The 70,474-nt window shown below is 48.3% G+C and overlaps 2 protein-coding genes across 5 annotated transcripts; both read right to left on the bottom strand.

Moving 5' to 3' along the window:
- Nucleotides 1–4,370: 4,370 nt before the first annotated feature.
- LOC136565751 (coiled-coil domain-containing protein 8-like) lies at nucleotides 4,371–13,885 on the bottom strand. Its single transcript, XM_066564531.1, has 5 exons — nucleotides 13,620–13,885; nucleotides 12,053–12,153; nucleotides 8,333–8,498; nucleotides 6,832–7,040; nucleotides 4,371–5,012 (listed from the first exon to the last, which is right to left on the bottom strand). Exons 1-5 carry the CDS (start codon nucleotides 13,782–13,784, stop codon nucleotides 4,553–4,555), a joined length of 1,101 nt encoding a protein of 366 aa, XP_066420628.1. The 5' UTR covers nucleotides 13,785–13,885; the 3' UTR covers nucleotides 4,371–4,552.
- A 1,011-nt stretch (nucleotides 13,886–14,896) lies between these two features.
- On the bottom strand, nucleotides 14,897–38,659 carry LOC136565693 (uncharacterized). 4 transcript variants are annotated; one of them, XM_066564416.1, is made up of 8 exons: nucleotides 38,520–38,659; nucleotides 36,718–36,834; nucleotides 35,551–35,670; nucleotides 31,474–31,608; nucleotides 29,848–30,027; nucleotides 19,255–19,478; nucleotides 17,254–17,322; nucleotides 14,897–15,102 (listed from the first exon to the last, which is right to left on the bottom strand). In XM_066564416.1, coding segments are annotated over exons 2-8 (801 nt in total). In that variant the 5' UTR covers nucleotides 36,790–36,834; nucleotides 38,520–38,659; the 3' UTR covers nucleotides 14,897–15,101. The 4 variants fall into 4 exon arrangements, with proteins under 4 accessions (XP_066420513.1, XP_066420512.1, XP_066420514.1 ...); XM_066564415.1 differs by having other exon boundaries at nucleotides 14,897–17,322; XM_066564417.1 differs by lacking the exon at nucleotides 35,551–35,670 and having other exon boundaries at nucleotides 14,897–17,322.
- Between the last annotated feature and the right edge of the window lie 31,815 nt (nucleotides 38,660–70,474).

The raw sequence follows: 70,474 nt of genomic DNA on the forward strand, positions 1-70,474 counted from the left end.
ACCACTGAGCACAGAGCTCCTTTGTCCCTACACAGTGCTCATGTGCCCAAGGCCTCCAAACACCACCTTGGGACATCTCTGGGCCCTCTCCAAGGTGTTCCCAAATGAAAACATTCAGCTTATAGTGTAAGCAAATCACCAGAGGACAGGGCCAACCCAACCTGTCTGTCCTAGCTACTGTTGTCTGGGAGTTATCCTTGGATATGCAGAATTTGGGAGGCCAAATTCTAATTTTGGCCATGGTCCCTGGACAAGAAGGCTGGTTCTCTTCCATAGGAATGAAGGAACAGAGCCCCTCTGTTTCGGGGACAGATGAGAGGTGGCCACCAGAGGCCAAGGCCAGCCAGAGCTGGCAGCTTTTGTTCTGAGAGATACCCTTGCATAGAGGAAATTTTTTAGGGAGAGTACCAATTTTGGCAATGGGCATCTGAAAAGTCAGACAGTTCTTTTCCATTGCTAGGAAAGCACGGAGTCTCAGTGCTCCAGGAGCTGATGAGAGGCAGCCCTTGACTTCCCAAGATCAGCCAGACCTGTCAGGTGGCCCCTGGGAGGCCAAGCCAGCCAGAGCTGTTCCATGTTCCCTGGGTTTCATGAGGCCCCACAGTGTCCCAATGGTCCCTTGCTTCCACCAGGCCCTGAGGTGTCATAATGCCCCCTTGGTGACACAAGGCCTGAAGGGTCGGAATGGTCTCCAAGGTTCCATCAGGCCCCACAGAGCCATAATGGTCTCTGGGTCCATGAAGCCCCTCTGTGTCACCATGGCCCCTTGGTTCCATGGGCTCCAGTGGTGCCACCATGATCCCCTTGGTTCCATGGGCTCCAGTGGTGCCACCATGATCCCCTTGGTTCCATGGGCTCCAGTGGTGCCACCATGATCCCCTTGGTTCCGTGAGGTCCCCACAGTGTCACAGGGATCTCCATGGGAAGGAAAGAACCCAGCCCCAGTGTGGCAGGGGCAGCCACCAGAGGCCAAGGCCAGCCAGACCTCTCTGTCCTGGTAGCTTTTGTCTGAAAGCAACCCTTGGATATAGGGAATTAGGGAGGTTGAACCCCAATTTCAGCCGTTTCTGCATAGATAAGAAGGATGGTTCTTTTCCGTAGGAAGGAAAGCACCGAGCCCCAGTGTCTCAACAGCAGGGGAGAGACAGCCCCCAGGAGGCCAAGGGCAGTCAGACCTGTCTGTCCTGGCAGCTTTCACCTGGGAGCAATCCTTGGATATATGGAGTTTTGGAGGTTGAATCCCAATTTTCGCCATGGTCAAGATGGGTGGTTTTTTTTCCCATAGGAAAGTAAAGGACAAAGTCCAAGTGTTTTGGAAGAAGATGAGAGGTGGCCACCCTCAGGCCAAGCCAGCCAGACCTGTCTCTCCTGGCACCTTTTGTCTAGGGGCTTTCCTTGGACATTGGGCATTTTGGAGGTGGAATCTCAATTTTGGCCGTGGGCGCCTGGACAGTAAGAAGAGGTTTTTTTATTAGGAAGGAAAGCACAGAGCCCCAGTGTTTCAGAAGCAGATGAGTGCCAGCCCTCAGGAAGCCAAGGCCAGCCAGACTTGTCAGTCCTGGCAGCTTTTGTCTGGGAGCTATCCTTGGATATAGGGAATTCCAGAGGCAGTTGCCCAGTTTTGGCCATCAGTGCCTGGTCAAGATGGATGTTTTTTCCCATAAGAAAGAAAAGCACGTGGTCCCAGTGTTTCAAAGGCAGATGAGAGGTGGCCCCAAGGTAGCCAAGGCAGCCAGATCTGTCTCTCCTGGCAGATTTCATCTGGGAGCAATCTTTGCATATAAAGGAATTTGGAGAAGGAATCCCAGTTTTGGCCATGGACCCCTGGAGGAGGATCAGGACAGTTTTCTCCCATAGGAAGGAAAGCCCAGAGCCCCAGTGCTTCAGGGGCAGATGAGGAGCAGCCCTCGACATGCCAGACCTGTCCAGCAGCCCCCGGAGGCCAAACCAGCCACACCTGCTCCCTGTGCCCTTGGTTCCATGGGGCCTCACAGTGTCCCAATGGCCTCCTTGATTCCATGATTCCCTGTAGTGTCACAGTGTTCTCCTTTCTTCCGCATTGTCACAATGGCCCCTTGGCTTCCCTGACCCCTTGCAATGTCCCCATGGCCCCTCGGCTCGCTGTGGCCCCTCTGTGTCACAATGGCTCCTTGGTTCCATGGGCCCCACAGCTTCATCCTTGGCCCTTGGCTCCATAGGGGGCCTGAGTTTCACAATGGTCCCCCTGATCCTGTGAGGCACCAGAGTGTCACAATGGTCTCTTTGCTTCCACGAGGTTCCATAGTGCCACCATGGTGTCCTTGGATCTGCATTGTCACAAGGGCTCCTTGGTTCCATGAGTCCCATCGAATCGTTGGTAAAGATATCTGTCCTAGGTTGACTATATGATGCTTTTATCCCCAATTGTCTTATTCTGTTTATGCTGAATAATAAGTTTTGCACCTTTAAGACTTGTTCCAGAGAGTGAAGAGGGGAGAGAAGAAGCGTGCAGTTTGTTTTCAGACACTGTACTCACTCCTCCACATTCCTGCTCCTGGACTGTTGTCTGCAGATGGACAGACAGAGGGACAAAGCTGTCCTTTGTTTTAGCTAAAACTAACTAAAAAGGCAAAGAAATTCCCTGGACTGTTTTTTTCCCCCTTTTTTTTGGACCTGTTTAAACCTGCTCTGGACTGAACACCAGAAGAGCACCAGCAGCTCCACCTGTGGCCACCGGGCCGGGCCTGGGCCACAACATTTCCAGCACCGGAGGGACTGATAAGAGACTGAGTGAGCTGAGCTGCAACCCGGGGAGGGGACTTTCTGAGTTTGTCATCTCTTTTGGAGCAGCAAGGAGTTTTATAGTTTGATACTGTTTAGGTTTTATTGTTTAATAAAAAGGGTTTTTTCCACTTTTCTCCAAGGAGGTATTTTTCTCCCAGATCAGTTGGGGGAAGGGGAAAATTGAATCTGCTTTACTAAAAGAGCCCCTTTGGGGATTCTCTCCAAAATTAGCTGATTCAGGACAACATGACAGTTGAACTATTTTTAAAGGGAGCTTGGGAATTATTATCTGGAAATAATTATCCAAGTCCCCCCTGAATCAGGGTTTGTCAGCTGTTTGCAGACTCTGGGATGGTTGTACATTATTTCAGAGATTGCTATTTACCTAATTCCACCTATGTTGTTATCTTTGTCTGCTATTTGAAATATTTCTGATTGTTGTATCCAAATTATTCCTAATTGCTGTTAAGTTTCTTGTCCACTACATGTATTATTTTACTATGATGTTGCTTCATACTCATAACAAAAGACATACATCTCATTCTTAAAATCAAAAAAGAAGAGGAATGAACACCTTGAGAACGTTCAAATAATGCAATATTTACATGAGAAATTTGGAAAAAAAAGATCATCATATCTAAATCCCAATTGAGTGTACCACAGTGAAGCCTAATTGATTAATTAACTTCAGGAGAAGGTGTGCCAGTGTTTTATCATCAGCAGTTCAAAGCAGTCACCTGTTCATTCCATCAGATACTGATCAGCTCTGAAAAAATGAGGCCCAGTGCAAAGAGAAATAACCTCATCACCTTGCAGCCTCTGTGGCCAGAGCAGGAGCAGAAGGAGGACTGCCAAGACATGGCTGTGTCTGGAAACTGACAGAGGCAATTTGCCAACAAAAGCCTCATGGCATCCTCATGGTACAGAGCTCCTACGAACCTTCTCCAGTTATTCCCTGTTCCAGCTCCCAGGAGGAGATTCAGTGATGTCCAAGATCAACATTTCCAGCTCATAGACTTTCTCATACTTCTCAACTCATTGGAAACAATGGTCATTTCTTTCCATTTCCCTAAGAGACATTGGACATAATTCTTTTGTTTTCTCATGCTGCAAAACCCTGTGTCAATGACTTGATAGAATTTGGTAAGTTTTGTTGATTGTAATTGATCTTTTATCTATCTTATCCCATCTCTAATAGATAACCAGTGATAACCTTGATGAGATAATACCCTTGTAAGAGTGAGCTGTTTCAGCATCAGAACATATGAGCCTTTTTTAAATTAACAAAAAGGGGGAGATGTCATAGACAGGTAGAATAATGATAAAAGAAAGGCCTTATGAAATCAGGCTTTGTTCTGCCATATTAATAGCTGGCCTGTCATCTCTTCTGAGTGCAGCTACGCAGTTACAAGTTCCCATGTGAAGCTATTTTGAGAATGAGACTTTGTGAACAATCTATTCTGAGGGTGAAAAACAAATGCACCTACAATAACAAGGGATTTGTCCCATGAGAATCAGTGAAGAGAACAGGTAAACAATACAATAGAGAGATTTGATGCACAAGTAAAATCTATTTTATTAACCAATAATAGAATAAATGGCAAGAAATATATGAACTAACTAAAGTTGCTCACGAGGTCTGTCAAACTGTGTAAAATGAGTTGTGTGAATAAAGAGTAAAGAGTTCTTCTCCAACTCAGCTGGGTCCTCTGGGATTTCAGTTCCCCCCTTCTTTGAGGCCTTGGCTTCCCCCTTCTTTAGGGCTTTGGCTTCCCTCTTCTTTAAGGCTTTAGTTTCCCTCTTCTCTGGAGCTTTGGTTTCCTTCTTCTTTAGGGATTTGGTTTCCTTCTTTTCTGGCGCTCTGGTTTCCTTCTCTAGGATTTTGGTTTCCTTGCTCTCTGGGAATCTGGTTTCCTTCTTTTCTGGAGGTTTGTTTTTCTTTTCTGGGAGTTTGTTTTGCTTCTTCTCTGGGAGTTTGTTTTCCTTCTTCTCTGATGCTTTGGTTTCCTTCTTCTCTGGGGCCTTGGTTTCTTTCTTCTCTGGGATTTTGCTTTCCTTCTTCTCTGGGGCCTTGGTTTCCTTTCTTGGGATTTTGGTTTCCTTCTTCTCTGGGGGTTTTCCCCTTCTCTGGGAGTTTTGGAGGTTGCTTCCCCACAGAGACACCGTTCTTTTCCTCCTTCCGCCTCTCTTCCTCCTCTAAGGCTTTTGTCTCCTCCTCAAGCTTTTGAGCCAGCTGCTTCAGCTCCCTTCTGCAGACAAAACAGAAAACATGGCTGAGAGTCCCACCAGAAACTTGGGCTCCCTAGTCCTGGCTGGCCCTGTACTTCATTCCTTGACCCTGAGGCCATTTCCATGAATTCTCCACAACCCACAGAGGTTAGGAACATCCCAAGTGAGGGCATTGGTGGAAGGGGACTTCCAGGACCAGCCAAACCTAAACTTTGCCATCATAAGGTCTTGACTGTGCAAGCTCACTCTTAAGGCACAGCCAGATTCCTCCAGCCCCCTGCCAAAGGCTGATCCACCAGCTCTCTGTGCTGGTGCCTGAAAACGCCCTTTGTCTCTTGGCTTCCCAGTTTAAAGCAGAGCACAGATTGCTGACATCTACTTAACTCCCCTACAATTCTTACTCAGCTCATTCAGCCCCCTTCTCCCTGGGCATAGCTGAAGCATGATTTTAAAGAGTTCAGATTTCAGCTGAGGGTTAGAAGCAATTCACATTGATCAGGCTGTAAGTTAGACAGGCAGACCATAGGTTAATGATTATGAGATGCTTAAGCTGGAGCTGATTGTTCTATTGTTTATCATTAGGAGCTTCTTTCTAGGAGGAAGTGGAGTAAGTGAACTGTTATAAGAAACCAGGAGAACAATTGTTTAGCCCCTGGGATTGATGTCAATGAATCACTAAGCAGGGGACCTTGGATTGGTCACAGAGACCTGATGAAGACATTCCTGACTTCATTCCTTAAGACCACTGACCCAATTAGAGACCACTGACCCAATTCAAGGGAAGAATTGCACAGGTGTGAAGGACCAATGACCTCATTTGAATACAGAGCGGGGATGGGAGGTGCTGGGTTTGTGCAGATGTATTGTATGTAAGATCTTGGGCAATAAAGAGAGGGCAAAGAACCTTGGACAGCGCCTTTTAGGGAGGACTCTGGTGCCACCCGCCGGTGTTAATAAACATACCACTGTCTAACTTTAATTAGTTAGAGAGTCTCTGTCCGTGATCTTCAGTTTTAATGACCCATAGCCTGCTCCTTAATGAGAACAATCCTATCAGTCAGAAAGCAAATGCTGCAGGAACTCCTCTCCTGCAAAATAGGATCTTGTCAGCCAGATTTCCTGCTGGAACCCAGCTGTGACCAAGCAAACCAGTGCTGGCTGCCATGGAAACCATTGGAAGCAGCCTCGTCCGTCTCCTCCCCATGAAACCAACTTCAGAAGAAGTCCTGATACACAGGCTGGCTTGAAGCACCTCCACTCCCAGCTCCACACTGGGCCTGTGTGTCCTGAGCTGGGCTGCCTCGCTGGAGTTGAGCTTCTCCTGTGCTTGCCTACTGCTGCAGCTGCAGGGGAGCATAAAGGACATGAGCTTTTCTGGGTGGTGTCCCAACATAAGGAGAACCCTGGCAGATCAGCATTGCAAGGATTTCATCTCTGGCAGGAGCAGGACCCAAAGCAAGGTTTGCTCTGTACCCCACCCCTTCCCATACCACAATCCCACAGTTTTGGTGAAGAAGGGAGATGATGAAGAAGATGCCACTCAACTCCATGGACTTCAAGACACCTCTGGAGGCAGTGCCAAGGCAAGCCCAGAGCCCAGCTCCCTGCAGGCAGCAGCTAAGCCAGGAGGGCTCAGCACTCAAATAGAGAAGAAGATGTTCTGTCTCAACAGAAGAAGGTCCTTCCTCTCTTGGCAGCCAGGGAGCTTAGAGTGGCCATCCCTGTGTTGCTGCTGGCCTTTGCTATGCAGCACCTCTGAGCTCAGAGTCCTTGGAGCAGGGAAGCCCTGCAGGGACAATAACCCATGGAAGAGCAGTAACCCATGGAAGGCTTACTCACCTCTCCCTGAGAGGGGCCTGAGAGCCACAGTTGATCTCCCGGGGGCTCAGGGAGGAGCTGAGCACCAGCACCTCGGAGGTGGGGCCTCCCCCCACATGGCACAGCTCCAGGACATTGGAGGTGCTGTTGACGTGGCCAGAGAAGGTGGAGGAGACCTGCTGGCTCTCTCCTGGCTGCAGCACACCTGACAGTGGCAGGATACTGAAAGCCTGGATGGAAGACAGGAGAGATTGAGGTGTTGAGCATGGGAATGGATGCAGAAGAGCATCTTGGAGCAAAGTGCAGCTGTAGCCAGAGGGGCCTATTCTCCAAACACTGCCAGAATTACCCTCACCTCATCCTGCATCCATGCCACTGACCAGTGCAGGGACCATGGGGAAATTCTTCTCCCATACTCACGGGGTAATGCATTAATTAGTACATTACATGAAAATGAACTGGGATGTCTCCTGGCAGTAGAAATTCTCTCTGATGCACAACTTGCCTTAAAAAGTTTAAAAGCTTCCTGCTTTTAGAAAAGGAGGAGCCTCAGAGTGAGAGCTCTTGGAGCTGAGTGAAACGCAGCTCATCTGCACTGAGCACAGCTCATCTGACTCCTAAAGCTCTTCCCCTCTCTCTCTGATTTAAATGCTGCTTTCTCAAGGTGCTACAGCAAAAGCTCCTGCAAAAATTTCCTGTGGAGCACCTGAGGAGTTCCAGGGGGAGCAGTGCCCTCCAGAGGTGCTGCACAGCATCCTTGGGCAGCCCTACAACGTTTCCTGCACTGCCTCTCCAACAAGCAGCTACTTCAGCAGCATTTTGTGATGGGCCTGCAGGGATGGGAGGCCGCGCTGTGGCCAATGCTGAGGGCCCCCAGTGGCACTGGGAGCTCCAGCCCTGCTTGCCACACTGACAACGGGCAAGTGAGACAGATTCCCTCTTGCCTTCTCCACTCCCAGGGGAGTGTGCGCCACGTCCAGGGAGCACCTGAATCCCTCCAAGCCTCGTGGCAGGTGAGGGTTTGCAGGAGTTGGTGCTGGCACCTGAAAAACAAGCCATTTTCTATGCTGGGAGGAAGAGACGGCCACTTTGCAAAGTCTCCCTTTGTAAGACAGCTCCAGGGCCAGCAGTGCAATAGAAGCTCTGGGTAAAAGCAGAGCCCTGCAAACAGGGAGTCTGGCTGCCTTGGGAAGAGGCTCCATGGAGATCAGGATCATCCCAGCTTGCTCTGGGAAGGAAGCTGGAGGTCTTACCATGATGATGCAGAGAAAAGCCTTATCTTACATTGGGAAGGAAACAAGGCAAAAAATCCCACACTCAACACAGGCCTGTAGGATCTGAGTCAGCTTCTCCAAGGAAAACTCCCCCCCACTCAGCCCATGTCCAGCTACTGGCCCTGCTGCCCAGCCCACTGTCAGGGCACAGCAGAGCAGGGCAGCAAAAAGGGAGCTCAGCATGAGCAGGACTTAGTGCTGGCAGGTTGGGGAGCCAACACAAGCACTGGATGTACAAGAAAATCTACCTCTGCTCCTGAAGATTGGCTAAAATCCTGCACTTCTTTCAGGGCTGTGACTGGCTCCTCCACATTTCTGATCTTGAACTGCCTCCATTGAGATGCTGGGCAATCCAAACTGGTTCTTGTCCCCCTTGGTGGTTGGGGTTTGAATTTAGGTGGGTAGAGCTCATATCTGGAAAATAAATAACTATGAACAGGGACCTGCAGTGGGAGGGAGCGACACCTGCACGAGCAGCTCCTGGTCAGGATGCAGCCCCTGGGTGGGTGCTGGCATGTTGAACTGAGAAATGGTTTGATCCAGCCCTTCCCAATCCAGGCTGGAGCAGGTCTGTTCTAAAGGCAGCCCAGGGATGACACTGAGGTGCTGCAGCAGCTGCAACTGCTTACACTGAGCAACTACAGAGGACAGGCATGAACACCTGGTGGGGATGCAAAAAGCACAGTGGGAGAAGGAAAGACAGAGAAGGCAAGCAAAAAGGTAAGATTTGAGGCACTCAGGGGCAGACCCAGCCGCTTCCCAGCCAGCACAGCCCCCTCAGCGCCCAAGGCCAGAAACTCTGCAGCTCCACCAGGGATTTATCAGGAATGTTCCCCTGACACTGCTGGGGGGGTTGGTTGACATTTTCCAGCACTCCCAGGTGACTCAGGTCTCATTCCCCATCCATCCATCCATCCATCCATTGGCTGTGGTGCTGGGATCCTGCCAAGCTCTGCCAGCCTTGGGCTTGGGGAGATTTCTGCCAGCTGTCCTGAGCTCCGTAATTGTGCTCTCTCTTCCAGGAAGCAAACAAGAAAGATTTTTAAAAAACCCAAAACAAACCACAACAGGGAAACCTAAAAAACCTTCAACAGCTCAACCCTGCTCAAGTTATCTCTTTAGGGACAGCTACCACTCTCCAGCTGAAATGATGTGCTTTTGGGGAAAAAGAAAATTACATGTTCACCTCCAAATTGAAAAGGATTAAGGTAAGATAACTTTTCAAACTACAAATTATTAGCCCAAAGCTTTTACCTTTGCAAGAAATCTTTAGTTAAGACCAGGCTGACAGTTAAACAACTGGTTCTTCTGGTGGGGAGAAATTTCCTTCTCTTTAAGGGAAGCAGAATGATAGTTGAAAGAAACTGTTTTGTCAAACTTCAGGCTCCCTGGCACAGCCTGCCTTGCCTGTCCTTCCTGTTCACTGATTTACAGGCAGTGCCACAATGGCCCAGGTTCAGATGTTTGGTGCCATCCAGGGAATTTGGCCTCATCATTTCCATATGTCTTAATAGAAGTTTCAATCCTTGCAATCACTCTTCAGATGCCAGCTTTCCTTTCTTTTACAGAAAGCTCAAGGTTCCCAGAAGTTTTCTGACATCCTCTTTTGTGCTCAGAGAGATGAAATTTTCAAACAGATGTTTCCAAAGTTAACAGCATTTTAAAGAAAAATGAACTAAAATGACCCTGGATTCCAGCTTAGCTGAACTCCATTCTGTGTCATATAGTAGAGGAAATGTATTTGATTATCTGTATAGAGGGTTTTCCCCAGAGGTCCTGGTTGTCCTTGATGGGCTGCAGCTGCAATGTCCTTAATTGGGCTGTAACCAATGAAGATAACTGGGATAAAAGGGGAGAGAGCGAGAGCACGCGAGCGAGAGTGCGTATGGACTTTAGAAATCTGATAGAACAACAGTATGAGACTCTAGAGAAATAATAGAACAACAACAGTGTCAGACACTGAGATTCCCACCTCTAAGGCAGGAGCTGTTTGTGCCACCCATCCCTCCTGTCCTTCCCAGCAGCCTGGGCCTGTTTTCCCTGACAGAATCCCTGTCCCTGTGCACCCTGCCAGGAGCAGTTGTACACAGGCACAGATCTCCCCTTGCCCTCACCAGTGGGTTTCTCTCATCCCCAAACACGCTCATGACAATGTTGCTGCGATGAGTGCCCAGGGCCTGCACTGCCCCCACAACTGGGATCTCTGCTGTGCTCTGGGGCTGCACAGTCCCACAGGGCTTGGGGCTGGAGTAGAGCACAGCAGAGTCCTCCTTGCGTTTCTGGAAGGGACAGAATGAAATGCAACTTCAGAGGGACCTTTGAAGAAACTTTAGACTCCTTAACATCCACTACAACAGCAACTTACACGTTTAAAACTCTCCAGGATAAAGGTAAAAGGCACAAACAAGAACATCAACTGTTTCCTCAGCAGCTTAAACTGCCTCCTAAAGTTTACATTCAGGTAAGATCCTGTTCTCAGCAGATCTTTAAGACTGAATAGAAACCAGCAAGGTCTTATCCAAACCCTTTTTCCCCCTAATAATCTCCTCAATAATATTTGACAGGAGGAGGTGGATGTGATGCCAAACCTGGGGAATAAGCCTGTCGCAGCCAGGAAGGTGCTTGGGATTCCTAATGAGGATCTTCCTGTCATAGGGCACCTTCAGGTGGCACTCATCATACAGCAGCACTTGGGGAGACAGCTGGAGCTCCAGAACGAGACATCTGGGCAAAGAGATGACCCCAGGGCAATCATAGATACTGAGAGAATGGAGAATGTTTACCCCCAAGGATTGGGAAATGGAGCAGAACGCATTGGTCACTGTCAAATGCACATTCAACAGCTTTACAGTGATAAATTGTCTTCTACCTCTGCCCACTCCAACATGTCTTGTCAAGGAGGGGCAAACCCTGAGAGGCAGCACCCAGAGACTGCCAAGTGCCCCAGGCAGAGAACTTTGTGCCACAGCTGCCTCAGCCCCTCATTTACCCAAGAAGGCTTGCAAGGACTCGTGGAACAGTCCCAGTCCCAGTAACCCACAAGCTCTGGGGGAGCCTTCCCAACAAGGATGAGTCCTCACTAAGGCTCAAGGAACGCACAACTCCAGTGTCTCAGTAAAAATGACTCCCTTCTCTCCCATGGTGCTGTTGCCCTGCCTGAGAACTCAGCTCTTTGCCCCAGCCTTGGATGGCACGAGACAGCAGCTGCCCCACAGAGGGGCTGATCAGCCCCTGCCAGGCCCTGCAGCTCTCTGGCTCCTTCACTGTACAGCTCCAGGCACTGACTGGCCCCAGCTCCACCTGCTTTACAGAATGGCAGCCCAGGCACTGCCTGCATGGCTCTGCCTGGGACAGGGAACAGCACCAGGGAGCTGCATCCCTCTTGGCATCACACTGACACCCACAGCAGCATGGAATTCTGCTGCAGCAACAAGGACTTTTGGTCTCAATTATGAGACCATCAAAGCTCAAAATGGGAAGCAGAGGGAAGGAGAAAAACTGGAGCTGACCTGCCACATCAAGGGCTGCTTTCCCCTCGTAAGACCTTGCCCTCACCACTCTTGCTGGGAGCCACTTCCCCCTGCCATGTGCCCTCATGGACAGAGCCAGACCCTGACTCTCAGCAGGCTGCCTGGTGTGGCCCAAACCAGTGCACGGTGCTCACAACCAGCACAACTCCACCTCTTGCAGGAAGAAGGAGAGGAGGCCCTTGGGAAATTTGTTCCACCTCAAGCACCAAAACCCAGGCCAATCAATGATATCATTCCTGGTGCCTTTAGCAGAGGGCCCAGGACCGTGCTGGGCTGTGAGCAGGGGTGCTTTTCACCACAGGCTGCTGCCCAAGCACTGCTGTTCTCATGTCCAGCTGGCACAACATGAGGCCATTCAGCAGCACTTCTCCTTGGCAGCTGCAGCCAGCAAAGCCTGTGCAAGGCAGTGCCTGGGGGAGGCCAGGCAAGGGCTGGTACCTGGCTGTGATGATCAGGGTTGCCACTCCCTTGCCAATACCCTCCAGGTCCACCAGCATTCTCTGGTAGAACTCCATCACCATGTTGGAACACAGGGTCACCTGGTGGAAGAGAAGAACCGTCAATTCTTCCTTACAAAAGCTCATTACCCATGTGTGATATCCTTCTGTTCCTGAGGGAGGATTTGGCCTTAATTCTTCTGCTGCTCCATGTGTAGAGCACAGTCTCAGAGTAACAAAAGCCTTCTGGCAATACCAGATTTGTTAAACACACCTTGCTATCAGGGCACAGGTCAGCTACATTAAAACATTAGACTACAGCTCTATGGACCACTGCATTCAAATTAAGGGTCCAATTTCTCATTTGACTACAGTGACATCCATGCAGAGGAAATCTGACTTGAACACAATGAGTTCAGCTTTACAGCAGGAAGCTGAGGGCAAAGTGTGGCCCAGCAGGTACTGGGCAGTTCATGGCTGCTGTGGGACCCAGAGCCCGGGCTGGCTCTGAGAACTCTGGCACCACACCAGGAGTGGGGAACTGCCTCAGGATGGGCATTTACCAGAGGCAGAACCCTCAGAGCCACTTGCTCTATGCTGCAAGAGACAAGCCACCACAGGGACCAGGCAGAGGAGAAAGGAGGAGGCTCTCTGTCCTGAAGTTCCACAACGAAGGGTTTATTCCAAGCAAAGTGATCAGAGCCAAAAGAGCCCTGGGCACTCCTGTGCAAGGGCTTTTGTACAGACACAAATCAGGGGGTAGATACAAACAGCAAACCAATAGGGAATCCTCAGGGGAGCACTGAGGGGATTCATCAAGTGTCTGGGGCCACTTGGGGCAGGAGGGTAGAGAGGATGGCTCACAAGGGCCAATGGGGCCTCCAGGAATAGGGGAATTCCAAAGGGGTGTTGCAGACAGGGATTGGCTCCAGGTTAAATTGGCAAAGAAGGTTGTGGAACAAAAGGGGCTGGGTTGCCTTGACAGGCAGGGAAAGAGCTCAAACAAGGGGCAGGGAATGGCATGAGGGACAGCTTTGAGCAAGGGTAAAACCCAGGGGTAAACCAACTCAGGGAGAACATGGGGGTACAACAGAACAAACCACTTAACAAGGAATCAATAAAATAAATTCAAACTGCTACACATGGCTGCAGAGTTTTTGTCTCCACTGGAGATTCCTGCAGTGAACACAAATCATTCTGCTCCCCAGAATGGGGGAAATGAGACCAAGAAGAAAAGCTAACTGCTTTATACAATGACATCTCTCTAACAGCCACCTTCTACCCTCATCCTTGCTCTGCCCAGTTGCAATCAAATAAATCCCTCTCAAAAACACAAGAATGGCTTCAGGCCTTGACCATAAGGTATGTGACCTCAGCATATGATTTTGGAAACTAAACAGTGCTCCTTGAGGAACATCCTGAGTAAGCCAGCTAGCAGAGGCCTCCCAGCAGTGCAGATCTCTCACTGCCAGGATGCTCAAAGCTGGCACCAGAGCTAAAGCCCTCCCACACTGCAGTGCAGCTTCAGCCCTGGTGCTGCAGCGTCTGTGGCTGGGCTCTGGCCGTACCTCGATGTCCTGGTGTCCCTGGGGGAGGATGGTGCCTTGGCTGGGATTCATGGTGAACTCCCTGGGCTCCACATAGAAATGGATTCCCTTCCTCCAGGCTAGGTCAGTGTCCCTGCAGATCTGATCCATGCTGTCCAAAGCCGGCTGTGTGCCATCGTCCAACATCCGGAGCTGGAACGTCAGGGGCACTGGGGAGCTGTTAGTGAGGCGGCAGCGCTGCGTGTAGGGAAAGCCTAAGGAATGACATAAATATCCATTCAGGCACCCATTAGGGCGTGACTCCTGGTGGGAATATCCTGTCAGGATGAAAGCGGGATTGGAGTTGAGCTCTTTATTATCTGAACTACAGCTTACCGAGAAGCTGCATGAGGAATTAATCATTATTTAGTTCCCTTTGACACAGATTCCAGACTGCAGCCTTGAAAATGCCCACTCCTAGCCCTGCTGAACACAGCAAGCTTCTGTCTTTGTGATGGGGAGGAGCTCCTTCACCTGCCCTATGGAATATTATTCCAAATATTTCCAGGTGGGATGTGCCTGGCCTCGTCTGACCCTTGCTGCTGGGCCAAAGGCGGCAGCAGTGGTGTTTCACCTCAGAGATACCTTTGGCTGGCTGGATGCTACAGCTAGGCACTCACAACAAATCCAGGCATAGTAGAAACTCAGTTTACCTCTGGTGGAAAAGGTTCAGGTGACGGTGAAGAGAAACAGGAGAGGATTCTATCGTAGAGTTTTAATCCAGAGTTTTATTCCAGGATGACAGACTCTGAATCTTGTAACAGCTCCCAACAGAATCCCGACCACATGGTCCCATGTCCTTTTAAGCCCCGGGGACAGGGGGAGGGGAAGACACAGGTGAGACACCAACCAGGAGGGAGGAGGGGAAGGCTCAAGGGATAAAGACACTTGGACAGGCCAATGAGCCCGGACCTGAGGGGCACCTTTTGAACTTCTGCCAACCACACCACGACCCTGCTGGAATGTTAAGATTGACGGACAGCTCTCAGCAGGAGGGAAAAGGGGGAGGGGAAAGGAGAGGTTGGCACACCTGGGGGGTTGGGATAGGTGAAACAGGAAATGGCGTCACATTGCAACACTGCCCCAAACCAGCACCAGTTATCTGTCAATGATGAGTGTGCATCCAGACCGAGCATTTACTCTGAGAATTGTCGTGGTTTAGGGCAAATTTGGAGAAGAATTTCCAAATTAGGGCCCCTCCAGTAAGCAAACCCACACAGCCCCTCCCCCCAACTGGTTCGGGAAGGATTCCTCGGAGAGCAGTGGAAAGAACCTGTTTATTTAACAAGCACGGCACCCCCCCAGCACACAAAATGAACAATTCTGGATGACAGCACTCTGAAAAAGATGACAAATTCAGAACGTCTCTCTTGGGGGGTGGTCACTCTGTTCTCAGTCCCTCCGGCGCTGCGGCAGCTGCTGCAGGCCTCAAGGTGCAGACTCTTGGTGTTTCCCAGGTCCCAATCTGGAGCAGGTTCGAAATGATCAGAAAAAGGAAAGGAGAAACAGTCCAGGAAGAAATTGGACAGTTTAGCTAAACTAGCTAATGAGCAAAAGCAAGCAGAAGCGAAGCAAGCAAGAGCGAGAGAGCAAAGCAAAAAGCAAAAGCAGCAAAAGCAAAAGCTGCAGTCTCTGTGTCCCGCCAGGCTGATAAGAAAACCAAAACAAAACATTCCCTCTTCAGAGCCAGTCTTAAAGGTACAGAACGTAATATCCAACATTAACAGAACACATGAATGGGGGTACAAGCATCATAACGTCACCCTAGGACAGAATTCAAGCTGCAAAATTCCCTGGTAAGCTTGCCAACACTCCCACCGTTTTCAAGATATATGAACAGTGAGTCATCATTGAGAAGAAGCTACAGCAAAAGAAAGTGAGGATGGAACCAGGAACTAGAACGTGAGGCAAAGCACCCTAATGCAGCTTCTCTCTGCAGGATCCTTAAGGCATCTCTTGGTTTGGGCCAAACAGACTGAGCATGCGACAGCTCAGAGCCCACTCAACTGGGGGCACACCCAAGCCTTGCTTTGAGATTAGCAATTAGGAACCAGGTCCCACCTCACCCAACAAACAGGGACATCACAGCCATGCTGCTCACTGTGATTGCTGCCTGCAAGGGTTTCCCCCACTTTAGCTCTGAGATTTGCTTTCCATCCTGCAAAGCCAGAGATACAGCCACTCGTGGTGGGGATGTCCTGCAGAGCCCGCAGAGCAGCCACAACCTGCTTGCTCTGCAGTGCACATCTGGCTGGGCTGGCAGCTCTATGGGGAGGAGACTTCTCCCCAGGCCTGCTCACCAAGAGTCACTGGAACACAGATGGGGAGAAAAAACAACTGCAGGTGCAGCCCAGAGCTTCTCTGTGCCCATCCAAGTGACCACTGCCAGCTCCAGCAGTGGCTCCAGCAGGGAGGCAAGAGAGGCGCAAAAAGGTCAAACCCAGATGTCAAAACCTCAAATGAGACTGAGGTCAGCACATGCAGACAACAGTCAACAGTTACAAAGAAGCAAACATACAACAGCTGCCTTCAGCTGAAGAGACCTTAGGAATGAAATGGCATTCAGCAGGATCAATCTCCTGCTTCAGAACCGTATTTCCATCTGTTACCTTTCTTGTTTCATTTCTTCAAAAGGCAACTTGACAAGTGCCTCCGTGGTGATGCAGGCTGGGGAAGAAGCAGCTCAGGAAAGGCAATGAGTTTCCTTCAAAAGTTCATGAACTTCATTGTTCTGGGTTTAGGCTTGGCAGTGAATGTTGCCCTTGGTCTGGGAAGGGGGATAGGTGTTTTGGCAGGTTTTGGCCCTGGGCTGGGCTTTTCCATTGGGGGTTTTTGGGAGTTGTGGCATGATGCCGTGGGCGGCTGTGCAGTGGGAGCTGAGGCTGGGCAGGGAGCGGAGCTTCCCTTCCTCCCGCTGGGGATCGCAGCTCGGCCGCTGCTGCTGCGGGAGGTTGTGTGCTTGGCCCGGGACTGCCCTGGCTGCAGCTCAGCGCTGGCATCGACCCTGCCTGCCTGCCCCACTCCTGCCTGCTGCTGCTGGGCACTGCCCACATCCCCCTGCCCTTTGGGGGTTTGCAAAAGGAGCACTTCCTTCCTGCCTGCCCTCCCTTCTTCCCTCCTTCCCTGCCAGTGCTAGCTGGGAGGGGATCACTGCCCTGAGCCCACAGCTCCTCCTGATGTGTCCAGAACTCCACCAAAGGGGAAAAACAGGACTTGGCACCTGGGAAACCTCTGTTCTTGCCTTGATGTCTGTGCTCTCCTGAGATAGTCTAGGAAAGAACTGTTATTCCTTTTCCCATAGTTTTGCCTGGGAGCCCTGTCATTTCAAAGGTACAATAATTTGGAGGGAAGGGCTCATTGCTCCATTGCAGGAAGATTCCCACCTTCCTTGGCAGACATCTGTGTTTTAAAGCAGCACAGAGACACCAGAAAATACTGACTTTCTATTCCTTGCTTCTATTTGATCTCACAATGGCAAAATGCCCTGTGAGGCAGCAGCAGCTGCCCTGCAGTTCACAGCCTGAAGAGGCTGCTGGGGCAGACCAGGAGTGAGGGATGCTTTTCTGTTGGAAGGCACAGATCCCTGACGCTGTGTCCCAGCCCAGGCAACACTCACCAAAGGAGACTGTTCCCGAAGTCAAGCTCAGGGAGGTCGAAGTGTAAACTCGGTGCAGTGACGCTGCCCCTGGAGACCGAGGACAGAGCAGGAAATGGCTCGGTTAAAGGGATTGCAAAGGTCCGGCTGTCGTGGCTCGGGGGCACAAAACCTGGGCTCAGGGCACCCTGGGTTTCCAACCAACACAGCACCATGTGCTCAGCACAGGGCCCTGTGCACAGGAGGCAGCTAAAGCCAAGTGGCCAGCAGCCAACAGCCACTGATGGGCTTTGGGCACAAGGCAGGCAGGAGAAGCCCCCGGTTTGCTCGTGGTCCCATGAAGGACCCTGAACACACACCACACAGACATGGCTCTGTGCCTCAGTTTCGCCATCTGCAATGAGATGGACATCAAGGTGTCCCCACAAACTTCTGTAAGCAGCCCTTCCAGCCACAGGTTCCCTGCTTTGCTCCTTCTTAGCTGCCACTGCTGCTCCCATGGAGGAGCTTTCTCAGGAGAGTTTGACCCACACAATCATTACAGACAGAGTTCTGAGACACGAATCCAGGGCATTCCCAAACATCCTCTGAAAAGAGCAGCAACAGTTCTACCCAGGGGACAGATGAATCCTAGAAGAAAGGACCAGCTTGTCAGCAGTGCCCCAGCTGGCACAGCCAAGAGCAAGAGCTTCAACAAGCAAACAAGGCTGTCCTGAATCTAGCACAGCCCCCCACCTGTCCTTGAACTCAGCAGACAGACTCCAAAAGTCACCAACATCCACTGAAATCAGCACTTGGAGCTGCACAACACTCACCGGTTGATTTCATGGTTGATGCCAATTGGTGCCCACTCTGCCTTTTGGTTCAAAATCAAGGAGCACAGAACTGGGCCTTCTGTTGTATTCACAGGACTGCCCTTGGCTCTGCTCTGCACATCTCAACAAGAGACACCTGCCCTTGCTCAAGGAGAAAGCTGCTGATGCAGAAACACCCCATGACCACTTTGGGGGAGGGAAAGAGGAGAATCAATTGTTTGATGGTGAAAGATTCCCTCTTGATTTCCAAAAGAAAAAAGCAGCTCTTTTCCTCCAAAAACAAAGCCAGCATCATTGTGTCTCCACTATGGGCACACCAACTCACCACTTTTCTCTTGCTAAGTAATAACTTCCTTGTTCTTCTTTATCCATCTCCCTTATCTTATTGGTATCATCCAGTGCAAATTGCTTTCATTTCTTTACTGCCTTGAGCCAGTGCCTGCCAACAGCAGCAGCCCAGCTCCAAAGCTGCAGAGCTGCCAGCATCAGCTCTCCTCCTTCCACTCCATTATCCTAGCAGCACATGGCTCAGGCTAGAAGGGACAAGGCCTTACGCTGCTGTGGTCCTGAGGACTGAGCTCTGCATCCCCTATGATCAGCCCTTCTCCCTTTTGCTGGGCCAGGTTTGTCTCTTGCCATGGCACCAGCCCATGGGATGGTGCCCCAGTCCTTGGCACAGTTCCTGCAGCACCGTTCCCTGACTCCCACATCAGCTCTTTGCTGGCTGTGCAAAGGAGGCACCAGAGCACTCTGTGCACAGGAGCTGGGAGCACAGCTTGTCCCCCACAGCATGGCCATGAGAGCTGAGCTGAGGCTGCTGCTGCCCATCTGGCATGGATTATTCACACAAGGTTTTACAAACACTGCTGCTGCTGCAGAATCACCCAGGCTAGCCCATCTGCAAAGCCCTGGAGGCCTTGCTGGTGTTCAGGTGGGACATCCCAGAGCAGCTGCTGCCCAAAGCTGATCCATCCCACTGCCTGCCACGGCCCAAGGCACAGGGAGATCCTTGCAGGGAGGAGTCATTCCAGCTCCCAGGTACCACACAGGGCAGGAGGCATCCTCACACTAAAGCAATGCCAGGATTGGAGCAGAGATTCAGACCTCAGGAAACACCTTTTTTCTCTGCTCCACCTCAAAAGGAGGTGGGTGGGGGATGTCCCAAAGACAGCCACAGATGTGCCCACCCAGCTCCCAGGGTCCTTACTTGATGGTCAGGATGGCAGGCACAGGAGATCCAGCCACACTGAACTGGAACTCTTCCTCAAAGCTCCCCAGCACGGTGGCACTGAAGGAGATCTGAACACTCTGGCTCCCACCTGCTGCAATGATGCCCTCCTCGGGTGCAAACTTGAAGCAGAAGCCCACCTTGGTGGCTGAAGGGATACAGGTGAAGGGAGCATCAAGAGCTCCTTGGTTCATCAGTTTCACCTGCAGCAGCAAGAAAGCAAAGTGGAAATACATGTGGAACCTTTCCTTCTTGTGAGTTCTTGTCTAATGATGCAATGAACACCCAGAAAAGGCAGAAGATGCTTTGTGCTGCTGAATGGCAGAAGTCAAAAGATACAACAGGACAAGTTCTGCCTTTAGGTTTTCATGCAGAGCAGTGGCAACTCCACAGAACTGCAGTCACCCTGGGCTTGTCCCATGGACACAGAGCAGTGCATCTCTGCTCAGCATCACCAAGCTCATTGAGAGCTGGCCCTGAGAGCAACGTGGGCTGATTGCAGCTGCAGAGTGAATCACCCCAGAGCTGCTGCTGCCCCACTGAGCACAGCTCCAACAGCACCATCTACTCATTCACTTTTTCCCATACCATGAAACAATACATTGAGAATGAGGCATTAGCATCAAAATGTACAGACAGCACCATCTTTTGGTAAGAAAACTCAGGGTGTCTTTCTCTTCCCCAGCCAAGCTTTTGAAAGTGTCTGGCATGATGCAGTGCCTCATTTTCTACCTTTTCAGTTGCTCTCTCATGAATTTTTTGCAAGCTTGACACTACTGTGGGGGACGCAAATAGGTAGAAAAATCCTTTGCTTTATTCCCAGGAACACTTTTCTCTTTCTAGAGCCAGAGATGCACCAAGGCTGAAGTGTGGTGAGGGACTGGTCATCAAGAGAGAGAACTCCCAAGACTTTCCTGTGACCTGCAGGAATAAGCAGGAGACACTTGAAAGGGAGCTGTTTGCAGGGGCTGAAGCTCACAGGCAGCCAGTTTGTTGCAGCTGCTTCTGCAGAGCCCAGTCCAAAGGTGCCTTGTGTCTGGCACTGCCACAAAAGCCTCTGAACATGCAGCTTTTGGAGCCAGTGCTGGTTTCATGTGCCAAGGGCTTGTTTTGAAGGAAGCCTCCCAGCTGATCCCTAAGGAAGGCAGCCCAAAAGCAGGGACTGGGGCTTCAGGAACAACAGACACACCTTTCTGACCCTCCCAGATTTGAGCAGTACATCAAATATTCCCTGCTCACAAGTGCCCAGGTTGGCAGCAATTCCACAGCTCCACCAGGCTTGCTGCTGCCTCAGGAGCCATCAGGATCCATCCCAAGCCCTGCTGCTCACCTCATGGACATGGGGGGTGTTGACAAAAACGTTCCCAAGGTTCAGAGTATGAGAGCTGTGTTCAACCAAGGGTCCTTGGCCTTCCCCTCTGAGCTGCAGGGTCAGCCTGCTCTCACGGCCTGGGGAAAGATGTCCATTGCAGTACAATCATTGCCTCTGTTCCACTGGATTTTCCAGGCTGCCTCAGTGCTAGTCCCTGACTCTGAGCTGGATGCAACCAGCTCCTGATGCTGCAGGAGAAGATATGGACCCTTCTCTCCCTTCAGGAGATACCTTGGGGCTGACTTCTAATTTCTAACCCATTCCTCCAGCTGCTTTCCAATTTGAGCCACCAGTTTGCTGAGTTTAAAATATCTCTGGTGTCCTGTAGTGACAGGCCAAGGAGTAATGGGTAGAAATTGAAAGAAAGGAAATTTAGGTTAGATATTAGGGTAGAAATTTTTTACTGTGAGGCTGGTGAGACACTGGAGCAGGTTGCCCAGGGAAGTTGTGGAGGTTCCAGCCCTGCAAGTGTTCCAAGCCAGGCTGGATGGGGCTTGGAGCTACCTGGTCTGGGGGTAGGTGTCCCTGCCCATGGCAGGGACCTTGAGACTAGATGATCTTTAAGGTCCATTCCATCCTTAACATACTGTGATTCTGTGGTTTCCTTCCCATGCACCTAGAGGAGCTTTGAAATCCATTCAGTGAAGGCACAAAGCTCATACAGAGTTTGGCAATTACCAAATTCCCTGGCCCAGTAGCACAGGACTTTGTTGCCCAAGTGCTCCCCTTCTGACACTCAGCACTGTGTTCTATTTGCACAGACTGAGAGCTGCAAGGTGACAACTCCCACATAGGGAGAGAAGCAGCTGCTGGCCAAGGCTGCTCCCTCTACAAACTGCCTGGGCTCAGTGGGGCTCAGCCACCTCTGCTCTGCTGCTGTCTGGGCACTGGGAGGTGACCCAGGCTCAGGGAGCCCATTTCTAACTCAGCTCCTACCACCTGATGATGGATCCATGTCAAATGGACCCATCCTGGAGGCCAGGGGCCTGGAGGGCCTTAGTGCTTGTTCACTAAAGCTGTTCTGCTCTGGAGCTCTCTGGCCTTTGAGGGAATGCTGGCAAAGCCATGGCATGAAAACCTCTCCCTGCACTGCCTGGCTTGTTCTGGGATCAGTCAGGCAGACACAGCATTCTGAGCCCTGGCCTTGCACAGGAGACTCCCTGGAAGCTGCAGGGCCGGGGGGGGGGGGGGGGGGGGATGTGCCAGCACTGCCCTGCTGAGCAGGGACTCTTCCCAGCAGTTCCATGGGACCCCAGGGGGTTCAGGCTTGCACTATGGCTTCACTGAGGGGGAGAGAAGCAGGGCAAAGGAGCTGCACCTGAGATGCTGCAGTAAGCCACACTTCCATACTCCAGTGCTTCCAGGGGTTTGAAGGTCACCTTGATTTCAGCTGAACAATTTGGCCCAATTTCTCCCTCCTACAGCAGAAAGAGACAGCAAAACACTGCTCTTCAAACTTCACATTGCTTGTTTCCACCACACTCCTGTAAGCCTTTGTTTAGAGCATCAATGGTGAGTGAACACTCCAAACCCAGCTCAACACAGCGCTGGAAGCTCTCAATGCTCAGCTGATCAGCTCCCATTCTCCACAATATTCCTGCTGCTCTGACACAAGCTCTTGGTCACATCATGCTGCTGTCAGCTACAGTGGGATGCAACTGCCACTGTGCACTGCTGGCTCTTGGCCTTAGATGGGCCATAGGAGTAACCAAGAAGAGAACATGATCCCCTTCCTTGAAATGCAAGTATTAGTTATCTGTTTTGAAAGAAAGCAGAGGTTGGGATTATTCTGGGCTTTACTCCAAGACGAGAAGGGATTTTGCACTGTGCAGACACCAGGCATTCATCATCTCTCACAATGCCAGTCGTCAGAATCAGGGCTCTGATTGATGGGAGCACGTGGCAGTTTGTTTGCATCACCAAAAAAGGAAAAGGTTTTCTGTCCCTGTGTGCAGGAGAACTCCAAAAGCCCATTTCAACCTTGCACCCTTGTGTCCAGGCTCACAGATAATACTGGAAGGCAGACTCAGAAATAGTGCAAGGTGTGCTTACAGGAGGGGATGGGCATTTCTGTCATTAACCTTGGGCTGAATTTGGCCTCCTTTTACCAGGGAACCATTGCAAGCTTCAGGTCAGTGTGTGAGCTGGCAGTGCTCCAACAGCCTCTGCTGAGCCCCATGTGTGGGGGGAGCCCCTGCCTAGAAGAACTGCTCCCTGTGACACTGCAAGGACACACACGCAGGGCCTTGAGCTCCAGCCTGGTAGCAGAGCTGGGCTTTGTCAGGCTCCCAGCCCTGCCTTGAGCCTGCAGGGCACAAATGCTTTTAGCAGGGAGCTCTGCAGCTGCTCCAGAAACTCCATGTCCTCCCTGCCAGCACATGGGGCCAGCTGAGGATCTGCCCAGTGACCACAGCTGGGGGAAGGGAGCAGGGCAGGGTGCTTGGGAGGAGCAAGAGGAAGAGGAGGAGGAAAATGAGGTTCTCAGCTATCACTTACCATTGGCTCAATGAAAAAAATGTCACGGGAGAACAGCATGGGGTCTTCTTGCACCTTTGCCATCTTCTCCTGGACCATGCTGCTCAGGAGGCCAGTGTGATCTCCACAAAAGCCCTTCACTTTCTCTATTTCTCTCTCCTCTGGGAAGTTTTCCTGGGACACCTCTTTGGGCGGCTGCAGCAAGCACTGCCTGCAGCCCCAGGGAGAGACAAGGCCAGCAGATGGTTTCATGAGCCACAGATTTGCAGAGAGAAGTGGGAGTGCAGGAGAGCAAAGCACCTGGGGAGGAGCAGCAGCTCCCCAGCAAAGGCTGAGCCCAAGCCACAAGGGTCCCACATGGATCGGAGGATAACTCGCTGTTCCCTGGCACAGCAGGGAGTTTTACTCCACACTTGCAAGCTCAGCAGAGGTTTCCAAAGCCAGCAGCCCTCCAGAGAAGCTCCTGCCTCAAAGCCTTTGCCACAGCTGAGGGAGAATCCACCAGCCACCTCAGCTGGCTTTTCCTCCCACTGAGCTGCTCAGGGGAGGCACAGAAAGATCACAGAGCACCCACTGCAGCACTTCCCTGTCAAGGGGAGACCAAGCTGGCTTGCAGCTACGTGTTACCAGCATCACTCTTTGTTTCTTCCATTTTGGACCTGCCCTGTTCTCTACTCTGCATTTCACAAGAGCAGCCCAGAGCGCTTCCAAAGGAAATTGATGAATTCAGGCACTGAATCCCTTCAGTGACATTCAAGGTTTATATGCAATATGCATGAACAGAGGCTCTGAGAGGGGAAGGGACTTTGTTGTTTAGGAGGGAGACAGCAAACTCCTGGAGAGACCTTTTCATGAGCCAGAGCTTTTTGGCTCCCATCCCAGTGCATGGTAGTAGAATGTCCTGAGAGGGAAAGGATCCTGCACTATCTTCTCTCATAAAAAATCCTCTCTGCTCTGAGATCTCCAAAGCTTCTCTGACAGCAGGACAGGGGGAGACAACCAGCCCACATGGGCAAGGAGCTTTTGAAGGAACTAAGGAAAAAAAAAGAGGGTGTATCACCTTTGGAAAGGGCCTGGCAGCTCAGGAAATGTTTAGGGATGTTGCCAGGTCATGTAAGAAGAAGATTAGAGGGACAAGAGCCCAATTAGAACCTGAGAAAATCCAGTCATCACAATCAACCTTTCCTTCCCAAAATGCCATCCCTGGTTGGAGTATAAATGGAACTGGAATGCTGAGTGCTGAGCTCCTGAAGCCCAGGGACACACACCCCAGTGCCAGGCATGGTTTACTTGGCCTAAACCATTCAAAAGCACCAACAACCCCCTGAGGCCACACGTTAGTTTCAGTCTTGGGCCTGTATCTCAATGAAATGCATCTTTCAAACCAACCTCCTCTTGTCTTCATTCTCTTCTTCCTCAGTGGGAAAAGCCCTTCACTGAAGTGGGCTGTGATGTTACTCCTGTTTTCAACGAACACAGTTCTGTGGCTTGACATGGTGATGAAAGTCTTGTCAACCCCCACAGAATTTGTGCTCAGCCCAACGTTGACATCTACAGCTTTTCCATGGAGGTTTGTGTGGATTCTTTCTTCACCTTGAACAAAGCAAAGGGGAGTCTTTGCTCAGCTCACTGTCTGATGGAAGCCAAGGAAGGAACGGAGCAAACCACAGTGTCGCAGACATCTTTCATGAAAAATCCTTTCTTAGGATTTTTCCTTGTGAGAAGCTGCAGTTTCAGCAACCAAAGTAAACAATGGTTATCTGCTGCTGTGGAATGCAACAGGTAGACCCATGATTGGTCTCCTGTGGGTGTTTGGATTTCTTGACCACTCATGGCAGAGCTGGCTCTTGCTCTGTCTGAGACACAGATCTTTGTTATTCATTCTTTTCTATTCTTAGCTTAGCTAGCTTCTGAAGAAGCCTTTTCCTTTCTATTGCTTTTTAGTATAGTCTTAATGTAACATATATCATAAAATAATAAATCAAGCCTTCTGATCATGGAGTCAACATTCTCATCTCTTCTTCATCCTGAAAACCCTTGTGACCACAGTCACAACCACAGGGCACAGAAGAAAGTGTCACAGTTTTGAGCTGAATGAGCAATTCTGTGGATCAGTCCATTTATCACATCCTGACAGCTCTGTGTGTAGAAGGTGGGGATGTCCTGGGCAGCACCTTAAACACCTTATTTCTGAGGGTGTTGGTAGAGATTTGGCCCCAAGGTGACAGGATGGGCAGGGAGATTCGTCCATGTGCTCCAGTGATCCACTCAGATCAACGAGATTTCTGCATCCAAGTCCTTCAGGTGACAGGGCTGAGGAGCCCTGTTCAGTCCTGCCTTGCCCAGGGTCTCCCTGGGCATGCCATGAGACTCCTGTCTCTCCTGATCCCTTGGATCCCTTCTTGCTGACCAGCAAATATGCCTGGGGGCAGGTGGGCAGCAAAAGGAGGCCCAGAGGAACAAGTGAAGTGACAGCCCAAAGCAGGAGGGGACACAGGTGAGGAAACACAACCAGCCTGGCTCTGCAATGTGACAAACCACTACAAAATGAACACCATGAAAATCATCATCATCATCTCCCTGTCCAAACCCATGGCCACATCACTCTTGAAATATTTTATAGTGTTCTGATCTGAAAAACCAAGCTGGAGCATTGCAAATCAAATAAAAAAGGGACAAAGGAAAGATTAGTAAGTACAGAGCAGCTTCTACATTAAGACTGAATGGGATTCCTCAGTCTGGAAATCAAATGGGAGATAGATGTGAGAGGTTTGCAACAGTGTGAACGGCCTGGGAAATGGGGACAGGGAAAAATTTGTTTGGATTTCTCACAACAAAGGAACTTGAGGGCCTGAAAATGTTGTTGTGCAGAAACTACATCTATGTGTAAGGGCCACATAGAAAAAGGGTCTGTGGCAAGCCAGTGGAGAAGCAGCATATGGGACAGGTATGCAAGAAATCCATTGCATTGGAGAGAGTCTGATGGAGACTTCACCCACAGCACTGCCCAGGAATCAAATAAAACTTCAGCCAGGCAGTGCCACATGGTAGTGGAGAATCAGGGATCTTCCTTCCTCCACTCAGCAACTCCAGCAAAACAGGAGTCAAAAATCTTTGCCTTTGTTAGAGGGGATCCACTTTCTCAAGCCCCTAAACACCAAGGAGTTCTCAGTTTGCTTTGGGGTAAAGCTGAACAGGCGAGGCACCTCTAGAGGGAATGCAGGGGATGGGACAGCAGGGAGCCATGTGGAGAACTGTCCTGTGCCCTGCAGGGCCCAGCACTCACCTGAGCTGCAGCACACGGCCAGGGAGCCGCAATGGGCACCGCTGGCCAGCGGGTGAAATGCCAGTGTCACCTGCACGGTGTCACCAGCACCCAGAGCTCCTGTGGCTGGCACCACGGAGAAAGGACTGCAACACAAAGAGAGGCATCAGGCCTGGGGGACACCTGGCCATGAGATTCCTGCTGCACTGCAGCTCCCTGCAGCTCCCTTGGGCAAGCAGGGAGCAAACCAAGCACAGGCAGCAGAAGACAGCCAGAACAGACAGGATCAGAAACAGCCACTGAGTCACTGCTGAGGAGATCCAGCCCTCACAAGACCCTTGGGGTAAAATGACCTGAGCTCCACCATACTCTGCATCCAGCTCTCTGCAATGAGGATCAAGGATCCAGCTGCCACCAATCCCATCAGAGAATAGTTTGTGAAGAGCACAGAGAGGGTTCAGAGCTATCTGCATGCACAACTTGACACTGACTGCCTCAAGAATTTCTCTTTTCCTGCTGCCTATAAACCTCATCTCAGGAGATGCAAATGTTAGGGCACTCCCTGTCGTGGGAGATTACAGCCTAGGAAGCAGACAGGGAGAAGGAACTTTTCCCTAAAGACCAAGGAATAGTTACTGTTGAATTTGCAGCGGGGTTCTTTGGTTTCTTTTACCTGGAAAACATCCTGATTTAGCCTAAAAAGGACACATTTTATCAGCATTTCAATGGAAGCTGCTCTAAGAAAAGGAGCAATCAAAACTCTGAAAGAGTGCAAATGCAGATTAGAGCAATACAGTGACATGGAAACAAAACCCAAAAGGAGGATGCCATTTACAGTCTGAAGGGTCCAATCCCAGCTAAATGAAGCACCATTAGCAGGAGCACATCAAGGAAGCAGAACAGGAGTTTTCTTTGCATTTACCAGCAATGCTGTCTGGGACTCTGGGTCTGGGTTGTCATGCAGGCTGGTAATTGTTTGCTTGGCCCAGCAGAGAAACTCTGTGCAATGTGTTGGAAATAATTATGCAGATGTGTTGGTGCACTTTGGATTTACCACGAGCAATCAGGATTGGTCACCAGGTAAACAGCTCTTGCCTGACAAACACAAGACTCTGTGCTTTGAAGCTCAGGGACAGCTCAGGGGAAATGTGCTTGTGCCCAGCAGCTGCTGGGCTTTGTGCTCTTCTACAGCCCCAGTGAGAAAACAAAAGTTCCTGGCCTTGGTGCTTTGCTGCTGGTCAATCTGTCACTTAAAAGTGTCTTTTGGGGACTTTGGTGATGAATGCATCACACACGAGAACAAAGAGAACATCTGGCAAGCTGAACGTTGTTCATGTCAGTAGTGACAGCTGATGAACTTGCTTTGGGTTCTGCTCATTCAGGACCTCTTGCTGCAATGATGGGCTGACCTGTTCCCATTCCCACTGGTGAGAACATCACTGCTGGCTGATGGAGAAGCCTTGGGCCAGCAATGTTCATGTGCTGGATGTGAGACTTTGGAGGGAGGGGAGGAAAGACAAGGCCCCAGCAGCCCCAGAGCCAGATCAGTGCACGTGCTCCTGCATCTGCCCCGGGGCTGATGCCAGCACTGCTGCAGCTCTGCTGGGGCTCAGGGGGATCAGGGCCTGCTGGGGGCAAGGCATAGCATTCTTTTCTTAGTCTTCTGCCAGAAATTTCATCAGAACACAGAAGCTGCCAGTTAGGGGAACCCCTGGCCATACTTCAGCACTACCTTCCATTCCATTCCTGTTGTAGTGCGTTTTTATATTTTGTAATACTTTGAAGTAGTTTTGTTTTGTATTCCCATATTTTTCCCAAATGGTTTATCCCAGACTGTACCCCCCTCCCTTTACCTGTGTAATTCCTCTCCCGGGATGAGATCATCCCCAAACCCCCACCCTGGCTCTCTGTCAATCACTCAGCATCCCATCCCCCCCATCCAGAAGTTTCGGTCCAAGTCATCGAGTGATTAGCCAGAGGCTAGGGGTCAGCCCCCCAAGCCTTGCCCCATATGCTGTCCTATATGTCTATCCCCCAGTACCCATCCCTTAGGGTCACTCATTGGTTGGTAAAATGTTATCTACTTTTGGTTTCCACCTCCCTTTAAACGTGACCTTGGCACATCTCCCGGGGCTCTCGGCAGGAGCCCCCTGAGGTGCAGGAGCTCCTTTGGGATCCTAATAAAACCTTGGATTAACCCCTGCTAAGAGTCGGCCCTTTCTCTTCTACCGATGTCTCTGGAGTCTCTTCTGCAGCAAAGGCGACCAGCCTAGGTGCCTTCAGTACCCTCGGGGCACAGAGAGTGTCTCCCTGCCAGCCCAGGTGCCCTCAGCACCCTTGGGGCACAGAGAGTGTCTCCCTGCTGTCGGCCGTGTCGGGGCTGCCCTCCCCAGTGTCTGCCGACTCGGGACTGGCCCAGGGTTCCTGAGAGGCTCGCAGAGCGACAGAGACACATTCCCTTCCCACTTCTGCCCCATGTTACATGCTCCCATGCTCCTGCCTTCAGATGGCAGGATGGGAATAACATCCTGGGGGTGACTTCAGGACTTGCCTGAGAAAGAAGGTGTCTTCTTCTTTTCAAATTATCAGAAGAGGATCCAGCCAAGTTCAGGACTCAGTTGTCAGGACTGAAAAACTGAGTGCAAATCAGCCTCTGCATCTCCTACATCCCTGGGCTGTACCCACCAGACTCCTCTGTTCCTGATGTAGCAATCATCTCTCAACTCCTCTGAATTTCAGCCAACATCACTAAGCTGTTCCCTAAGCCCACAGATAGAAGAGTTGTGAAGGAGACATTCCTGACACTGAAATAACCAAATGAAAGCCACTTCCAAGAGATGGGGCTGGCAAGCTAAATTTTGGCCTTTTATCTGTTAATTGTGGGCTGCTCCTTAAGACACTTCTCATCCTGTTAGATCCATCCTCTCAATGAATCTGCACCTGACAGGCAGAAAAGATAAGGGATGGAGAGGGTTTTAATAGGTTGTTTTCTTCTGCTTTTTAACTAGGTCCATTGACATGTTTGTTTCCTTGTATGGCATCTAAAGACAGACCCAGATCTCCCAATGGCACCTTGCAATCCCCAGACACTGCTCTTGCTTTGTGCAGTGTGTGTGCTCAGATGATTTCCAGAGGTCCCCTCCAGGACCACTGCAAAGCCACGTGCCTGTGGCCTCCCAGAGAATGGCTCTATTTGGCTGACAGTGCTGAGGAAGTATTTCAGAAACTGCTGGTGCTCAGCAGGGTGCAAGCCAGCTACCAACATGTTCCAGCAGCCTCCAGGAAATCTGGGACAGAGAAAGCTCAAAGGCCACTGAAAGCAAGAGCAGATGCCATCCATGCTGCTCACTTCCAGCCAGGCTGCAGGGCAGCAGATCCAATGCTTGATTCCTTCTGTTGCTCTTTCCCAATTCTGTTATCACCCAAGGTGTTTTGCACAGGGACAGATGAGCTGCCTCACCTCTGGGTGCTCAGCTGGTACCGAGCTGCCCGGGCACCGACATTGCGGACCAGCAGAGTGCTGACCTTGACTGGACACTTGGAGAAGTCCAGCTGGGCAGGGAAGTCCAGCACAGCTCGGGCACCAATGGCCCAAATTCCTTTCCCTTGCAGTGATGCAGACCAGCTCGTGGCAATAATCCTGCAGGAAAAGAAAAAAAGAAACTGCCTCAGCACAGGGCATTTAGTGCCATCCCCATGCCAGAAGAAAATCCATTTCTATAACCCTTCAAGGGCATCAATTTACCTATTGCACCCTCAAACGAACACTAAGTTCTTTTTAAAATATGTCACATTTTAAAGGCACCAGTGCACTTTGCAAAACCTATCTCTGTGGCATTCAGCTCTTGTGTCACTTGGGTCACACCCATACCCAAGGCCTCCATAATTTTTACTCTAAATTTGAATGATGTTAAAGAATTCCTAAGTCCCTTCTAAGGAGCATGGAGCTAGGGAACACAGGACATTCCTCTTTAGGTTTCTATATTCCCACTGTCTGAGAATAGGACAAAGTGTTCAACTGACTCTAAGCAGCAAAAGGAAGATGAGAAAACAGCTGCACCCAAAGAGATCCTGCACCTCTGGCCTGGTGTAGAAACATCAGTTGGCTCAGAACTCGCCTCTCACCTTGCCTCTCCAGCCAAGTCAGGAGAAGAACAGTGCCAAGAGGCAGCAGGATGCTGTTGGAAAGGGCCTCTCTTTGTTTCCCTGCAAGGCTTCCTCCCTTCCATGCCATGTCCTCAACCCTTCCGTATGAACAAGCCTCCAGATCAGAACATGAACCCTCCAGATCCCAGCACTGAGATCAGACTTGCCAGGGCCTCAGCAGTGCTGTTCAAACCTCCACACAAAAGCACCTTTGGCACGGAATGGGTGCCAGCTGATAGAGCAAGCACAGTGACAGGCATGAAGACAGAGCCACAGCAGTGTCACTGCCATGGGCTCTGAGCTCACAGCTCTGCCTGCAGCTTGTACCTGCCCTACACCAGCTCCTTCAGGCAGGTGTCCAAGTCCCTTGCAGCTCAGCAACCTCCTGCTGACCAAGGGCACCCAGAGCCCAGTGTGCCTGTGCCAGGCCGGGCTCACGGGCACAGCACATCCTCTGCCCTGGCCCTGCAGCTGTGCCATGGTCACTTGTGCTCCGGGACAGCACAGCTGCAAGGCTGGAGAACAGAGGGGGTGAAAAAGCACCGTCTTTGCTCCAGCCCAGGGGCAGGCAGGGAAGCTGTTGCCAGTCAGCAAGGAGGAAAGCTCTCTGACCTCTTTGCTCCTCTGGTGTTTTCCATCATAATGAAACCCCTTCCACTGGGCCTAGAGATGGCCCAACATCTATCAACAGCCCTCTGTCATTTTCATCCTGTTCCCTGTGCATCTTCCCCTGGCAATGCTCAGGGATGTGCAGGGAGGGGAAGCAGAGCCTGTCAGTCCTGGCTGCAGTGCCTACCAGCATGTGCCAAGGTGTGACTGGCTGCAGGCTGCCTGCCCACGGCCTGGAGCCCAGCTCACAGCATGCAATGGGCTGGAGCCAGAGTGCAGGGAAAACAATGGCTGTGGAGATCATTGTGTGCTTTGCCTCCTCCAGCCTCACCTTGTTCTCGTCGGGGCTGAAGCGGATGCGCACAGGGGCAGAGGCGCCTGCTGGCACCATATGGTACACATCCCTGGGGCACGCCAGCTGGAAATAAGGGCAGCTCTCCATGCACACCTTCACCAGCCGAGGCATCTGCAGCAAAGACACCAAATGATGATTTTGCCACTTGTGGAAACAGGACGAGAGGAGACCTGTCCGTGCCCTGCTGACATCCCTGCCTGGCCCCTTTCCCAAAGCACTTTCAGCTGTGCAGGCACAGGCACATCATTCACAAGGCTGAACTTGAATCCCTCCTGTCTGGCTCCAGCATTTTGGCCAGGGCCATTAGGGCAGTGCCTGCTGGGAAGGAAGGGCCGAGCAGGTCAGCACCAGCAGGATGGAGACGGAACACCTGAACCAAGTCATCTGCATATTCAACAAGGCCAAAAAACCTGCTGGCTTCTGCCAGCACACAGCCATGAAGTTGTCATGTTCCAGAGAGGGAATGTGCTACCTAAAAGCAAAACAGCACATTATCCTGGGGGAAGGAAGCAATTCCCTTCTAGCAGATCAGGTTGGGGTAGGGACGTTGTAGGGATAGAGTGAGGCAGGTAGAGCAGCAAGAGAGGAGAGCAAACACTGTGGCCTTACTGGAAATAAAAGCAAACCTGAAAAGCAAAAGAAGGAAGGAACACAGCAAGACAATCCCTAAAACAAGGAGATGGCAAACAGAATTTAAATGGGCAGTAAAGCAGCAAGGAAGAATCATAAAACCAGGAGAGCAATCAGCTTGCCAAAAGTGACAGAAACACAGACAGGCTGTGCCTATTGACTATGGGCTTCAGAGGCATTTTCTGCCTGGAGAAACATGACCAGCACTGACTGACAGTGTGGTTCCAGTATTAAAGCCAATCTTGGCTCTCCAGGGCTTCTTGCTGCCTGTGCAAGCAAGCTGGGCTGCTGGGCATTCCTGCCTGCAGCCAGCAGGCCAGGTTCTGCCCTCTGGGGTTCACAGACACAGCAAATAGGCATTTTCTAGCACACTGATATCACCAACCCCCAAGCACCAAAATGCTCTCCAAAAGTCTAAACCAGATGATTTGGATTCCCTCCTGTCTCCTCCCACCAGCCCACTCTTGGCGCAAGCCTCGCTTGAGAAAATGTTTCCCAGACTGAAATTCAAATGGTCTCAAGTTTTCCTTTTTACACTGGAACACAGCTGCTGACATTTTTCAATTTTTCCCTCTCAGCTCTGTTGGGAGACTGTAAAACAATCCCAATTTCTTCAAGTGAAGGTGGAAATCTCCAGGAGCACATGGCTTTGGATGTCCTGTGTTCTCCAAAGGGAAAGCAGAGCACCATGTTGCTTTTGGAAAAGCTGAGCAGAGCTGGATGAAGCTGAGCAGGAGCCTCAAGTGGCACCTAAAGGCCTCTCACTGCTTCTGCTCCATCAGTCTGATTGCAGGGGTCTTTCAGAACACCTTTCCTGCAGTGCCAGTGCCATTAATAAGAAGTGATTCCAGCATAAAGTGGAGAAGACTCAGCCCCTGAGCTTTGACTGTGAGCTGCACAAAAGGAGCCAAACTGGCCTAGAGAGGCAGAGATTCCTACCAGGAGCCAAGATTAATCAAGGAGACACAGGGTGTGCTATAGACTCAAGGCAAAGCATGAGAACAGATAAGAACTGTACAGACCTCAACATTCCCATCAATCCAGAGCTTTCAAGAGAAGGAAACTCCTTTGGGATAGACACCATCAATGCATGGCCAAGATCAGGGGACAATTCCCAGCACAGGAAGATTTCCACCATCTTGCAGAGCAAGGTGCTGAGACATTTTGTCTGCATGTGCTGCAGCAGATAACTTGCTTTGCTGTACACTGGGGGAATGACAGCTCTCTCCTCTTCCAGCACAGTGTTAAAGCTCTGGGTGCCAGCACTTACATTGTCCTTATTCATGAGAGACAGCACCATTTCAGACACCTCCCAAGCAACGAAGTTCTGAAATACCATCTCTGGTGGAGAAATCCCAAACCAGCTCTGTTTTGGGGCAGCTGACAGCAGCTGGAGAGGAGAGAGAGCAGGGAGAGCTTCAGCTGCTGGGAGAAAGGTTCATGCAGGAGAATCTTCCACTGATCCCCAGTGAAGTACAGACTCTGGGTGAGCATGTCTGCCCAGCCCTGTGATGGTTTGACAACTGGGCAAACAGTAGCTCACCCACCTCTGCTCTGAGCTGATCCAGAGCTGCTGGGCCACACAGAGGAGGCTCAAGCCAAGCTGCTCTTTTGGCATGGATTTCTCCAGCTTTCTTTCTCCAGAATGCCAGGCAGCACTTTCCTTAAGTACAGCTCTGTGCCCATGTGGTCACAGAGCTCTGGGACACTGACTGAGCACTCATGGAGTAAGTAAAACCCATGAATTGACAGGAGACCCCATGGGAAACAATTTTGGGCTGTCCTTTACTCTGAGACAGGGAAACCGAGGCCCACACAACTGCAAATATCTTTTTTGCTCTAGAACTTTGACATCAGAAAGAAGAGCACAGGACCAGAGGAGGTGTGAGAGATGAGGTGATACTTGGCTGAAGCCAAAAAGTTATGAAGCAAAACAATGGAATTTGTTGGTTCTGTGTGTTGTTTGTGGTTTGGACTTGTTCAGGTTGGTTTGTTGAGTGTCGCAGGGAGAGGGACGGGGTTGAAGACCTGACCAAAAGGAAGGAGGACGAGAGGGGAGGGGACAGAAAAGTTGGTGGTCAGTAGAGAATGGAAGCTCCTAAGACCCATCCAATGGGAAAGGGGACAGGGACCACCCCAGCCAGGTACAAAGGGGATACAAAGACTGCCATTTTCTCGGAGGGTGTGTGTATGTGCTTGGCGCTCGGGGAGGGAGACATGCCCGGCTCAGCTGAATTGTGACTAATAAACACTTTTCTTTTGCTTTGATTATTTTGTCACCTTTCGTTGTACTTAAAAGTTAGTGTGTTTCAAACAGAGGGAAAGGCAAGAATAAAAAGACAAATGAGCTGAACATAAAAACACAAGTGAGGTGAATGCTGAATGAGGATAAGGTTCAGTTATTTTCTCAGCAACTTGGGCAAAAGTAGAGTTGGTATCTCCTTTTTCCCTGAGCTTTAAATGGGTGCTTTCTTGTTATTACTGCTATCTTATTTAATGCCATTGTAGAGGCACGTCTGGAATGACACAACAGCAAATGCTTCTGGAGCAGAGACATTGCTTGAAGAAAACTCTGCCCTGCTTTGTCTGCCTTCTCCAGCCACACTGCTGTCACTGCAGAGACGCAAGCAGGTCTCCTCCGTGACTTCACAGCAGACACATTCTGCTGAAGGGAATGGCTGCAGCACACTGTCCCTTAGCTGTGCCCTTCCCTGAGGTGTTCCCAAGGCCCCTCTCCAGGACAATCCTTAACGTGGATTGTGTTCCGTGTCTCTTGCTGCCAATTTCCTGCTCAACAGCCCACCTCAATCACCTACCCCTTTGGACTGTGCTTTCTACTGAGCCAGTCCTGCCAGAAAAGCAGCTTTAAACACACCTCTAAGAAGGCACTGATCCAGATAAAGCACATCCATTCCCCTCTGCCCAGGGCCAGTCCCCTGTACATCTGGCAGCCTGCAAAATCTAACAACCACTCCAGGTCCAACACATTGTTCCAACTCAAAGCAGTAATGCAATTTGTTTTGCTAAATCTGAAGTAATTCCTGCAGATCCTTGGCCTTCAAAGGCCAACGCTGCCACTCTGGAGGCAATCCTGTGACCCCAAGCATTTGATGGTGACCACACCAAAGCAAGAGGTGCCTCCTTCAGCAGGAGAATGGCAAATGGCAATGTTGTGCCTTTGTGTCCCTAGCCTTCCCCCTGTTAGCAATGGCAGCTACACTCCAGCACACCCCAGCAACTTCAGCAGAGGTTATTTGTGTTGGCTTAGTGCAGATCAGGACTCCCAGTCCACCACTACCAGCACTTTGCAATGACAATAGGACCTGGACACTGAGGTATTTTGCTGGAGGCAAGCCTGTCACAAGCACACACTGTCTTCAAACTTCATGTTAAACAAAAAGGAAAAGAGCAGGAAAAGGCTACCTTTGGGCGAGTCTCAGTCATGTCTAGAAATGGGCCAATTCTGGGCAGAATACTCCCCCCAGTGCTGGCCTCCTTCTTCCTGCTGAGAAACTTCTCCCTCTGGAACTTAGAGGGAAGCAGCTGAAAGGCAAAAATACACCAGCTAGAGCCTCAGAGATGCGCTTGTTCAGAAAGACTTTTCTTGAACAAGTGGCACTGGTGAATAACTTGTGATCACAGCCACTAGGACAGTCCTGGAAGCCCTGGAAGTTTCCTGCTGAAATACTTAGCATCAGTCAATTAATAATACAGAGTGCAATACACATACTCCAGCCACATGGCTCTGTCCCATTAGCTTCTCCATGATTGGATGGGACATGGTTGGGGATTTCTGCTCTTTGGGCATTTGTTTCCTCTTATGTTTCATTGGATTGAGGCAGTGACCTTTCCAGAGAATGGGGAGGAGCTCTCAGAACTGCCTGAACTCCATCCCTACACGACACTCAGAACTCACAGCAAGGAGATATCGCTGTACCAAGAAGGAGGTGCACAGGAATGTGTCCAGGTTTTAGTTCTCCCTGTTAATTGTTTTCTCTGTCTGGGCTGACAGAGCCCTCCACAGAAGAGAACAGAGGGATCTCCTTGACAGAGCCTCAGCAGTGGGGCATCTTCAGTCAAGTGAGCTGCAGACAGCAGAGGGCCTTTGTGGCCCTGGCTCCAGTGCTGCCTGCAGGGCTGGATCTGTGCCCACACAGGAGCTGGGAGAGAACAGCTGCTTTGGAAGCTCTTCCAGCTGGGACCAGCCATGGCTCTCAAGGCTTTGGGCAGAGTTTGAGCTTTCCTCCGCCACATGTCCGGGTGCCAAGGGCAGCTTGGTCAGAGCAGCACAGGTGAGTGCCCAGCCTATCAGAAGGAATTCCTGTGGCAAAGGGAAAGGGACAGAACACATGCTCAGGGCTTCAGCTGTACATTGGTTTCACTTGGCTCCGCTGGCACAGCCAGGCAAGACACAACTGAAGCATCCCACAGTGTTCTCTAGTGCACCAGGATAGCCCCCAGCAACAGGAGCACGGCACAAAGGGCTGGGGAGGGGCTCTGCAGCTCCACAGCACTGCTGGACAACGGGGGCAGGGAGAGGAGGGACACCAGGGCAGTGCCAGCCTTAACACAGCCCCAGGGGCTACTCACAGTATCAGGCTTCAGTCCTTCCCTGGACAAAAGACGAGGTGTTGGTGTCTTCTTTGGCAATCCAGACGCCATTTCCAAGGGAGGATGTTGCAGATGAGTGACAATGCCTCAACAAAACTGGAAGGAGCAACAATGGAACTCTGAAAATCCACAACCCAATTCATGGCAGATTCAAGGCATATACTGGTGCTGAAAAATTTGATATGATTTGAAAGTAGCTAAGTGCTTGTTTGGCATAAGTAGCTAGTATTGTCAGGTCTCTAGTTGGACTTTATTTGAACTCTATGGCTACCTTGTGCAATTCAAACATGGATCATACTGAAACCTGGAGCTCAAAAGCTGAACATTAATAAGAGTTGGAACAGACAAAGCTGTAACTTAAATATTACTTCAAAATAGCTAGAGTGGGCCTCCTCTTCTTTAGCTTAAACCACCCCTGCTCTCTCAGCTGCTCCTCACAGGACTTAGGAGAGACTGGAATGTTACGGCTAATGGCTTAAATATTATTATGAAGGACTTTTTGCCCATTGTGACAAATAAAGAAGCTGCAACTACTGAAGCCCACCCCTCCCTGAAAATGCCTCCTGACTGGAACTTGAGATTGTGAGTTAAGCCACCTAAGGGAACTTGAGACAAGATCAAGGTGACACTATTGTCCTGTTAGCTCAGGTCTGGGGAGAGCTAAATAAGGCTAATTGAGAAAAATGTATCCACAGCAAAGCCAAACCCAGCAGCTGTGCTGAAAATCAGCTCCGTCTGCCTTCAGGCTGGGGAAGTCATAGCCACAGACTCATCTGCTGAGGCCACGTTTGCACAAAAACCTCCCATCAACAGAGGCAGGAGGAGGAAATTTTGGGCGTGTGGCGCAACCTCTGGTAAGAGGTAGTGGACACCCATCCTCCCTCAGACAAACTGGCTCAGCTCTAAAACCCCCCAGCCCCAGAAGACCATATCCAGGGGACATTATGAGGGGCAGCTGAGGGGGTGTCATAACCCATCAAAGACCTCCAAAGTGCTCCCAGACCCATTCCTGAGGCCTTGCACCAGGTGACTGCATGGCATGCAAAGTAACACAACAGATATGAAAATCCACAACCCAGTTCACAGCAGGCTCAAAAGGATATACTGGTGCTAAAGATTTTCTATTATTTGAAAGTAGCAAGAGACAGAGTCCAACTTGCCCCATCCCAGGGAGGTACCTGGGCAGTCCCACCTTCCCCAAATCTGCATGAATCCATTGGAGTCTATGTTTTGCAAGACCTCACCACAGAGAAGACCAGAAGAGGATTTCATGGTATGCCAGTGAGATCCATGCAATGGTGATACTTTCTATTTAATCTGTCACTCTCTCCCCCTCCCCAACTCCCTTCTCTATTTCTCTCTCTCTCTCTCTCTCTCTTCCTCACATTTGCTGTTACATAAAATCCAGACCATTGATTTTGGCATATGGTCTCGTTTGCACCTTAATTCAGGGGCATCTCCGTAATAATTTTAATAACTAGATCGTAATAACAACCCACTGAAACTGGAGCAGAACTCATTCACCTTTAAGCAGTTTAAGTATTCACTAGAGGAAAGAAAATTTATAGACTAGTACATTTAGGAAACTCTGCATTTCTTCAGTGAAAAAAAACCGCACAATCGATATATAGAGCATATATCGTTCATCTATTCAGCTGTACATGCCACTGAACTGCTGCACCAGAAGAGTGGCATGATCATATCCTCTGTTTCCCTTTGGAATTCTCTTTCAGAGCACAGATGTGACATAACCAAAAAGTACAACTTGAGTCAGTCTTTACCTTCAAACGAAATTCAGGCCTCCTCGCTGGCAGAGACCAATGCCCTGCGAGTTCAGGCCTCCTCGCTGGCAGAGACAATCTCTGTGCACAAGTCCCTCGGCGAATGGCTGAATGCAGCTGCTGCCCGAGCCCAGGCTGTGAACACCCAGCCCGGAGCGCGCTCTGCGGCCCCTGAGGCGGCAGCGCCGTCACAGCCGCTGTGGCCGCGCTCGCGGTTCCCCGGCAACCGCGGCACCCGATTGTCGGGGCCGGGCGGGGCCGGGGACCCCGGGCGGGCCTGGGGCCCCGCTCGTTCCAGCCCTGGAGCTCCCTCGGGCCCCGGGCGGAGGGGGAGGAATCCGCTCCGGGTCCCGGAACGTCCCGGGCCACAGCGGCAGCGCTCGATATCGCCGGGGCCTCGGCCCCAGCTCCGGACTGCTCCTGCACAAGGAAGGCGGGGCCAGGGGGAACCCAGGCTCTCGACATTTTGTGTGCAGCGCATGGGACAAGTGGGAATCAGCCAGCTGCAGGCAGTAACAGGGACCTGCTCGTTCTTCTTAGGGACACACAAGGAGCAGAAGGCATTTCCTGGTGTCATGGTTTATCACCTCATCAGCAGCCAGGAACCAGTGGTCCAGAAGACTGACATGATCACATCCTGTATTTCTCTTTGGCATTCTCTTTCAGAACACAGATGTGCTAAAAGGAAAAAAACCTACAATTTTTATCAACCTTTTATCTTCGAATGAAATACAATTTTCAGTTGTATTCCCAGCATTGTAATAAAAACACACTAGAATCAGAATTGTTGTAAGTTTCCTTGCAGTAAACTCGAGATTCTAATACTTTTTCTGAGTTTATCTGTAATAGCTAGGTTTATATATTCTAAAGAACTTAGGTTTTTTTAATTACTGCATCCACCTTCCTGCTGCTGAGCAATAGCACAGATTGATTGTGTCTTCAGCAGAACTGGTTTGTCTTAGTAGAAAGACTTAGAAATGAAAAACTTTCTGAGTTAACCAGAATTAAGAAAGTACTTTTGAAAAGGAGGGAAGAAAAGACCAACCCTCTTAGTTTATGATGTTTCTAAGTCTACTACTCTGTGCAGCCTAAGGAAGTTGTAATGGAATAAGGGAACAGAGATCTTACAGCCATGTTATCCCTAAGTGTGTGGAAAACCTTTCCACAGAGTGCCTGCATGGCCGCTTTAAAGACTTGGTGACAGAAGAGCAACACAGGATTGAACTAAGACAGACAAATATCCAATTCAAGTCAAATTACAAGCGATTTTCTTTTCAGATGGGGCTGGAGATTGTACGCTGCTCACCATCCTGGGGTTCAGGATGTCCTGCAGCATGGCTGAGCCATGAGACTTGTGGAGTAGAATTTTTAAAAGGTGAAGCACAAACATTTCTTATGCACCTATATTGCATTACCAACTTGGCACCTTAAAAAGTGTTTTGCTCTTTTAATGGAAGTTGATAGCTGGAATTGAAGTTTTTTTAATTATTGAGAAGCTCTGAGTGGAAGCAAATATTCTTGCTGGGTACCTGTGGTAGGTAGGTACATGATACCTGGCAGTGGAGGAATATGCATGTACTTATATTTAAACCTCTGAAGTATTCATTATATACCATTCCCATCAGTCACTATTGTTTCTACCTTTCTACCAATATTCTGTCCACACAGCATCTGCATTGTGGTTCTTTCTAACCAATCACCCTGTGCTCCCAACACTACAGAAAATGGAGTAGATGAAGAACAAGAAGGAGATCAGACAATGCCCAAAATCCTCCATCGTCTCCTACCCATCTCCATACTAAAAACCCAAAACTCGGAGTTTTTCACTCTGTGATAAGCTGTACTACTATTTATTTCACACACTCATAGATTCCAATTCATCTCAAAGTCTTGGAAGCCTTCTCCATGGAAATAAAAGTTAAAAGCAGTGTTTTCCTGGGGATCAGAACATCTCAGGACAGGCAGAGAAATATTCCCTGTGCCCTGGGTTCCAACAACTCATGGCAGCCAAAAACGAAATAACCAATTACTGCCATTTATTTTAAATTGGCCAGAATAGCTTCCTACATTTAAAGATAAAACTAGAGGCAGGTGTTCAAGGAAATTTCAGAGAACAGATTATAGTAGCGCAAGGCAATGGATATAGAAGCTCATCCTGGCTGGACTAAGCATATTCTGCAAGTACTCAAAATTGATCAGCCCTAATGGTCCAAGAACATGCAGAATGAGCTCACAGCTGAGCCCTGGGTGAGTGTCAGCAGTTCTGTTCTGCCTGGTTTAGTTACTGTTTTCTCCATGTCTGAAAGCCAGTGAAGTGAAAGCTTAAGTACAGAATTGGTTTTAGATCAGGTTTGTTGATGCCTTGTTGATTGTGGAGAGACGCTGGCAGTGGCACTGGGATTGGCTGTCTCGGGCTGTGCCACAGCACTGAGAGCAGCTTTAGTGAGTGCAGAGCTGCTCATGGCTTGATGTTTGACTGACCCAGCTGGACAGCTTGAAACTGGCACATTTCTGCCTCTGGGAAGCTGCTGGTGGCGAATACACAGGCAGGGTATGAGATTCTGACTGAATTAGAATCATTGGTCAAAGACAATGATTATTTGGGACTATGAGAACACATAAACATTATTATCATTTGAAGTATAAAAAAAAGAAAGACGCCTTTAAGGATAGTCACTGCCATCAGTATAAAAAGTGCTGTTTGTTTTGTTGTTGGGTTTAGGTTTCTCCAATATTCCCATGTCCATTTTATTCTACCTAACTGCAGCTTAAATGCAGTGATAATGCTCCCTGCAATTTGAGCAGCTTCTTTTGCCTAATAATCATACTGATTGCAGTATTTAATAGACTTCAGCTTTACTGCTTTTGCAGTTATAAATGCACAGCGTTTTTCTGCCAATCAAGTTAAAGGTCAGCCTTCTTGCCAAAGCTGAGCTTCCTGCTGCACTTGATGAGTGACACCACAACTGCTTCAGCTCAAGTGAGGGATGAGCTTTGTCTGTGTGGATGTAACTGTGGAATAAAGGGTAATCTTGACGTGTGAATAGTCTTTACTGCTTGGAGCTACTCCAACAGTGCAGCTTTGTAGCTGTTACTTGGTTTAACAACTCCCCTCACTGAGAGTCTTGAGTACAAACAATATCTGCTACAACAATATCCTCTGTGAAGCATTTTTTAAAGCCTAATGAAAGGTTCAAAACCAGAACTTTAAGGACTGCATCAGTTTGAGCACCACATCATCACAGCAACTAAAGCCTTGGCATTGTTGAATATTGCCTTGGCATATGCTGAATTATACAGTGTCAGCCCATAATAATAAAGCAATCTACTAAACTGTCATACAAAATAATTAAATTTTTAAATAATGAGTTTATAACTTGATGAATTAGGTGTTTAATTTAGTTTCAGTCTCAGCTGTTGTTCAATTACTGATATAAGTTTCTAAGTGGAAAAAACAAAATTAACTACAGCAATTTTGTACAGTAGAGACATTCATAACTGTTGTTTCATCAGCACAGAATGAAAGAATATGAATATAGGTATGTTAAAGTCAAATAATGTCATGCATTTGTAGAAAAGTGAGTCTATCAAGATGCCTTTGCTCTGAAAGCTATCTTTTCTGCCAAGTAAATGGAAGAACCAAAGCCTTTCATTAGTCAGTATTTCTAATGTTCTACTGGTTTTGCTGAAGCTGACCTTTCCTCCCCTGCCAAAGCTCTCTTCAGGCAAATAATCAAACACAAGGACATTATGTTTTCTTTCCTGCAGTCCATGAGCCATAATCCCTCTCTGAACTATGCTCTTGCAGAATGAGTTTGTGTTACTACTGCAGTTTGGCTTGCTCAGTTTTAATCTTCCAGTCAGATCATGACTTGCTTCTAAAAGGTCAAAATTGCCATCTTTCCTGCAGGAAGCATTACTTCCTTCTACTAAGGCACTGACATCACAAGCCCAGATTCTTACCTATTCCAATTAACCAGAAATAAAATGGGCTTGAGCCCTGCTGTAACCAATGAGAGTAAAGATGTGGAGAATGAGGGAGATGGAAAAGGGAAGCTCATGAGTCAAATTAATGGGAAGGACTAGGTAGAATAGTGGGGTTTTTAACTGAAAACATACATCAGCTGTTTGGTTGTAGCAGGTGGTGTAGCAGAATCAGTGGTGTATGTGTTAAAGGTAAGTTTGTATACCATTTTCTTACACAGTGTTTGTTTACACAATCCATTGTTGTGGCAAAGTCCATGTCTTTTAAAAATTCATGTTAGAACTTGCTGTCAGAAAATGTCAGTCAGAGGTAAAGCAGAATAAACAAAGCATATTTTTAAAAGGGCCTTGAAGGAGAGGTCTGCAGCTGTTGAGATGTGGTGAACCCTGTCTGTCATTCTTCCAGGTCAGCCTTTCATAAAACAAGAGAGTGATACTTCCAGTAACAAGATTCACATCATTTAAAATCCAATCATGCTGACATTCCCTGTCATCAGATTAGTCTACCAAACTGCACTGTTACCTGGGATTGACATGAAAGTCTGAAATTTCTAAAAATTAATCCTACTTGCAAAATGAGCTAAAACCAGCTTGCATGCAACATATTACAGAATGTTCTTACTAGATGGGGTATATTTTATTAATTCAACTAGTTTTCTGTTCTCTTGGCGTCGGAGTACAGTAGCGAATGAAAGGAGATTTTTCTTGTTTCTTTGTAGTCTTACAGTTGCTCTTCAGATTGTGGCGGGTGACACCTGGGATAATGTAGAAAATCTGTTCCAATGGATTAATGGGCATATCCACAACCTTAAGTGAGACATTAAATAGTAGTTCTTTTGGGAACTGTTAGTGCCTTGAGGCTACCTGACCCCTATTTGATCTAGTCAGCAGGACCTTCCTTCTATGAATTCCCTACTGTATTTCCTCTACATCCGTGAGCTCCATATCCTGAGAAAAGCCTTGCTTTTCTAATTCCTAGTGGAAGGTGGCCCTTTCTAGCTGACACCTTTTTTGGTTGATTCTCATGTAGTTTTCCACATTTAAACAGAATTCAGCCTAGTTTTGCTAAAATCAACAGCATGAATGCAACTACTTGTTTGAAGCCTCTTTCTAATCAAAGCACTAATTATTGGCCCTACTCTCAGTTTACCATTTCCAGCAGTCGAACTGAGCACAGTGTCTGAAATTGTAGTGAAGAAATAAATACTGTATGCATATCTGGAATGATCTGTAGCTCCCAGCTTAGCTGTGCTCATTTTAAAATGCCCTGCTTTTCTCTGTATTATAGAATTTTGTGCGTGATCTCTGTATAGGCAAACCTTGACTACAGATTACTCCTCCTTTGCAGCCTGCTCTCTGAACAGGCCACTTGAAAATATTTTCACATGTAATAGATTTGCTTTTGTTCTGGATATTAGAAGGCCACCTTTGCTTTCTGTAAATTGTATAACCCCCTGAAATTTTCACTTGAGGGAAGTTGGTTCCATATTACTCACATTTCTATAAACTGTACGTTGGAGCTTGCAAATCTTTGTGTCTCCTTTAGGCACTGTACTCTTAGATCTGACCTGAACTGGTTCTAAAGTTCTAAAGTCCTGTTTAATTCTGTTTCAGAAAAGGCTTGTAGAAAATCCCTCTCACTGACTTACTTTTGCATTTTGGTTGCATGAGGAATATTAGCTTAGTGACAAATGAGCAGTGATTTTATTGATTAGAACTCATGTTTACTCTTTCATTAAACTTTTAAGTTGGTTCAAGAAGTCTCTGCCTACTCTCTTTAAAAACTACTTCCCAGATCGTATTTGTTCAAATGAATTTAGGCTTCTCAGTAAATTTCCACAGGATTATTATAATAACCAGACACCACAATCACCTGGCAAGTACTTGAAACAGCAGTAAATATGTTAATGGTATCAATTAGCAATTTGCTTTGTGTAAGTTACAGCTACAGTGAATGTTTTTATTGTCACATTCTGAAGAAAAAAGTTCTCACAGGTAAAATGCTCATACTTAAACAGCCATTTGTCATTGCTGAATAATGAAAATAGAATGTAGACAGCTGGCATCCTTGCATGGCTTCTCTGTTGTGAATGATGTGATCACACTCCCATAGGAAAGAACAAAAAAGTTTAGGTATATATGTATCTGTTCCTTTTGGGAACCCCAAATGAACCTTTTTAAAATTAAGTGTTCTGAGGAAACCAAATCAGGTTTCAATCTCTTGCCCAGCTCTAGATAATAGGATGCTGAAAGAGCCAGTAAGTATAGCCTATGCAAACAAACTGGAAATTAATGAGTTCAGCACTGATAGCTTGGTAAACAGCAGCCAGTCAATACAGAACAGCACTGCTCTTGGCCCTGCATCTATTCCCTGAACTATTGAATCAGAAACTACTTTTCTCAGGACATGATTTTGCTGTTTCCATATCTGAGTTTGTTAAACAGGTTTACCTTTGATTACTGTTTGGAGTGACCGGCCTTGAAACTGCTGCAACCATTTTAAAGGTTCTCCAGAAACATTGTATAAACACTACTAAAGTCCCGAGGGGCATTTCCTATGAGTTGTTTTCATTCAGGAGGCAAACACCTGCAGCTGGATGTGTGGTACGGCTGCGCTTTGGTTCCCGGGCCCTGCTGAGCAAGCCTGGCCGTGCTGCGAGAGGGCACCCCTGGCCAGGGGGAGCGCTTCAGGATCGGGATGGGAATCAGGAAAAGGTTCTGCTTCCCCCAGAGGGTGCTGAGCACTGCCCAGGCTCCCCAGGCAATGGGCACAGCCCCAAGGCTGCCAGAGCTCCAGCTGCGTTTGGACAGCACTCCCAGGGACACACAGGCTGGGATTGTTGGGGTGTCTGGGCAGGGACAGGGGTTGGACTGGATGATCACACAGAAAAGGATGGAGGGGGACTGTTCACAAGGAAAGGCAGGGAGTGCAGGACATTAGCTCAGTTGGTTGGAGTATGGTGTTAATAACGCCAAGGTTGTGGGTTTGGACCCTGTTTGGGTCACTCACTTCGGAGCTGGACTTGCTAATCCTTGTGGGTCCCTTCCACTCAGAATATTCTGTGATCCTGTGACATGGGGGAATGGATTCCTACTGACAGAATGCAAGTTTAGATGAGATATTGGGAAGAAATTCTTGACAACGAAGGTTGGTGAGACCCTGGCACAGGGTGCCCAGAGAAACAGCACCTCATGGCTCCTACTGCCTGGACAGGAGGGGTTGTATTGAACAGCTGCTTCTTGAGAGCAGCTTCTGAGGGAATCTGCTGCTGGGATCATCCTCTGTGTCCTTCCTTTGAGGCATCCTCTCTGTTCTTTTCTTGCTCCATTCCTGTGGCTCAGCTTAGGCAGAGCTGCTTCCTGGCCACTTGTTGGCTCTGTCTCTCTAAACACACCCTTCCACAGCATCCCCATTATCGCCTTTCACCCCCCACCCTGCCCCCTGGCTTAAACCTAATTGTTCCTTTGCTTTGTGCTCTCTTCACTGTCAGGCCCACCTAAGTCAGAGATGAGGTGAAACAGGGTCCTTAAACCAGCACCACTGGAGGAAGAAGCTATCAAATTCCTTCTGGGGGAGGGAGAGAAGGAGCTCCTCATGGGGAAGTGTCTAATGCTGAAATCAAAGATTTTTATTTGTCTTTAGCAGCTGTGAAAAATGCCTATTTTATGATTGGGTTTTCACAAATATTAAAATGAATATTATATGTGTTGTGTTAGAAAGTAATGCTGTATTAATTCTTTTGAGTAGTGTGTTAAATACAGTTTTAAGTTATTAAAAAAAAAAGTTAAAACAGAAACTATGCTATGTAGGATGCTTTTTTTTAGAAAGGACTCGCAGCGATATAGCAGCCACAGGAAACCTAAATCTTTCAGAGAAAAAGAATTTATTGCCTTCTTATCAGAAGAAACTGACTTCTTCCTGCCTGGCTAAGGATCGAAGGCGCCTTAGGATTAGGAGGAAGAAGTTGACGATGACCAGACCGAATCCTTTGTTTGAATGGAATTTATACATCATGTATGAGGTGTATGAATATGCAACAGGCTATTGTTTTTCAGGGTTAAGCCTTTGTTAACGTGTGTCCTTTTTCGAGTTTGTGCTGCCCAGAAAAAGGTACCTGGACCGTCCATAACTCTTTGTTTCTATTGTCTCATATTGTCCTAATTCAAATTGTCCAAATTATTATTACTCTAATTGTATTACTATATTTATAACCATTTTATTACTATTAAGCTTTTAGAATTTTAAAAACCAAGTGATTGGCGTTTTTCACACTGTATTTCCCTTTGGCATTCTCTTTCAGAGCACAGATGTACAAAACCAGAAAGTACAACTTGAGTCAATATTTACCTTCAAATGAAATTCAGGACTCCCTGGCAAAGACCAATACTTTGCCAGTTCAGGACTCCTTGGCAGAAACCAATGTTCTGCCAATTCAGGAGTCCCTGGCACAGACCCTCCTGACCCAACCGTGATCGATCCCCTGAACTCCCTACGAGTCCCAGGTCCCATGTGTGACAAGAAAAAGTGCTCGCTTCCCCCTTGACCGACCACTTCCCTCGCAGGAGAGTGGAACTGCGATCATGGGGTCCACACTCACTTCATGATAGAATCATGTCTCACACACATGCTCGATCACACCCCACTCAATAACACGGTACTCATGGTTCCTTTCCCATGTGGATTCTTCATGCATGTCGATTTTCCAAGTGAAAAAAAAAAGCACCGCAGCCTCGGAGATTCTTCTTCAGATTGTTCTGAGTTTCCGAGAGCTCAGAACAATCTGAAGAATTTTATCCCATTTTATCCCTCTTTGGCTGTGGTTCTGGCTTCAGTTTGGTGTTTGATTGGTTTTGCGAATTCCCAATCCCGTCAGGCTGCTGAAATCAGCAGGGCGCTGTAGCATTGTGTCGTTTATACAGGTTTTATTGTAAAGTTGATTGTTTTTTATAAGTTAAGATTTGGTTTGACCCTCAGTTCCCCCTATGTTCTCCCTCATAATGGTTTGTTCCTCCTGCCAGTTGCCTGTCCATCATTGTAACCACCCCCCCTTTCATTTCGAGAACTTTCTATGTCAATCTTCCCTTACCTAACATATGATTTGTCCCCTGAGCCTTTTCCCTCCCCTGGGCCATTCCTATTGGTTCAGTTGTGTCCCTCGCTCCTCCCCTGGGCTTCGTTCATTGGTCCCTCGTGGCTCCTCATGTCACGCCCTTCCCCTTTAAAAGTGCCTCCCCAGCGGTTTTTCTCTGGCACTATTACTGGCCCTGCCTTGGCATCCATACATGTGTCCACTCCTTCCTTCGCCTCAGTGCTTCACAGTCCTGCTCTCGCCTGTGTCACTATGCTGCAGACAGAGCCACTACTCAGGGGTTCTCGCAGAGGATCTGGGAGTGGCGGATTCATGGTCTCCACCGGTCACTCCAGGAGCAGCTAGCTGGCACCTGTCAGCTCCAGTGGCCGCGGGACGAGACTGCAGGGCACCTCCTGACCGGAGAGGGGTCCCTGAACCCCAAATTCAGATCACGTCAGGGTCACCAGAACTGTTATAGATGATCAATCAAAAGCCAAATTATCAAAATTGCAAAAATATTTATTTATCTTTTTCCATGACCAAAATACGGTCCTCAAAACCACCACAGCCAAAGAGAAAGCGTCAAGCCTGGGATCAGCGCTGGGTGAACCTGGATCCAACCTCTATCGCATTGAATTCCCCCCCATTCACATGAGCCGCTTCTAGCAGGGATGTTTTATACAGTTTATTGTGCTCGAGGCAAAGGAGTCCAAGTTTCTTTTGTAACTCTGCATATTCCTAGTTGGTTCTTTCACTGTACAGAGCTGGACAATCACCATTTCCTGGTTGATAGCCAGCGTTGATTGAATCCCGGGAAGTTGCATATTCACATGTATCTTTCTGGCATGGTGATCATCACGCTGGGTGCGTCTATTCATAAGCTAAGTGCCGATTGTTACCTGGCCACCTTCAGGAATTTCAGAGTTTGAATAGACATCCACCTCCCAGGCTGCTTGTGGTCAGAGACTCATTTGGATTTCACAATCTTTATAAAATACATTGTTTTTATAGCATGAATTATTTCTAACATACATTACATACGTGAAGCAGGGTGGGAAGCCCTCCCCGTGCCCCAATCGATCAGTTTTTGCTTATGCTTTAGTCAAACTACTGCCAAATTTCTTTTCTGTAACTACTGAATTTGAATTATATCTGATTGTATTAATTAATCTCAATCAAAATCGCAAACCTCAATTAAAACTGCTGCTAAATTTCAAGTTTGTGATTTATTTAATTGCACATATGGGACCTCATTCATAACAGGACAAAGTTGTACAAAGGTTCAATTCCACCTGTATAATCCTTTACACATAAATCCTTGACAGAGTCTGGGGCTTGTATTGGATCCAGGCACTCCCAGGCTCCTCTTGAAGAAGGAGTTTAGAAAACCTGGTGGTCCTGGTTTGGGGGAGCTTAGGGGTATAATTGGGGTGTTGAGGGTCCTTTCTACACCCTGTGACTCAACAGGAGCTTCTCTAATAAACTTTGCCAGAAGCTCCCACTCTGCCCATGACAGGAACCCCTGGGAGTGTATGTGACATCTGGGCTCTTTGGCAGCCTGGGAGCTCCTGGGATGTCACCCTGGAGCCCCTTGTAAGTGTCTGAGACATCCTGGCTCATTGGCAGCCTGGGGACTCCTGGGATGTCACCATGGAGACCCTGTGCCTGAACAGCTCTTTAGCATCCTAGAAACCCCAGTGTTGCAGTCCGCAATGGTGGTAGACACAACCTTCTCCGAGAGTGTCTTGTGCCAACAGGTAGGAGCCATGAGAGCGCCTGCACGTGCACACACACACACACACAGCAGTTTGGCAATGAAGTAATGGGAGGGTGCAGAGATGGAGTTCCAACGTACTTTATTTCAGGTGATGCTGAAAGCGTCCAGGGGCCAAAGACAAAGGAGGGTCTAGGGCATAAATACAGGAAAAGATGGCGTAAAGCGTCCAGGGGCCAAAGACAAAGGAGAGTCTAGGGCATAAATACAGGAAAAGATGGCTTGGAAAAGAGCATCACGGCCAATGAGATGAGGACACAGAGGTGGTACAAAGGACAGAAACCAATTGGAATGCTAGGGTGGATAGGTGGAATTACATAAATGAATGGGGTAACAGGGAAAGGAGAACTTACTAGAATATGAACATAAAAGGGTAAAAGGGGTAGGGAAGGCCAACAGGCCAGTGGGGAGGACAGAACTGAGACAAATTAACATAGTGTTGCAGAACACCATGGGGGAAGATTCCTTCCCCATCCTGAGCTGTGAGGAATGCCTGGAGCCTAAGGTGCATTTCTCTAGGGCATTGCTATTGCCCTCTCCCCAGTAGGCTCATGGGCTTGCACACCCCTGGAATCTATTCATTCCTACTCTGGTGAGTATGGATCCTTAACAACTTGAAGGTTCTTTGATGAATTTTAATTCTCAGTTGGCTTATTCAGTCCTCAACTCTTTAGTTCAGGAATTCAGTGACAAATGGTCATTAATATTTCAAATCATTCTAACACGACAAGTCCCTGGGAATAATTTTGTTTTAAAGTCTTCAACTCTTTTGTGGTACATTAGACAGATTTCAGAAATGTACTCAAAGTGAATATACTGTATCTTTAAAAAATGCAGGGACTTTTTTTTGGTCTTACTCAGCTTTCTTTTCCTTTTTATAGATTGGTATCAGCAATCTCCAGTTGACATTGATCCCAAGCACCTCCTAATGCAGCCTGAAAATCAAGACTCTTTATGTCTGACAATCAATCAGATTTTGTGCCTATCCCCACCCCACCATTTCCCCCATCCAGCCCCTGGGACTCAGAGCAGCCTTGTGCAAGTCTGAGTTCCCTCCAGCCCAGGCTGGACCTGCAGCTTTCAGCTCCTTGTCTCCAACTCCCACCTGCTTTCCTTGGAGAAGCAGCTGTCCGACATACAGAGAGATGTTCATTTATTGTCAGGAAAACAAAACCAAGAGAAGGCACAACTCCATAAAATGCAAAAGTCATTCATCTGGTTATACATTAAATCCACTTTCCACAGCAGACAGTCTCAGACTAATGGAAAACACCTTCTGTGCCCAGAACAGATCCTGATATTCCCCAAAACCTCCCTGAACCAATTCTGTCCAGATTTGCTCTTGCACACACAAGTCACATGCTGAAGTCACAAGCTCCCTCCATGCCCAGAGGGAGAAAAAGAGAGAAAGTGGGTGAAAAGCTCTCTTGTGCAGATCTACAGCTGCACTAATTCCAATATTCTGGGCTCACAGGAATTTGATACAGCACACTGCGCAACATGTATACCCTGTGGGTCTCTGTTCTGGGATTGGGGTTTTTTGCTCATTCTCAACAGTAGGTCCTGGCTGTGGGCTCTCAATGTCAATAGTTGGCTGAGGGTCCTGGCCATTGGCACAGGGTCCTCCACCACCCGCCAGTGCCTGGGGTATATGGATCTTCTTACCTGGGTCACCTGGAGCTGCTCGTGGCCATCCCACAGTGGGCACAGGGCACCCCAGGTTGCCCAGATGGGGGTCACTGTGTCCCCTGGGGGAATACACCCCAGGGATAGAGCCAGGAAAGCAGCAGGAACCCAGAGCCTCAGACAGGATGTGACTGATGTGGCCACTGGGACATGAGGAAAATAAAACCATGGGCCAGGGGTCTTGGGGTGCCTCAGGTGTCCTGTCATAGCAGGAGATGGGAGAACCCCCCTGTAAGAGACGGTCTGAAGTTTTTCTCATTTGCCTCACAACCATCACAAGGACAGAGATCAGGACGCTGGGGACCCTGACTGGAGTTCTGGCCTGGTTGAAGTGGGATGCTCACCAAGTTATTGTTCGCAGCTGTGTCTACAGTGACACCATGGCATACTGCTTGTAGCAGGGCCTGGCAAAGGACCATCTTGCCCTATATGCTTGCACCCTGCTTCTTGACAATTGCCCATGAATTTCCCCATCTCTTGTCCAAATGAACTTTCAGGGGTAACTTCAGTGGTCCTCCATGGAAAACCCTTCATCTGCTTCACTACCACCGTGACAGATGGAGATTGAAGCCCCCTCCCGAGGACTGAGACTGAGACCCCTATAATCCTAACACGTGGCATGGGCTAGCCTGATCAAAGCAAGATGTTTGTCCAGGTGTGTTCCCTGGACCAAGAAAACAATGGGTCTCTCTCACTGCTGAGGACATGGACTGTCTGTACCTGTCTTCAATATCTGTTCCCCCCATCGGCGGTTGCAAGACACTTATTCTTTATTGTCTTTTACCTGTTCCCCCCACCCTTGGTGAAGGATTATAATAGACCCCTGAGTTAACCAGGACTTTGAGGTTCTCCCTGACATGACTAGGCAAATTTCCATTGACCTGGACCACAAAGATTTCATCTCTACGTTTGGTAGCTATACCCCCTTTCTCTCTCTTTCTCTGTCTCTGTCTCTCTCTCTCTTCATCTTTTTTCTCTTTCCTAATCCCTCAATCGCATTTGCTGTGGTCATTCAATAAAAGGTGTATTTGTTTTGATCAATACTGAAATCCCCTCTGTGTTGTTTTTGCACTCTGAGATCAGTTAACAAATCATCACAACCCCGCTAATACTAGCAGATCATGACGCCCCCAAACCCTTGTGCCCTGCCCAGTCCCGCAGGGATTTCCTTGGGGTCTCGTGGCTGTGGGGTTGAATCTGCTCACACAGGAGGAGGGGCTGAGCTTGGCTGTGCCACATGTCACCAAGGAGGAGTGGCAGAGCCCTGGACAGATCTGCAGCCACATCAGGTGAGCTGGGGGCTTGGGGGACAGTGTGGCATCCATGGGACATTGCTGGGGACAGCCTGGCAGCCGTGGGGACAGTGTGGCACCAACCGTGGGGACAGCCTGGCACCAACTGGGACAGCCTGAAACCCATGGGGACAGTGTGACAGCATCCATCAGGACAGTCTAGCACCCATGGGGACAGCATGAAACCCATAGGGACAGCCTGGCACCCACTAGGACAACTTGAAATCCAAGGGGACAGAGTAATACCCATGGGGGCAACCAGACACCCATCAGGACAGGAGTCAGTTAGGTCAGCCTAGAACCTATAGGGACACCCTGGCATCACTGTGGACAGCATGACATCCATCAGGATAGACTGGCACCCATGGGGACAGCCTGGCACCCATGAGAAGAGTGTGGGACCCATAAGGAAAACCTGACATTTCTGGGATGGCCTGGCAGCCACTGCTTATCAGGCCATGACAGCCACAGGGACATTGTGACACCTATGGGGACAGCTTGGCATCCATGGGGAAAACCTGTCATCTGTTGGGAGAGCCTGACACCCATGGGGGCATTCTGACATCCCTGGGGACACACCTCCACCCACCCATACCTCCTGTCCTCAGCAGCTCCAAGTCCTACATACCAGTACATCTGCAGGGCCAGATCCAGTGGCACAGCTTCCTCCCATGCCAGCACCTCTGCTCCAGCAAATCCCTGTGGGAGCTCGGGGGCTTCTGGACACACAGGCCCCACCTGAAATTCCAGTCCCTGCTGGCCCTGAAGTGGCTCCAGCACCTCTGCAGTGAGGAGGAGTGTCCCTGCATCCCCTGCCCGGGATCCAGCATGGATATCGCCATCCTCGTTGGAGAGAGTGGGATGTCCTGGAGCTGCAGCAGCTCCAAGGTGCTGGTGGTGGCTGCAGTAGGGGTCCCATGGTGTGGTGATGTGGGTAGCAGCACCAGCAGTGTCGCCACAGAAGCACCAAGACTTGTGCAACATCCTCGATATCACTGACATGAGCACTGAGCAGGCAGTGAGCCAGGAGGGTGGCCCCTTGCAGAACCAGCTCATCACCCTCCCCAAGATGGACAGCCAGGTGCCAGAGAACTGGGGGCATTTTGGGGGGGACCCAGAGGGTCCCTGCCCTGATGAACCCAGCTGTTGCTCCACAGCCACGCTCCAGCTGGGATTCCAAGTGGTGCCAGGTACACCAGGGTGAGGGTGGACACTCATGGCTGTCAGGGGTGGTGCACAGGTTCTGCAGCCTGTGGGATCTGCTGGGCACCTCCAGGCACTGGGGACTGCAGGCACAGGGGGCTGAAATGCACCTGGAGGCCACCCCTCCTTCCCACCCAAAAGGTGACACGAGGGCATGTCCAAGAGAGAGGGCTGTGAAATCTCAGAATGGCTGTGACAACATGAAGGGGCTGTGTGACATCACAGAGTGGGCTGTGATATCACTGGGCAGCTATACGACATCATAAAGTGAGCTGTGTCCTCACAGAGTGAGCTGTGACCTAATAGGGTGTCTGCATGACATCATGGAAGGGGCTGTGACATCACAAGGCACCTGTGTGACATCACAGAACAGACTTTGACATCACAGAGAAAGGCGTGACATCACAGAGTGGTGGTGTGACATCACAGGGTGCATTGTAACATCACAGAATGATGCACAGGGGTGCTCACACAGGGGTGCTGTGTGAGGTCACTGGGTAGATTAACATCATGGTTTAAAAAACAGGTGTCTGCCCAGGAAGATGGCAACTTTCCTAGAATGGAAAGATCACACCACCCCCCCCATCCAATTCTCAATTATGACTTAGTAATTGCAAAAATATAAGAAAAGGAATAACAAATTTTATATATATATATATATATATATACACACACATACAAAACAGAACAGAATAAACAACAGTGCAGTTCTTGCCACAACCTGCAGGGGGCACTGGTGGCCCCGGAAGGACAGGGCAGGTGCTGTCTTGCAGCCAGCAGGGGGCACTCCAGTACCGGGGTGGGACCTTCCTGGGCAGTGATGGCACAGAAAGGGACCTGGTGGGGACAGCCCCAGCCGGCACTGCACAAGCTGGTTCCAGGCTCCCAGGGAGCAGGGAAGCAGGGAGACTTTGGTGGCAGTGCTGAAAACCCCAGGGCAGCAATACCCTGGGCAGCCACACTCACTCTGTCACCCACACTGCCACTCCTCGTTCCTGAATGGAAGGGGCAGCCTTGGCTCCACTCCAGTAGGGTCCTGGCCATGCTCACACCTCTGGTGATATCCTTCAAGCTGCGGGAGGTCCAGGGGGAACACTGACCATTTGTGGCTCAAATGACCATCGGATACCCCATCACCATGAGCTACCCCGAAGACAGGATTACTGAAGCTGTGGCTGTTTTTAAGGGGGGCCCGGCTGAAGGGATTCAGAGAGTCCAGCCACCTTCAGTTACACCGGCACTCCCCTGGCACGAAGCCAGTGGCATGTGCCGACCGTGGGTGGGGCGAGAGGAAACAGTCACCGATATTAAAGCAACCACGCCGCAGGAGTGAAGAAAAGAGACGGCCCTCCTCTGCTGGGTGAAATAACTTGGTTTAATCCAGGGTAGGGGAAGTGCAGGGTGACCACCCAAAAGTGGTGAGCGGAGGAGGAGCCCCGAGCCCCTCCGGGGACCGGGTTTTACAGGGAAGGGGTGGGTACACAAGAAACCAATCATAGAACGAAAATTTGGATACATTGAAGACTGATGGGTGGTGTGGATCAATGGGGATAGGTCAGGGGAGGAGCCCAGGCCTACCAGCCAATCACTCGACACCCTAGCTGGAAGATTCTGGAACTTGGGGTGGGGTGCCGGTGACTGGCAGAAGGCCTGGGGAGGGGATACAAGGACAAATAAGGGATAATGAGGGAAAATAAGGAGGGGAAAACCGTGACTGACATAACTGGGGGTTTGAGCCAGACCAACTTGCCAAGCTAGGAGAGGGGAGAACGGAACAAACCAAACGCAAACCACAACAGATTGGGACAGATAATATTTGGCATTGGATCCATTGGGATTTGAACGTGGATCTGTTGGAATTTTGGGTTAAACCAATGGGATTCGGGGCAAAAAAGGCAAAATCTGAGTGAGGGAAGAAAGCTCCTCCTAGTTATTCCTCCACTCTCCCAACCAGAGGCATTTATTGATGGTTCCTGGAAATTCCTGGAGATTCCCAGAGATTCCCAGAGATTCCCAGCTACTCCAGAGATGCGTCCAGCACTGGCCAGAAGTTCTCGTTGCTTGTCCTCATTGTCGTCGGCCTCACAGGGCTGGACAGGGGCTCCTTGGGGTCAGGATCCTCAGGAATGCTGGAGCCAGAGCTGGATGCCGACAGAACCGCAATCACTGGCGTTTGGAAGCTCCAGGGATCCTGAAGATGGATCTGTTTGGATTTCTCCTTCTTTTTTACCTCTTCCCCATCTCCTTCTCCTCTTCCTCCTCTGGAGCATGGAGTTTTGGCTGTGTGCATCTGGAGCCAACGCCCAGAGTGGTCCTGGCGCTGTCTGGCCTTTGGAATCTTGGGATGATCCCTGGAAGGATCCAATGAGAAAGGTCATCCTGAGCTAGGAGACACCATGTTGTCTCTTAGCCTTCAGCCTCACCTGTTTGAGCACTTTTCCAACTTCTTCCTCCCCTTGGTTTCTGACTTTTCCAACTTTTTTGACTTTTCTGACTTTTCTGATTTCTCCAGCTTTTCCAGCTTTTCTGACTTTTCTGACTTTTCCAACTTTTCTGACTTTTCCAGCTTTTCCTTCATCCCTTTGGATTCAGACTTTTCCAACTTCTCCTTTTTCCCCATTTCTGTTTCTGACATTCCTGATTTCTCCTTCCTCCCCAATTCAGTTTCTGTCGTTTCCAACTTTTCCTTCCTCCACAGTTCAGTTTCCAACTTTCCCAATTTTTTCTTCCTGTCCAATTCAGTTTCTGACTTCTTTTTTCCCAGTTTGGTTTCTGACTTTCCTGACTTTTTCTCCTTCTCCCCCAGCTCTGTTTCTGACTTCCTCTCCTTTGCCTTCCTTCCCTGGGTTTTCTGGTTTTCTGGAATCTCTTCCTCAGGTTGTTCCTCTGCTCCTGACATTCCAGAAGCTGCCTCTGGAACTGAGAAGGAGAAGTCAAGTCAGAGGTCACATCACTTGTCCCATTTCTTCTCTTTTCCCCCACATTTCTTCCCCTTTTTTCCCCCACATATCTTCCCTTTTCTCCCATATTTCTCTCTTCTTTCTCCATTCCTTTGCTTTCCCACCTCTTCTTTCCCATTTTTTATCTATTTCTTTGCTTTTCCCCCCCATTTCTTTTCCTTTTCACTCTCATTCCCCCTTTGTCCTTTCCCCCATTTTTCCCCATGTTCTTTGATTTTCCCCCAATTTCTTTCCTTTCTCCTATTTATTTGCTTTATTATCCCCAAAAATTCCCATTTCCCTAATTTTTGCTGTTTTCCCTCTTTTCTTTGGTTTTTCTCCAGTTTCTTTCCTTTCCCTCCACTTACTTTCTTTATTATCCCGATTATTTTTAATTTCCCTATTTTTTGCTATTTGCTCCCTTTCCTTGATTTTAATCAATTTTTTTGCTTTATTACCCCAAAAATTCCCATTTCCCCCACTTTTTGCTATTTTGTGCCTTTCCTTGATTTTTTCCATATTTCTTTCCTTTCCCCATATTCCTTTATTTTCCCAATTAATTCCTATTTTCTCAATTTTTTTCCTATTCCACCTTTTTTTCTTTTTTCCCCATTTCTTTGCATTTTTCCTAATTTTAAAAAATGTTTACCTTTTCTGTCTCTCCCAATCTTCCTGTCTTTCCTTTCTTTCCTGATCCATGGCCCCATTTCCCCCCTGGGACATGGGATGTCCTTGGGGAGGCTCCAGAGGCTCTGGAGCAGCAGCGTCCTCGGAATTGGTGCCTGGACCATTTCTCTCTCAAACCTGGATGGAAAATACTATGATCACCCCAGAACCACCCTGGAATCAGCACCGTTTTTCCCAAATCCATGACATTTCCCCTTCAATTCACAATATATTCTTTAATCTTCCTTGTTTTTCCCAAATCCACCATAGTTTTCCTAAATCCACCACTTTTTCCCAAATCCACCATAGGTTTCCCCAAATACACACTATTTTCCAAAATCCACCATTTTCCCCAAAATCCATTACATCTTCCCGAAGTTCACCTTGGTTTTCCCCAAATCCACCATGTATTTTCCCAAATACTCCATTATAACCAAATCCACCATAGTCTTTCCAAATCCATCATACTCTTCCCAAATCCACCTTTTTTTTCTCCAAATCCAATACATTTTCTTTAATATACTTTGTTTTCCCCAAATCCACTCTGTTTCCCTAAATCCACCCTGTTTTTCCCCAAATCCACCCTGGTTTTCCCCAAATACGTGTTTTTCCAAATTCTACCACATTCACATTTTCCTTAATTCACCTGGGTTTTTTTCCCACAATCCACCGCATTTTCCCCCAAATCCACCACATTTTCCCAAACCCTCCATGACTTTCCCCAATACATCTTTTTTTCCCCAAATCCCCCCTTTTCCCCCAAATTAACCCCATTTTCTAAATTCCACCATGGTTTTCTCCAAGTCCTCCTTACCTTCCCCCAAATCCACCATATTTCCCCAAATACCATTTCCTTGCAATCCCCTACATTTTCCCAAAATCCACCATTCCCCAGACCCTCCCAAGGCAGAATTCCAGGCCCTCTTAGTCCAAGGAATCCTGAAGTGGGTTGGACCCTGTTCCAGTCCCATCCCAGAGCCCCTGGATTGCCCCTGGACGCACTCAGGGAAGACGATGACAGAGCCAAATGAGGTCAGAGCAGCCACAGGGACTCCCCGAGGCACCACAGTGTCCAGGAGCTCCTGGATCTGCAGTGGAAGAGAACAGGGATGGGATTTTCTACATGGGGATGAGGAACTCAACATTAGAAGACTCCAAAGATAGTGGGACCTTCTCATGGATGAGAAGCTCAGCGTTAGAGGAGCGCCAAGATGGCCGAAGCTTCCTATCATGGATGAGAAGGTCAGTGATGGAAGACCTCAAAGATGAGGAATGCAGCATTGTAGGAGCCCAGAGAGGACCCCAAAGATGGTGGGGTCTCCTCAACATGACCAGGGGACTCAGAGATCCCAAAGATGGCAGAACCTCCAGAATGTGAATGAGGAACTCAACATTGAAGGAGACCAAAGATGCTGGGACCTTCTCCCCATGGATGAAGTAATTTTAAAGGATCACCCCACTGCCCTGGCCCCATCCCCTCAACCCCCTCACCTTGAAGATCCCCTTTTCCAGGTTCTCCTTCCCAGCCACTGCCTCCAGGAAGCTGTGGTAGAACCTCATCCGGACCTTGTGCCTCTCCACCAGAAGGACTCCAATATCCCTCAGGACCAGGGCCACGTCCTCACCCATCCCCAGGCACTGTGACAGGAGGGACATGGTGGCCTGGAGGGCACCCTCCACCTTGCGCCGAGGCAGTCCCAGCACTGCTGCCACTGCAAAAGTCTGGAGGGGATCCAGATTCCCTGGGAGGGCATGGAAGATAGGGGGAATTAGGGTATCCTCAGGGGGTTTTGGGGGGGGTGGTTCTCAAGGTTTTATGGGGTCTCCTTGTGGTTATTGGGGACTTCTCATGGTTTCTTGAAATTTTTTTACAGTGTTTTGGGGTCTTCTCAGGGTGATTTGAGGTCTTGTGGATTTTTTTTTTTTTTGGTCTCCTTGTGTTTTTTGGTGTCATCTTGTTCTTTTATGGTATTTTCTCATGGGTTTTTTTGGGTGTCTACATGATTTTTTTGAGTTTTTTGGGGTGGCTCCTTAGGGGTTTTGGAGACTTCTCATGTTTTTGGGGGGTGTTTCTCATGGGTTTTTGAGGTTTTCTTATGTTTCTGTGGGGTCTTCTCATGGGTTTTGGCGTCTTCTCTTCATTTTTTAGGGTCTTCTCATGTGTTTTGCTGTCTTCTCATGGTTTTATGGGGTGTCTTTGTATTTTTGGGGGTCTCCTCATTGGTTTATGGGGTTCTCCTTGATTTATGTGCTTTTTGAGGGGTGTCCTAATGATTTTGGGGGTCTTCTTGTGTTTTTTGGGATGTCCACATGGGTGTAAGAGTCATCTGATGGCATTTTGGGGTCTACTTGTGTACTTGTGGTTTTCAGGTCTTTATGTGGTTTTTTAGGATTTCATTGTGGTTTTGGGGGGTTTTCTCTTTTTTTTTTTTTTTTGTCTTATCATGCTTTTATGTCTCCTCATGATTTTGTGGTCTCCTCATGAGTTCTGGGGTCTTATAGTAGTTTTTGGGGTCTCCACAAAATTTTTGAGGTCTCCTCATGGGTATTAGGGGTTCTTCTCATGATTTTTTGATGTCTTCTTGTGGGTTTTAGGATCTTCCTCCGTTTTTTGGGTGTCTTCTCATGAAATTTTTTATGAGATCTTCTCATGGTTTTATGGGGTATCCCTGTCTTTTGGGGAGGTTTCCTCATTGTTTTATGGGATGTCCTTGTTGTTTTGGGGTCTTCCTATGTTTTTTTCAGGTCTTATGGTTTTTTGGGGTTTTGTCACATGCTTTTTTGAGGTCTTGTAAAGTATTTTTGGGTCTCCTCATGGTTTTCTGGAGTATCCTTTTGTTTTTAGGGGTCTCCTCATGGTCGTTTAGGGTCTTCTCATGGTTTTATGTGGTGTTCTCATGTTTTATGTGGTGCTTTTTTTGGGGTTTTCCCATAGTTTTATGGATTTTCCTTTGTTTTATTTTTGGGTTCTTGTCATGTGCTTTTATGGGGTCATGTAATTTATTTTTGGGTCTCATCCCGGTTTTTTGGGGGCTCCTTGTGATTTTTGGGTTCTTCTCATGGGGCTTTATGGTCTCCTCACATCTTTTTGGTTTCTTCTCACATCTTTCAACTCCCCATTTTCCACCCCTTCCCTCAACCCTCCCCTTCATCCATATCCACCTCAGAATCCTCATAGTCCTACCAGCACAGAATTCCCAGTCATCCATCAAATTGTGGCTCTGGACCAAATTCCTGGCCAGGCAAAAAATCGGCCTCCGTGTTGTCACCTCCATGTCACCAACCTGCACCTGACAGGGCACCACATGCAGGGCACCAAGGGTTGGGATCCGCACCCCCTGCAACCAGAATTTTGGGGATTTTGGGATCTGCTTCCCCCCAGAAGTAGAATTTTTGGATTTTGAAGTAGAAGTTTGGGATTTTGGGGTCAGCACCCCCCTGCAAGAGGAGTTTCAGAATTTTGGGATCTGAACCCTCTGGAAGAGGAATTTTGGGATTTTGGAATGAATCAGATGTGACCTTGACCCCCAGGAGGGGACATGGCAGGGGAATTGGAGTGACCTTGTTCTGCAGCAGGAGGTGTTCCAGGACGAAGTCGGCCACTGCATCCCAGATTTTTTTCCATTCTGGTAATTGAGTAGAACTGAGTCAGGATCCTGACAGATCCTGACATTCCCAGGGGTCCAGGGGCTGTTGGTACCTTCAGAGGTGGTGGCTGAAGCCACTTCTGTCCTCCTCCAGAGCTCCACCTTAGTCCTCCTGGCAGTGGGAGGGCAGGAGCTCATTCTGCACTCCCTCAGGATTTGGGATCAGGATGTGGGATCTGGATGTGGGGTCTGGGATGTTCCACCACCAGACTAGCTCCCGCTGTGTCCCTCAGGATGCTCGGTGATGCTGCTGGTGGCACTGTGACTTTGGTGGGGCCTCTGTGACATTGTCATGACACTGTGGGGACAGGGGTGGGGATATGGGGCTTGGGCAGGGAGGAGGGATGGAATATGGCATGGGGAACATGGAATGTGGGACATAGAGGGTGTGGAACCAGTGTGATGGGACATAGAATTGAGGACATGAGATGAGGGATGTGGGGGATGTGAAATGGAACACATGGAATGGGGACAGGAGGGATGTGGGGGATGGGGGATGGAGGACATGGAAGGGGGGATGTGGGATGGGGGGCAAGAGGGACATAGAGGATGGGACATTGGGACATAGAATGGGGGCCACGGAATGGGGACATGGAATGGGAAACATGGGGGATATATGGGGAAATGGGATGAGAGACATGGGGTTGTGGGGGATGGGGGACATGGAGTGGGGACTTAGAGGATGTTGGATGGGGAGCACAGAACTGGGGACAAAGGAGACTTGGGGGACATAGTCTTCAGGTGTTCAAAGATATTACAATAAGCAGACACAATGACAAAGCAATTTTTGAGGCATTTTTCTTATTATCAGGTCCTTAACACCTGGTCAATGCCCAAATCCTGAGACAGGAAATGCAGTTGCTTGGCTTCTCTACCATCCAGTTCCACACTGGAGTCGCGATATCCCAGCAGATGGCAGCAGGGTCACCAGGAGCTCTCCCAACTGGCAGCTGAAATCTTTTCACACATCTCACAGCTCACCTGAGGATAAGGATCAGGTGATTGTGTCTGGCCCTGACTTTTCCTCCTGTGAGGAAAAGCTGTGAGGGCCCTGCTTCCTCTTCCTCCCTCACTAAGAGATTGGTGCTGATTTGGTCTTGGATTTCTTCTGTACAGCAGCAACTGCTCCCAGCAGGGGCTTTTCCCCTGGCTCAGGAATGCCCATAGTGCCTGTTGCTGTGCTTTCATCCTCCTCCCCCTGAGGGTGCTGTCCAATGACCAGCAGTGTCCTGGAAACAGTAGCCAGGGCCCTGCAGATTCCATCACTTTGTACCTCTCTGGAGCTGCTGCAGCATTTTTCCTTCACATATTTTATCACTTTAAAAGGGTCCTGTAGCTGTTCAGGGGTGAACTTCTAAACCATTGAAGGAGAGGAGTCCTCCAGATACTGGGCCATTTGCTCCCACATTCCATGCCACTCATGACTATCCACTCTCGGGACAGATCTCTGAATGACCCTCCTAGAAACCTCTGTTATGACTCTAAACATGGTGTGGACCACATTGGGGAGAGCTGGCTGATGCCGAATTTTGCCCCAAAAGGCGAGAATAAGCTGCCCAGAGACTGGATTTGAGGTCTATAGGCAGGAGGTATTTATTGGCAACACGTTGGAGAAATCGCTAAATGGATTTCCGAATTATGTACAGCAAAAGCAGGTTTTTATACAATTTTGAAAAAGGATTACATCATTATTACATGCATATTCATAGGTAGGCAGGAGTACAGTCGGAGTCTTCCAGGAATTCTTGGTCTTCCTTAGTTAAATTTTAAGCTTTTCCTAATTTGGGCAGTTTCCTGTTATTCTTGGTATGTCTTTCCATGGCTTGGCAGAAGTTATTGTTGTACTTGGCTTGATTCTAACGGCTTGGCAGGTCACTTTAACTTATTGGCTCCCATTTCTGCTTTTCTCTTCAAATATTCTAATTCCAATGTTTCCTCTTCAAATATTCTAATTCCAAAGTTTCTTCTGTGTGTGTTTTTTGGTTAACTTATCTAGATATCTGATCAAAGTTAGGGCTCCCTAACAGTGTATTTTAGGTTATTTATTAACTTATCCAAATATCTGATCAAAGTTCTTCCTAATAGTGTATTTTAGGTTATTTATTAACTTCTGCGATTCCCTTGATATACTTTTAAGTGTCTTTTAATTCTTTTATTTCTCAAAAACTATTGTTCAATATAATGAATGGCTTCATTCCCCCCTTTTCTTAGAACTTACGAATTCTTTCGTCAAATTCTAATCCTATAGGGCGCTGATACGCTCGTACCATAGCCCAAATCATTTGGGTCCTTCTCATTATGATTCTTAGTCTCCACCACATACAAATATTTGTGAGAGTTAATAGTAACAGAATTACAATTACTATTAGCATTGGGTGTACCAGGTAGTTGAAGACCTGTGTAGCTGTTGGGGAGTATCCTATAAAGATATCCCACCAATGATGCTGGCCTACTTGTTCCACTTCGGTCAGGACATTCTTTATTTTTTCTGAATTATGTTCTACCTGCCATACCATTCGTTTAGTTGTTTGATTCACCTTTTGCACCAATTTCTTTACTTTAGGATGTGCGAGCATTGCTTTAAGAACTTTGACGTCCATCCCTATTTGTAATTTCGGTATCTCTTGATATAGGTTAAAATCTGCGTTAATTAGCTGTTGAGTAGTTATTGGGACAGTATAATGAAAATCACAACCTACTATCTTGGTGAAGTTGCATACACAGAAGTTAGTATTGTTAGTCTCCATTTGGCAATTATCTATAGTGACGTTGTCACAAGCTGTCCTTACGCAAGCGCACCCATTCCCTATATAGTAAACTTGTGATTGTGTTCTATTATGCGGAAGCATTTCAAATGTACATACACTATTTTCGGCATCTAAGCATAAGTCTTCTGCTTCTACTACAGCGTTCTCGCAGACATAGCCTAATTGTCCTCTAGGAATACATGCTTCTGTGCTAACCGATTGCCACCTATTTTTGGTATTATCATAACTGGCCCAGACATTATGGTCTATTGGCCTGACAATGACATCTTGATGTATTGTCCCAAGAGTGAGGATAGGAAAGATAGCTCTTTCCTCTGCTGCACTAATGGTGAGGACATAGGCTTCAATGTGTTCTTGTTGAGGCTCATAAGTGAAATTTACTAATTGCCACCAGGCTTGGTGGTCCTTCTCAAATTGTGTAGTATGATTGTCCTTTAATATTGTTTCTCTTATCTCTTGAGGTAATATACCTGACGTTCCTTCTCTCATTATTCCTGCCGCTACTGATTGTACCCATTGTTGCGTCTGAGGGCATTGGATAGCTAGTGCAATTTCTTTGCTAAGTTCCCCTGTATAGTCAGCAAACTTTGCAAAATCCTCTGCAGTGTTGTTTGCTACCATGGTTAGCAATTTTACTACTAGCGATTGTGTTTCTGCTAATGTGATCATGGATGAACTGAGAGGCATTTTAAGCTTCCCTAAGTTCGACGTGACAGTACTCAATTTGTTTACTAACACCTCTTGATCTATCGTGTTTAATATACCAAATCCGGTGCCAATCCACCCACTTATATCTCTTTGTGGTCTTCTGTGATGAGACCTTGTTGCTAACCATGCATTCCATCCCTTAAGGCTTTGCTGTATAAATGGTTGGCAATCCTTCTGCAAATATGTAATATCGGTGTGAATGTTCATCTGGACCTTTTTCAGGGAATAAGTGGGGTCTAACAATAATTTTTGTTCGTTAGATTTTCTTATCACCTGAGGCCCTATAAAGGTTAGGTTATGTACTGCTATACATTCCACCAGTGGAGTGGTTTCTTGGGGCAAGTCTAGATCTGGGTACAATGGGATCACGTCTTCTGGTAATGCCACCTTATATCCGACAGCACGCTTAGGGAAGCTAAAACCCAGTTCCAGCATTTTCAACTCCCTTTCACATGTGAACGTCATCGACTGATCCAATCTAAATGCCATCTCACACTGTGCTTTCCCTTCCTCAGGACCACTAGATGCTACAATCTTTCCTGCAGAAAAGAGAAGAGGGTGAAGGTCAAGAGTTATGTTTTGAGGATGTAGTTCCCCAAGCGGATCTTCTGTATAAATTGCTGAGTTTCGGGGTTGTGATCCGGGTGGATCTTCCCTGAAGTCACTCCACTGACATGAAATTGGGCCCTTTTGCTGAATCCAGACGGTGGGCTTGCCCATTTTCACTGGACTAAAAGTAATTAGGTTATGTTCAGAGGCTGCCATCAAGGGTTGAATTGTTAATACTAGCCACCTTGTTTTTCCTTCTACTGGGTCAAGCTCTCGACACCCAATTTGGATTAGGTCTCCCTTGTATGCTACCATGGCGGGCTGATTCCACGCTTTACTCGCATATGGCTGATTGTTACGTAAGGCATAAACCTCAAAATAGGGTCCCTTTGGTTCCGTTTCCATCTCCGGGTGGATACACTGGTGTGCATTAGACCATGGGTCTATTGGGGCAGAGTCTTGGGGAAGAACTATACTTATCGAGAGTCCAATGATCAGGGTTGTGAAGGTCTGAGGTGGAGTCAGGATCATGATGTCTGTTCCTCTTGTTTATTCTCCGGAGCCTTCTTGACCCGAGAGTAATGAATCCACGTGGGTCGCTCCTTGATCCGAACCGCGGTGAAGGTAGTCAGCAGCACTTGGAAAGGTCCCTCCCACTTCTCTTGTAGGGGTTTTCCTAAAAGATTCTTAACATACACCCAATCACCGGGATTAAACGGATGCAATTTGCAATCAGGTTGTTTAGGTTGGTGCTCTATCACCACAGCAGCATTCTTATCGAACTGTTTCCCCACCGTAATTACATAATCATAAATGTACTGGTTACCGATTTGGTCTATAGCGTCCCCATTTACAATTTGCATAGCATAAGGTCTACCATACAAAATTTCAAATGGGCTTAACTTTTCTTTTGATCTTGGTTTGACTCTCAGCCTAAGCAGAGCAATAGGCAAAGCTTGATACCACTGCAAATTAGTCTCCTGGCATATTTTGGCAATTTGCTGTTTGATGAGATGATTCATCTTTTCCACTTGCCCACTGGCCTGTGGACGGTAAGGCGTGTGTAATTGCCATTTGATTTGTAATGCTTTGCTTATTGCTCTCACCACTTTTGCACAGAAATGTGTACCCCTATCCGAAGAAATGCTCTTCGGTACCCCAAACCGTGGAATAATTTCATTCAACAGTACTTTAGTTACTTCCCTTTCCTTATTTGTCCTACAAGGGAATGCTTCAGGCCACCCAGAAAATGTATCAGTTAATACCAACAGATACCGAAACCCCCCTTTTCTTGGGAGTTCAGAAAAATCAATTTGCCATACTTCACCTGGGAATTTACCTCGATTTATGGCTCCTTGGTGTACCTTGGTTCCCGTATTTGGGTTGTTTTTCAGACACCGCTCACACTGGGATGTAACGTGCTTTACAGTAGTAAATAATTTCGGTCCTGCTATCCTGGCTTGCAAATATTGGTAAAGCGGATCTAGACCCCAATGGGCCTTTTCATGCTCCGTCTTTACAATCTGCCACATTAGGTTCCCTGGTATTATCAACTGTCCTGTCTCCAATTGTCCCCATCCACTGTCTAACAGTTTACCTTTATTCCTTTGAATCCATCTATGATCTGATTCCTGATAATTTGGTTGGAGGTTTACATCCAGCTCTCCTGGTATTAGAGCTGTTATATTTACCTCTCCGGTCCTTGCAGCAGCTAATTTAGCTTCTGCATCTGCCTTTCTATTCCCAACTTCTGGAGTAGTGTTACCTTTTAGGTGTCCTTTACAATGCATTATGGCCACTTGTGCTGGGAGTTGGACTGCTTCTAGCAATCGTAGGATTTCCTCTGCATGTTTGACTGTTTTCCCTTGAGTAGTCAACAGTCCTCTTTCTTTCCAGATGGCTCCATGAGCGTGCACAACAGAAAAGGCATATTTAGAGTCTGTCCAAATATTTATTCGCATGTTCTCTGCCAATTCCAGAGCTCGAGTCAGAGCTATCAATTCTGCCTTCTGGGCTGAGGTCCCTGCAGGCAAAGGGTTTGACTCGATTACCTCTTCTGTGGTAGTTACTGCATAACCAGCCATTCTTACTCCTTGTTTTACGAAGCTGCTACCATCCGAGAACCAGTCATCTGCATCTTCGAATGGCTCTTCTTTGAGATCCGGGCGACTGGAGTAAACGGCTTCGATTGTTTCCAAGCAATCATGCTCGATGGGTTCTGCTGAAGTCTTCCCTTCTAGGAATGAAGCTGGGTTCACAACGTTAGTTACCTGGATAGTAACATCATCTGACTCAGCCAAGATAGCTTGGTACTTTAGGAATCTGGAAGGTGACAGCCAGTGATTTCCTTTCTGCTCTAACACAGCAGACACAGTGTGAGCTACTAACACAGTCATTTTCTGGCCCAGAGTGAGCTTTCTGGCTTCTTCAATGTTGATTATCACTGCGGCTACTGCTCTTAGACAGCCAGGCCATCCTTTACTCACTTCATCCAACTGTTTGGAGAAGTAGGCCACAGCCCTTTTGTGCGGTCCTAACTGTTGTGCTAGGACTCCTAGGGCCATTCCTTGTCGCTCATGAGAAAACAGCCAGAATGGTTTTGTCACGTCTGGAAGACCCAAGGCTGGTGCTCTCATGAGTTCCTGTTTCAGTCTCTTATAGGCTCCCTTTGCCTCGGGAGTCCAAACTAGAACACCCTTACTTTCCTTTAGTAAGTCATAGAGTGGTTTGGCGAGTATTCCGTATTGATAGATCCATAACCAACACCAACCGGTCATCCCCAGGAAGGCACGCAAATCTCTTACCGTCTCTGGTTTAGACATTTGGCAGATGGCTTCTTTCCTGGCTGCTCCCAGGGATCACTGTCCTCTGGAAACTTCATATCCCAGATACACCACTTCTTCTTGTACCAGCTGTGCTTTCTGTTGAGAAACTCGATATCCACTTAAACCCAGAAAGTTTAACAGGGAAATAGTCCATTCAATGCATTCTTCTTCTGTTTCTGTTGCTATTAGGAGGTCATCTACATATTGCAAAAGAGTACCATCTCCCAGCGGCCTTTCCCACTGTTCTAGTTCTTTGGCTAGTTGATTCCCAAAAATTGTAGGGCTGTTTTTGTATCCTTGTGGCAACACCGTCCAGGTGAGTTGGGTTTTTCTTCCCCTATCTACAGATTCCCATTCAAATGCAAAGATCTTTTGGCTCTCCGGAGCTAAAGGAAGGCAGAAGAATGCGTCTTTTAAATCTAACACTGTGAACCATGTCAAATTATCTTTTAATTTAGTTAAGAGTGTGTAAGGGTTAGCAACTACCGGATGTAGTGTCTTGGTTATTTCATTTACTGCCCTCAGGTCTTGGACTAATCTATAAGTTCCATTAGGTTTCTTTACTGGCAGGATTGGGGTGTTAAAATCTGATTCACATTCTATCAATAACCCTAATTCTAAAAACCTTGTGATTATGGGCTCAATTCCCTTTCTATCTTCTAACCTCAGTGGGTATTGTTTCCTAACTACCGGCCTCGCTCCAGGTATAAGCTCAATAATGATAGGTGTTGCTTGTTGTGATTTCCCAGGTATATCAGTAGCCCATACTAATGGATATGTTTCACTCAGGATACGCTCAATATTGTGACTTTCAGACTTCGGTTCTATACAGCTGATTGTTAGGCTTAGGGCTGTAATCAGTTGCTCTTCCCTTACTTGAAATTCCAATTTGTCTTTGTTGAATTTTATTACGGCTCCCAAGTTCTCCAGTAAGTCTCTTCCTAATAGAGGCTTTGGTGAATTTGGCAAATACCGAAACTGGTGAATCCCCATTTGTTTCCCAATTTTGTATTTGATAGGTCTCAAAAAGTAAGCTTTTTCTGGTTGGCCTGTTGCTCCCACAACTTGTACAAATTCATCACTCTTAGGTACCAATTCTTGATTTAAAACCGAAAATGTTGCTCCTGTATCAATCAAAAAATCCAATTCCTTTTTACCTTCCCCTAGCTCCATTTTAACCAGTGGGTCTGCTAGGGTACGGCCCACCGGTCCCCCTCATTCACTGCCCTGATGTGCGATAGTAGTAGTGTCCATTGATTTTTCTCTTGGTTGAGGGCACTCACGTTTCCAGTGTCCCGTTTGGAAGCAATAGGCACACTGGTTTGGCCCTATTCTAGCTGGGTGGGGTTGGAACCTCCCTCCCCCTCTCACTGGGTAGCCTCTTCCCCTACCCCTGGTATTAGGTCCCAAATGGTTTGTATTTTGAGCTGTTATTGCTGCAGCCACTATTCGACCTAGCCTCTTATCTTCCTTTTTCTTTTCCTCTATTTCTCTATTATTATACACTTTCCACGCCTCATTCAGCAACGCCTCCAGGTTTTTGTTTGCTGGATGCTCAAGCTTTTGTAATCTCTTCCTAATGTCTGGGTTACTCTGTCCCATCATTAATCCTAACAGGTGTTGTTTCCCTTCTTCCGTTGCTGGGTCCAGGGGTGTGTATTGTCTCATGGCTGCCCTAAGTCTATCCAAAAACTCTGATGGGGTCTCATCTTTTCCCTGCCTGATGTCATATGGCATCGACCAATTGATAGCCTTAGGGATCGCATTACGCAAGCCCATCGCTATCAGTTTTCTATACTGCACCAGCCTCCGATAATGCTCTTCATTGCCCGGGTCCCATTCTGGTTTACTGCTGGGGAAATTATCTTCTAGTCTCCCTGATAACACTTGAGCATGTCGTTTTCCTGTTTCCAATACGAGTTCCCTTTCTGTATCTGTCAACTCTGACAGCATCACCTCTATATCTTCCCAATCAATATCCAAATTCTTTGCCATTAATTCAAACCTCTTCGCTACTCCCTCTGGATTCCTCCTGAAGTTCCTTGCCTCATCCCTCCAATTGTTCAGATCACTTGTTGAGAACGGCACCTTTATTCTAGTCCTCTCCCCTACCATTGGCATAAGTTGTCGGAGAGGAGCTATCGTATGGTTCCCTTCCTCTCTTTGCTTTGCTTCCCTCCGTGCCACAGATCTGGTATAATACGAGTGACTAATCCCCTCCCCGGGATCTTCTTCCTGTGCCTCAATGTCTTCCCTACTCTTTCTCTTCTCTTTTCTCTTTCCCTTTCCCTGTTCTTCATCTTCACCTTCTATTTCTGTTAACTCTTTTCCTACTACTCCCCTAGCATGGTTCACACAGTCCAACCGCCTCTCACTCTGCATCTGTCGCCTTTCTTCCCGCATCTGCCGGCGCCTATCCTGTTCCGGGCTACCGTCCTCCTCATCTTCTGTTCCCCTTCCATCTCTCTTATCCTCTATACGAATTACTATATTCAGCTTCTGTGAGTTGTTCTCTGCCTCCCTTTCGCATGTCTCATTGTCATTCTTTTCACTATATTTCAACTTAGAGACGTCGCCCCCCAGTGAGTCACCTTTGTCTCCAGTCCTCGGTGTGCTGGTTTCCATTCTACAGGTACCTGATTTCCTTAAACTTCCATTCCTAGGTGTGCCACTATCCTCACATGGACTTAGTTTGGGCAGGCTGCGTGTCTCCCCTCGGCTCTCTTCTCCATGTGGACTGCCCTCTTCCCTCTCAACTTCTAGTCTGGGTGGGCTGCCAACATCCCTGTAGCTCCCCGACCCCTGTGGACTATCCAGTCCCTGTGGGCTGCTTTCCCTCTTG

The sequence above is a fragment of the Molothrus aeneus genome, chromosome 22, assembly GCF_037042795.1.
Source record: "Molothrus aeneus isolate 106 chromosome 22, BPBGC_Maene_1.0, whole genome shotgun sequence".
NCBI classification, from domain to species: Eukaryota; Metazoa; Chordata; class Aves; order Passeriformes; family Icteridae; genus Molothrus; species Molothrus aeneus.

Excerpts from the sequence above, each read along its gene's own strand:
- LOC136565751 (XM_066564531.1), bottom strand. The coding sequence starts at position 13,784 with ATGTTGGACGATGGCACACAGCCGGCTTTGGACAGCATGGATCAGATC. Across the intron at positions 12,154-13,619 it reads AGGGACACCAGGACATCGAG|GTGACCCTGTGTTCCAACAT; the intron begins GTACGGCCAGAG and ends CTCTTCCACCAG. Across the intron at positions 5,013-6,831 it reads CAGGCCCCTCTCAGGGAGAG|AAGGGAGCTGAAGCAGCTGG; the intron begins GTGAGTAAGCCT and ends TTTTGTCTGCAG.
- LOC136565693 (XM_066564415.1), bottom strand. The coding sequence starts at position 36,789 with ATGGCGTCTGGATTGCCAAAGAAGACACCAACACCTCGTCTTTTGTCC. Across the intron at positions 35,671-36,717 it reads AAGGACTGAAGCCTGATACT|CTGCTTCCCTCTAAGTTCCA; the intron begins GTGAGTAGCCCC and ends TTTGCCTTTCAG. Across the intron at positions 31,609-35,550 it reads TGACTGAGACTCGCCCAAAG|ATGCCTCGGCTGGTGAAGGT; the intron begins GTAGCCTTTTCC and ends TCTTTGCTGCAG.